The sequence below is a fragment of the Cryptomeria japonica genome, chromosome 4 (assembly GCF_030272615.1).
Source record: "Cryptomeria japonica chromosome 4, Sugi_1.0, whole genome shotgun sequence".
Classification (NCBI taxonomy): domain Eukaryota; kingdom Viridiplantae; phylum Streptophyta; class Pinopsida; order Cupressales; family Cupressaceae; genus Cryptomeria; species Cryptomeria japonica.
Genome location: NC_081408.1, coordinates 540,719,887 through 540,791,975, shown reverse-complemented (window position 1 = coordinate 540,791,975; position 72,089 = coordinate 540,719,887).

The window sequence follows — 72,089 nt, the reverse complement described above, 5'->3', positions numbered from 1 at the left end:
CATCTTCAGTTATGCCGGTTTTCTTTAATACATCTTCCTTAATGGCTTTTGCTTGTCTGGATCCTTTTCTCACAAATGCTTCTACCTTCTTCATTCTTTTCTTGGACTGAATTTGGCTTTCTATGGTTTCAACACTACCAAATATTTCTTCTTTAGGTTCATTGGGGGCTTCCAGAAGTGCTTTGGCATAAGTTTCAACTACGTGGTCATCTGTTTCATAGCCCATTTCTGTTACCCAGATTGTCCTGGGAATGACTGCTTCCATCCATATTTCATCCTTTTTGATAACAAAGCATATATCATCTTTGTATTTGTCTACAATCTTCTGTGATAACCTTGTCCTTTTCTTCATTTTTGTCTTTAGTGCTTGGAAAAAGTCATGAATGATGTTTTCCTTATTCTCGCCCATGGTATTGAACAGTTCTGTCAGTTGCTTTCCTACCGGTATGTCATATCCAAAATCTTTATATCCTATACCAGGAACTTGTTTTGTTATATGAAGCATTAGACACACTAACAGATTCCCAAATCTGAAGGTTCCTTTCTTATCCTTCTTTATCTTTCCAAGGTTGTCTATCAGTTCATCCTTTAGCCATTCATAGATGTCAATTTTTGCATTGTTGGTTATTATGTCATAAGCACTCTTGATGCATAAACTTGAAATTGAGTTGAGTCTATTGGCATGAGTGGCTTTGTAACCTAATATCATGCTTATGAATCTCACATTTGTGTCCTTTACATCATTAACCCTTAAAGATCTTTTATCAGATGTTGCACCTGTTAGGTCAATGACTAAATCATTTGAAACTTTCTTGTTTTTATTTGGTCTTTTATCGGTGACCGGTAACCCGGTGACAGCCTTTACCGCTTGCTTGGTGATCTTATGAATTGTATCTAACCAAAAAAATTCTCCATGAACTCTTATTAATACTATCCTAATCACATCCTTAGGAAATTCAGGAATACTAAGGATTTCTATGAATCCTAGGGTTTCAATGATTTTGTGTTCAACTTTGATATTGCCGGTATCATCACATATCTCGGTTTTGTACATGGTTTTGATTTCCTCGTCTCCTAGCTCTTCAATATTGCAGTGAATATACATTCTAGGGTCTTCAACATATACAACACCTTTAGGGATTTGAGAGAATGCACCTAAGGTATCATCTTTCTTTGCTATTTCGGGGACCAATTGAAATACAGGCCTAGGTCTTTTAATTACTTCCACAACAGTAGGGTTCGCTATGTATTCAATTGTAGAGGTGGATGCCATGATAAATACCTTTTTCTATCTTGGATGAATGATTGCTTGGAGTGTGCTTGCTTCTTGCTTGAAATGCCTTAGTTCAGAAATCTTCGCGCTCTCTGAAAGTTTGAAATCACGGTGAAATGAAATGGAGCCAAAACCTTATTTTATAAAGTCTTTTTTGCTACCTACCACATTAATTGCTTGCCAGTAATGTATTCACTTAACTTTATTTGTCGGTAATAAGTGATTTTCAACTTCTTTTCTCTAACTGAGGGAATAATAGCACATCTGTCATTAGATTGCCAAACCCTCAAAATAATTTTCTTCAATTAGATGAAGAACTGCCTGCCGGTGGAGCACTACTCTGTCCTATCGGTGGAGCATCACATTGTCCTGTCGGTAGAGCATTTGTTGGTTCTACCGGTGGAGGAGTATTCCCAATATTTAGATCAACTTTTCTAATCCATTGCTTTGAGAATTCTTGCTTAACCTCTTCAACCTTTTCTTTACCTTTCAAGCTAGTATTTTTGTTGTCTACCGGTGTGCCTTTACTTCTACAAAATTTAGCAATATGACCAATCTTGTTACATGCATAACAAGTTACATTATTTTTCTGAATAGCTTTCCCATAACCTATGCCGGTTTGTGTTCTCCATTGATTTGATAAATGTCCAAATCTTCCACAAACATAACATCTTACATTCATTCTGCAGTTTTCAGAGTTATGACCAACTTTGTTGCATTTGGAGCATTGACCGGTGGGAGGATTGATATTCTGATAATTCTTAGATCTACATTCGTTTGCCCTATGACCATATTTATTACAGTTAAAACATTTTCCATTGAATTTATAAGTATTAGGAGGTCTTACTGGTTTGCTGTGATCCTGAGTATTTGCAGTACCGAAACTTTCTCCAACTTCAAATCCAATTCCAGAAGTGTCACCTTTGGGTTTTTGATTCTTCAATAAGGTACCAAGTTCTTTTGAGCTTTTCTTGAATTTTTCTTTGTGTTGATTTGCAGTTTCCAATTCCCTTTCCAAGATTTCTTTTTGTCTCATTATTTCATTCAAGTCATTCTGAGTATGCATCAGATCTGTCTTCAACATGTCATTTTCATAGCTAAGTCTTGTGTTCTCATTTGCTGCATCACTTAGTCTTCTGGTCAATTCTTCTTCATTCTTCTTTCTGTCCTCAATCTCTTTGCAAAATCTCATAGTCATATCCTGCATTTCATTTTTTGTTGTCATGATCTCTTGTTTCAACTTTCTTATCATATCATTAAGTGATTCCGTTTCATCATTCTCATTTTGCAATTTTTCACAAAGTTTTCTTCTCTTATTTCTTTTAATAGTAAGATTTTCTTGAAGTGCTTGAATGATATTCTGAGCTACTTTTAAATCATCTTCTAAGTTGATATATTTCAACTTGTAAGAGCTCCTTCAAGTTGCTTCATCAGATTTTCCATTTTTACCGGTGTCAAGATCTTCCTCAAGCTGTTAGGCTATTGAAAATAGAGGACCGGGCTTTGATACCAATTGTTAGGGTTCCCATAGATACTGAGGGGGGGGGTGAATCAGTATCTGATCGGTAATAAGATTTTCTTAAAATAAAACATGCAAAACATAAAGTAACAGTGTACCGGTATGCAAGAATTAATGTAATAAATAGAATCAAAAACATCCACATGAAAAGAACACCATAACACAAGATGTTTAATGAGGAAACCTAGTATGGGAAAAACCTCGGTGGGATTTGTGACCCACAATATTCACTTACTGGCCAATAAGAGAATATTACTTACAATAGGGGCCTGCACATGCAGGAAGGCCAACTGCCTAGAGCACACTGCTCAGTGAGAAGTCACACTGACTTACAATGAGGATTATGCTAATCCAATATTCTGCACTGCTTTATAATAGCATCTTCAATGCCAGATTCAGTACCGGTTCTTGCTCTGTTCTTTACATATACCCTTGACCTATAATTCGCACATTAGGTCTCTCTCATAATTTTCTTTATGCTACCTTACCTCTCCTACAAATGTCTACAATGATCTCTTTTATATACAAGAGTCATTTTACAATTTGCCAAGTCGGCTTACAATAATAAACAAAATATTACATATCAAAAATCTTGTCGGCCTCTGTGCCGGTATACATCTTTTCTTCTGTGTCGGTGCCGGTGCCGGTGTAGAGTGGTCTTGTTGATGTCGATGCACTGTCTTGCTTGAATAATGCTTTGTCGGTAGAATGTCTTGCCGGTGCCATAGGATTGCAAGGTTGTCATCAATGACAAAACCTTCAATCACACACAATGTCTCATTGGAGTGTCCATATGCCAACACAATCCACACTTTTGTTGCAAGTAAAAAGAACAAACCACTTGTCAATTCTTACAAAGCGTTTTCCATTTTTGTTGACCAGGATTTTATTTTCCTAGTTTAGAAAATCATTGCTTTGTGGGTAAAAAGAACACCATGTTTTATTGGAGCAACATCTCCAATTAGGAATTAGAAAACAATTGCTATGGAGGTTTAAAATAAATCATTGTTTGCTTTGTTTTGAGTGAGAAGTATATGCTCTCCCCTTTATCAGGTGACCAAAAATCTAGACTCACTCCTTTATGCTTCATTTCATTTCAAGCAATTAAAACCTTTAGAGGGCCTACCTTCCCGAGTTGCCTTGAGGGGGTCGATGAGAAGGGAATGACCTAAGTGGGGAACAATTTTTAGCCAATTATTCCAACCCACTATAATCAAATGTGGAGGCTGATGAAAATCTCCTCTAATGGTTTTGCTTAGTGATTAGTCTTCCCCCAGTATCCTTGAGATACGTAAAGCCTTTGTTCTAAAGTTTGGGAAGCCTCCCAAGGGATTTTATCACTGAAGACCGAATGAAATATGGATTACAAACTTTAGAAATAAAATCCTTGCCGAGTTAGTATCCAGACATTAATAATATTATAGTGCAAGGGTGGGGAAGAATCCACCCCCAAGACACTCACCATATATATCCTAGGATAATGATTCAATTGAGGAGCAATCCTCTTTGAGTTAATTTCCGGGCAAAGACAAAATAATGAGCATCCTTTAGGGGGTGACACAACTATTTGAGCTAAAGGAGTATCCAGATGTGGTCTATGGTATTATTGATGACCTTTGATTAAAGAGTCTACTTGGTGTGTTTTTCTTGTGTCTAAACTAGTGAAAACATCGAGGATTTGAACGCATCCTCAAACAAACATACACTCAATGTTTAGAATTATAATGACCATTGTCTTCATGCTTGTTGTGTATTCTTGTCAGAATTCTTAAAACAGCTTGCAAAAATCAAACATCCCAAATCAGTTCAAAATTTGAGTCAAAATCAAGCAAAACACAGAATCATGCATTTGAGTAAATTTGTGGCACATATAAATCATCCTGTAGCGCATTCAACCAAAATAGTGGCATATAGGAAGCATCCTGTGGCGCATTTGAGTAAACCTATGGCACATAGGAAATATTTTGTAGTGCATTCAACCAAAACAGTGGCACATAGGAAACATCATGTGGCTCATTTAAGTAAATCAGTGGCGCTTTTAAACAATTATGTAGCACATTTGAAACAGAGGCTTATCTAGCAGAGATTCTCCGAAAACAAAAACAAATCCAAATACCTTTTTAAGAGGTCTTTTATTGTCAATTATCACAGACAGAATTTCGTCTTCCAAATCAGAGAAGTATCAATCTAGTGATCATAAGTTTTCATCCAACTCAATATCAACATCAAATACCTAGTTAGGTATTCAAGTTAGTCAAATCAAGTTTCCAAAATCGAGGGACTTATCCATATCATTTGACACACTTGGTCACAAAACTAGGGGGCATATCAAACCCTCTATTCAAACTAAGTAAGCTTGAGTATCCAAAACCAAGTCTTTGTTATCAACATCAACCTGACAACAATCATTAATTGTGATCACTTGTATGACCACTTCTCAATGGTTACAAATGAAGAATCTTCATCAAAAAATTGATTTAAAGAGAAAACAACTAAGCCAAAAGAAAATCTTAAAAAAAAGAAAATTTCTCTACATAAATTGTAAACTCTTCCTAAAACACCGCACTTTCTTACATCACTTTCATAACTATCTACGCGGTAAAGGAACAGAGTTCGACGAGGAAAATTTTAAAGAACATGCCTTTGAACAAAAATCAATATTCTCTCAACTTATCAAACAAGGAGGAAAGACCAATTTAGCTTATTTTCCTAAGGATCCAATCACATATTGAATCAACTTAAGTCATGCCAGTTTCTACATGATCCCATAAAAATGTTGAGTGGGACAAAGAGCCTGAATCAACCATGAGGCATCGAGAAGTCAATACTTGGAAAAACTACCTACATATGGATGAAGAAGAAATAACAAATGAAGTTATTGAAGAGGCACAACAAGACCTAGGCCTACACAAATTCTTAGAAAAGCTCATTGAAATTGACAAACATAAATCTTCTTCCTGCTATCTAGAAAAGGCATCAAAATCCCTGAGGATTTTGACACAGAACAACCAAAACAAAATGAGAGCATGAAAAAGACAAAATCAAGAACACACACCTCTAACACTGATCATGAAAATTCCCATCATCATAGTGATACCAATGATTAGGGCGACACTACTAATCAAGGTGATGTCAACAATCGAGATACTAATACTGTAAACAATCCTCTCACTACACTCATGCAACAACTGCAAGCACTTCAACAACAAATGGAAGACATGCAACAAGGAACTACCACGCGATATTCCTTAGAGGATATTTGTCCTTATCCATTTGATTGAAGTATGAACATGGTACCATTCCCACCAAATGCTGAAATACCAAAGTATGACAAATACAATGGTAAAAGTGATCCTCACAATCACATAAGGGAATTTTGCACGTGAGCTTGGAGTTTTCTCACAATGACACTTACATGATGAGATTATTTCCAAGGATCCTAGGGGGACAAACGATGGAATGGATTTCAAAAATCACACCTCCCATCAAATCATTTGAGGAGTTAGTGAACAAGTTTGCTTCCCAATATTCTTATAACATTCAACGCGAGGTTACCATGCTTGATCTTTGAAACACAAAACAAAAGAACAATGAATCATTCATGATGTTCTTGCAAAGATGGAGACAATTGATCTCTAGATATCCCCAAACCGTACCTAAAAAAGAGAAAATGGAAATCTTCATAGACAATCTTAATGACGAGATGAGCTATCAACTTAAACTACAATATCTACCTAGTTTTAAAAAGTTGATTGAAAATGGCATCCAGATAGAAGAAGCCTCCATCAAAAGAGGAACTTTGAAGTCCTCTAAGGAAGGTACTAGTTCATCAAACAACAACTATACCAACAACTACAACAACTGAGACAAGTCCAAATTTTGGACAAGAAACAAGAATGTTGTCAATGATGGTGTAGTAGACAATGTTAAAGCAAAACAACCGATGTTAAACTTATCTGGTGTTACTCCACCAATCAACACTCAAGGAAATATGAATCAAAGAACCAACAATCCAAGAATGAACAATCAAGGAAACATCAACCAAGGAAACAACAATCAGGGAAACAATGCTAACATGAAAATAGCACCATATCGACGGAAGTTCACACCTTTAGGACAAACCCTTGAATCAACATTTTGAGAACTGTTGGCAAATAAACTCATTACATTACCAAATACCAGGTATTTTGAACCTCAATTCAAACCATCATGGTGGAATGATGAACACTACTGCAAAAATCATAGAAACAAAGGGCATCACATAAATGATTGCCTAAGGTTGAAGAATTTGGTTCAAGATTTGCTAGATAACAGTGACATAACAGTAGACGATTATAAAACCAATGATGATCATGAGGCCTTCAAAAATCCACTTCCAAATTATGACAAAGGCACATCATCATCCTCAAATAACAAAGGGGCTCGTATCAATCATGTGTACAAAAATGTTATCAATCACATATCAGCATACAACCACCAGGTCGATATCATAAAGATCAAAGATAAACAAGAACATGTTCTGGTCAATGTAACTACACGAGCTCAATCTAGATATGTATTGAAAGGGAGTGCCTCCAAAACGACATCTCCAAACACTGAATACAACCTGGTAGATCAATTGAAGAAGACACCAATGCACATATCCATATTAGAGCTTCTCAAAATCTCACCCGCACACAAGGATATTCTGGAAAAGGCTCTTGTTGACACTACAGTTCCAAATAACCTGGATATTGATCGATTCCAAGCCATGGTGGGACATTTAACTGTGCCTCACAATCTATCATTTTCAGAGCATGATGATGTCTCTCTAAATCATCTGCGTAATACTCCACTCCATATCGAATTCCTAGTCTATAAACATCGAGTGAAATGAGTACTAATAGATGGAGGAGCTAGTCTAAATATTTGCACTCTAAAACTTATCCGTGCATTGGGTTTCTCAGAAACAACCTTTGATCCTAAGAAAAATATAATAATCAAAGAATATGATGATGAAGAAAGATCATCAAAAGGGCAAGTGGTATTACCTATTCAAGTGGGACCAGTTCAAAGAGATACTCTATGTCAAGTCTTGGACATAGACTTATCTTATAATATAATTTTGGGTCGTCCTAGCATCCATGAAATGCAAGCAGTGCCATCCACATATCATCAGTGCCTAAAATTCCCATATGATGGACAAAAAATTTCTATTACAATAGACACTAATCCTTTCCAGTATTGGAATAATCTCAAAGCAATTCAAAATGTTCTAGTACCACATAACAGGGAATCTCTCGCTTCCACATCATCAAATAGTAAGGATCAACTCCAATATCTACCCAAATTTTTTGAGAAAAATATGAAGTTAAAAGACAAAAGTGTGGTAGAATACTCTTTTGAACCATCCTTATGTCTATCAAAATTGCCTATTTCACCAAGATCTCATGGGCAACCATCAACTTCAAGACAACAATCTTCACAACCTATCAAAATGTTTGATGGTATGTTCATTCAAGTAGGAACACTAGCAGATGAAACAAAAGACAAAGATGTCTTAAACAAATATTACTTTAGTGGCAAATATTCACCAATGGCGAATTTTTCACATCGGCAACTTGGGAAATGGCGAATATTTTGTACCGACTGGGGGTGGCATGTCGTCGGAACATTATCAATTTCCGTCAAATTTACGGCCCGATCGCAATATGTTTTATGTAATTAAATATTTCTATGCGAGGATTCACCAATACAATACACGATGGACACATGGTAAATTTAATTTTTCTCCTACACTCTCTGAGGTTGCCTTAATAGACGACCATAATTCGCCTATAGGCATATGAAGATTTTCTAGCCAGGAGGACCCAATTCGCTCAACATTTTGTCGATGCATGTCTCCATTCACCACAATTTTCGCCAACTATATTGTATTTGCCAATTATTTGGATGACCCATAATCACCTCAAAAATTACATAAGTCATGTTATGGTTAAGCGGGATTCGCCAAATATTTGTATACCATATAAAATTCCCACAGAATTTGCCATATAAGGATTGATATAAATACATTCAAAGATTAGATCTATCTCTACACAATCTAGTGGGTTCTAGGCTCTGAATTTGGATCAATGGCAAAGTTTCAGACCAAGGAAAATCATTGTTGTTGACTACATTCGCGACTGCTAGTGACCTAAAGGTGAGCGATCATATTTTGAAGTGTTATAATATTATTCTGAATTTATCTATATATGTTTGCACTGTTGAGCTAATTCTTATTTAGTAGGGACTCGTCAGTGCCAAGTGGTCAGCTGGGAGATTCAGACCTCAGACATCTAGATTGTAGGTCGTAGGGCCAATGAAATATATATTATACTTTATAGTCTATTATTACTTCTTCAACAAATTGATATTTTTTTTGCAACCTTTATTTCATTGGAGATGTCGAATAGGAAGAAGGGTAGGAAACCTGAATGTGGGGAAGGTCATGAGAGGCCAAAAAAACACAGAACTTTGTCTCCGTACTTTGCCTTTGGAAAAGATTGTGGTGAAAATCATGAAGGTACATCATCACAAGTACAAGTACAAAATTCACAACCTACACCGCATGTTGAAGACGACGACAAACCTGATATCTCAGATTAGGATGATCTTGAAGAATATTATCTGGTAGATACCCAAGTTAGCCGGAATGATATAATTGACTTGGGTGATAATGTCATAGATGATAATGCATGAAAGGGGAAAAGAAAAGCCAGATAAAAAAAGGATCAACCAAAATCAAAAAAGGATCGGGAGTGGATATGTTAGTGAGGAATTTTCAAATTAATTGGGCATCAAAGTATCCATTAATTGAACCAGTAGAGAATTCAATTGAAAGCGATCCTCCAATAGAATGCAGGTGTAAGATTTGCACTTGGAAACATAACAAGGAAATTAGGTTGCAGCTAAAATTTGACACCATAGAAAAGCATATGAGTAAAGTTTATGAAAAATAAATGATAGACAGAGTTGAAAAATCAGTGATAAGATGGAAAACAACGGAGGAATATAAGCATGTGAGGAATGCCAAAGAGTATTATTTTCATGAGAAAATACAGACGAAGCCTACTGAAGTTAAAGGTTCTATTGAAGCTAGTTTTGGAAAAGCAATGCAAATAGAACAACTGGGAAAAGTTGTTCAGTTAAGTGTTGTTTTTTATATTTTGAGCAGAGGGTGTGCTATGATATATTTCCCATCAATTAGTGGTTTATTACACTTTTTGAAAGTTCCTAACTATCCTAATAGTCACTGGTCAGTAAACAGTGGATGGGAATGGGAAAGTTGTCTTGCTGAGGTTGAAAAAGAAGACGTAAAGGAAAAATAAGAGAGTCAAACTTTATTGCATTTTCTTTAGACAAAGTTACGACAGTAGACAATAATTTGTGGGTATGCATGCATGTTTATACTGTAGAGAATCATGCCCAACAACCTCATCTACTATTTGTTGCTGAAATGAAGGATAGTGCGACAGTAGAAAATTTATTTCAACTAGTAAAGAGATGTTTAATTGAATATGGAGGTATGGATGACATGACGGTTGCCAAAAAATTGGTGTGTGTTGGAGCAAATGGAGCTTCAGTAATGCAAGATCACAAGAATGGTCTTTGTACAAAGATTGAAACTTCTTTTGCACCGTACATTACTGCAATTCATTGCATGGCTCATAGAATGAATCTAGCTTTTGGAATTGTGAGCAAGTATGCTTCAGTAAAAAAAAATGAAATTTTAATCAGAGAGCTCTACTCACACTTCTGTCAAAGTCCCAAGTGATTTATGGAATTTCAACACTTTTCTGATGGAATAATTGATGGGAACAAGCTTCTCAAGGATAATGATACTAGATGGATCTCTTTGGATGGTCCAGCACATCGAGTTTTTTCATAATATCCATCCTTGATTGAACTAGTTCACATAACTCGCGACGAATCAGAGCAACCAAAATTTCCTGACCTCCTTCAGAGGTTAAGTAATCTAGAGACATGCTTAACTTTAGTAGCTCTTTTGCCCATGCTAGAGGAAATGAGGATTATTATGAAGGCTGCCCAAAAAAGAGCTTTATATATTGCAGAATATACTACGTTGCGTAAGTTGACATGCATGGCCTTCGACAATCTCTATCAAAATCAACCAACACTATCTGATGAACAGTTTGTTAAGTGGTGGACACTCACAAATTTGAACAATCTTGATAACATTTTACAAATTGGTGCAAATGGGGAGGTATGTGCCAATGTACAAGGAGTTGAGATATCAATGCACTTATATGCCACAGTCGATCCCGAGGAACCAGGAAAGCGCCCCAGGAAGCAACTAGCAAGAGTTACAAGGGAAGATTTCGACAAGATTGTTGAGTCTATAACTATTTCTGTTGAAGAAAATTGCCTATGATCTTTCCTCACATATTAAAAGAAGATTCCCTCCTGACAAACTACTTGAAGCCATGTCTATTGTGTTTCCTCAATATTGGAGCCTCAACAGTGCAGCTGATTTTCAAAGTAAGCTATTGACTTTGATAAAACAATTTTGCATATCCATATCAGAATTGAATGAAGTAACTATAAATGGAATATTAGACGAAACTCTTCTTAGACAGAAATCACCTCATTTTGCATACACTATGAGGGAACAATATGACAGAATGGAGAACCCCCACGAAGAGGGATCGGTAACAAGGCTTTGGAAAAATATAGGTGAGAACGTAGTGTTGCGTGATTCAATACCAAAATATTTGAAGCTTGCTAATGTAATAACCCACTTAACTTAATCCAAAAACTCAACTAATTTTTTTTTTTTGAATATATAAAAATATTAATTTCTTATTCTTACTTATTCTTCTTTATTTTTTTTATTCAATTACATACTCAGGTACATCTATCCAAACGAGATAGGCATCCATCCAATCGGGATGGGAATCTAACCATATGGGTTAGGCATCTATCCATACAGGACTAGGCATCTAACCATACGGGTTAGGCATCTAACCATACGGGATAAGAGGTTTCATCTATCCAATCCGGGATAGGCATCTATTCATAGGAATAGGATATGTTCTAGCCAGAGACTTTAGACTCATCGAGACCATCTGGGTCCTGAGCCACTCTCTAAAGACTACACTCCCCTACTAGGAGTGCACCGAGGTCGCCGTCCTTAGGAGTATAAAAGTAATTACATAAACAAGCTTGAGTTCCGCCTCAGAATTTGGCCTAAAGCCTCGGGAAGTCAAGCGAATCCATACGAGATTCCTTCTGAGTATGCATTGAATTAATTTTAACCTTTCAATTAATATTTTCACCATTTGATTAAAAGACCAAGGAGCTTCGAGAACCAACTACTCACCCATAACCAAATCCTAATCCCCATCCCCAAATGCCTGAGTACAAGGGACAACTTCATCCCTAGACTGCCTACATACCCGTTTCAACACGGGATCAAGGCGTATAGTATGTAGTTTTGGTTTCTAAACTATGGTTTAATGTAAACTGTATGGTGGGTACGCAACCCTTTCTAGGGTCAATGTCCCAGACAATTTCTCTACGGTTGCTACCCACGATGGTAGCTCTATAGCAAAAAGACTCAAGATGGTCTTTTTCTTGTGGCCTAAAACAACTAAGTCCTATTTCCTATAAAATACGTCACCCTTAGTCTGTTATCATCCATTGGAATCATCAAGATAAAATGAATTTTCAAGATCTTCACACACATCCAAACCCTAATGGGGTTATCTAAAGTTTAATTGATCGGATGTAAATTCATTTAAAAATTAATCTTTTTAGATAATCGATCCAAGGGGGATTACCCGCCCCTTGGATTTTAACTTCCATATGACCCTTATTACTCCCCGATGATTTATAGGGACGATGCCACAGATGTCGTTGTTGCAACTTTATTAAGTGTTAAGTGCAGTAGTTCAACACGATGGCATTACCCGTAAGTGTGACCCAGAGGCACCATATATACCGAACGCTGCTAGTTTTTTGTTTCAACTCCACTTATTTAGTTATCTAACTAGGAATGGACCATAAGTTCACGAAAGCTTGAATACACATTACACTTATCAATTACAAAACTATTACATGAAAAAAAAAATTATTGCTTGAAATTGAAACTAAGATATAATTAAAAGGAACATAAACAAATCAACTACTTTGGGGTAGCGTTCTCATGAAAAAATAAACTATGATAAAAGAAAAAGAAAAAAAAATTCTATTCTTGAACTAAATACACGAAAGTTCAAATTTCTTGAAAGCTAGGATTCTCGTAGGATATAACTTACAAAATGACTTGAATTACTAACTATTACACATTAAATAAGAACTCAATACATCAAAGATACTGAATTTCTTACAAGAAGGCTAACAACCAATTTAGTGCTTACTTACTCGAAGGGGGAATGATCTTGATAACCACATTACTCATATTTGAAAACAAAGGGTTAGGAGAGAGACAGATTTCATGCTAATTAACCAATATGAATATGTCTCTCAAGTAATCCCAATCAATCCACTTTTAATTAACCAATATGAATATGGTTCTTAAATAATTCCAACTAACCAATATACAAAAAGTTCCAAAATAACTCCAATTAACCAATATACCAAAAGTTCCCAGATAATTCCAATTAATCAATATACAAAAAAGTTCCTAAATAATCCCAATTAACCAATTAACAAAAAGTTCCTAAATAATTCTAATTAACCAACAAAAGTTCCTAAATAAATGTAATCTTTTTTTTATTTTATTTTTAGAGTTGTTCTTGAACCAATGTCAAATCTTTCGCAGATTATAAGGAGATAACTAACTAACTCTTCCACTTGAAGCAATTTAACCCTTGCAATTCTTTTACAAATAATAACTTTATCAATCTCAAATTATTAGATGGGGGCTAAGGTTTTCTCCTAGATCTTCCTCAATTAAAATTGTTGTTTAATCTTCTAAGTGATCATGGAATAGGTTTCTCAAAACCCACATTAAGGCAAGAATCCAACAATAACAATTTTTAACTCATTCAATCTTCGAAGCTAAGTTTCATTAGACATTTAGAACAAAAGACAAATACTTGATTTGAGGTTCACGAGCTAAGTCAAGTCTCATGGTAAAATGATTTCATATTTGATAACTCTCTTAGTTTTCTTATAAAGTTTATGCACTTCCCAATTAATTTCAATGTTCTAGATTATAACATGTAGATTATATGAAGCTTTACTATGAGATTCACCCTTACATTTAAATGTAACTTCTCCCTTTTGCTATTCTTATGCTTCCTCAAAGTTAGAAGATAAATTTGACTATTATTAGGTTTGGCTATACTAAATCCCTTGTTTATTCTGCATCTTGGAATCCAATAAAGAACAATCCAATATCCAACCTACTACTACTACTACTAAGAGATTTATATTCAAAATGAGAAGGACTATTATTTCTAGCTTCTTGCAACTTGCATGATAATGATAGATATGTACCTGGTATGATGACAATAATGTGTAACTTGCATGGAAGCAATAATTAACTTACATGATGTAACTCATAGGAAGATTAAAAATGTTCATTGTCTTAAATGAGGATTAGTTAAATTAAATTTGAATAATTTCCTTGAAATAAACAATTGACTAAGGTGGCTATGATTTCTTAGAGGAGGTCCCTTTATACAATCTTAATCAATATAATTTAATAATTTAAAATAGGATAAAAATGCCAACCAAATAACCCAATTAAATCTAGAACTATTTAGATGAGTCTAAACTCTACATATAGTTACAAGCCCATCTATGAATTTAATTCCCTTGATTTAGCAAGATTGAAGAGCCCCAATCCTTCGACAAAAATAACCCTCCAAATTTATCCCCTTTAATGGTAAAAAAAAAATTACATATTTTTATATTAATAAAATTATATTCATGAACTAGCCAACTCAATTTGCAATTAGATTTTATTTATAAATCACCCTATTTATAAATCACCCCATACAATTCAAGTTTTTGTATTACAAAACAAAATTTTATATTAATAATTCTTATTTTCACTAATAAATATGAAGTAGGATTAATGCATTTATTACTCTTTAAAACAATAGTAAATAAATAACTAAAATTAAATTTATATATATAATGTAGTCTTTAATTATTTCTGCTTTTGAATAAAGGAAAAGTGGGGGAGTGGGGGCCCACAGGCCCTGCCACCCCTGCAGCCTCTGAACACAATTAAAATGCTCTTATAAATTTATTATTATTGCATATATATTTTAAATATATGATTATTTGTATATTTTTATCTGAGTTTTATTAAATTTTACAGAGAGACTAAATAGACTTAGAATGAAAATAAATAAATAACACAGATAAACAAATATAATATTCATAGAGACATAAATTCGTAGAGACATAAAACTTGTTTGCTGGAAGATAAAATTATTGGCAGAGAGATTATTTGTTTTCTAGAAATGGTTTTCTTTTCTTTTTTTTTTCTTTTTTTTTTTCTCTTTTTTTTTTTCCACAGGGAATAAATTTACAATACATTCGAGGTAGATATGAATCTGTAGCAAGTTTTCTCAGAGATTATTAAAATTTCTCAATGCATTCTTTGATTAAGTTTCCAAAATAAATTGCTTCACAGAGAAGAATTCCAGAGAAAAATTAACCTATATTTTCATGCATGTTTTGGGGAGAGAATGGTCTCAAAGGAAATCAACCACAGAGAAAAGAAAGGGTTTGAGAGAGAGGTAATTTGGAATAAATAAATATTTTGTGGTAGTGTTTTGAATTAAGTAAGAAAAATACATAAACAATTTCCCAGAGGTAGATTTCAAGAGAGATGAACATTCACAGATTTCACAGAGAGATGAACTTGGATTTCCATAGATTTCAAGAGAGATGAATGGTTCTACATCATATTAAAAATAACAACAACAAGGTTTGAATTAACACAGAGAAGGGATTTCACAACACACACACACATAAAAAAAAGTTCAATTTTTTTTTTTGTTCTATGCACATTCTGAGGAAAAGGAGAAGAAAATTACTCACAGAGAAAATCAAATACAAAGATTTCTCATAGATCTTTTCCTAGATTTTTTTTAAAATTGAGAAAAACAAAAAGTAAAAAGAAATCTGATTTTCTTTCTTTTCTCTAAAACAAATTAAATAAATAAAAAGGAATCTTCATATGCATATTTGGAAAGAATTTTTATCAATGCAAAAAAAATAGATTTTTCCTTTTGATTAATCTTTCTAAATAATCAAGAGATGATTTTTTTTTTGAAGCAAAATTTTCATACAATAAAATAAAAATAAATTAAAAAAAATCTAAGAGAGGTAAAATATATTTCTTTTTGAAAATACAAATTTCACACATGCAAATAATAATGCAAAGAAGGGAACCTGGATTGATGAAGCTTTTTTCTATGTTGAATCCTCTCTAGCCTTCTTAGATCCTTCCTTGTAGCTTGGTGAGAATTCTTCAAGAGCAAACTCAATAATTCTACAATGAAATGTGACTACAAACAAAATCCTATTACTATTAACAAGAACTTCAGAAATTATTTCACACCAAAACCCATGAACTCCCCTATCAAAAGTTTGACATACAATATATAGAAAGAGTGCACCACATTCCACTTTCAAAAGAATTAATTGAAATGGAGATTCTTTTCTAAAATTGTTTTTCATGCAACATTGATTGTTGACATAGTGGGAGTTACATGCAAGAACATAAATTTGAAAAGACTCTTCTAGAAACTTCCCAAATTCTCCTACGACATGTGCTAGAATAAATAATTTATAAATAAATCTTATGACCTCATATGTGTCTTCACTTATTAATTCTTTTTTATTTAAAATTTCAATCATATTCAATTTATCTGGTCTATCTAACATTACTCATAGAATCAATTGTATCAAAAATAATAGTAGTTGTACTAATAATAATAATAATAATAATAATAATAATAATAATAATAATAACAACAACAACAGGTTAGGAAAAGAGGGTTATGACAGCTAATTTATGTCTTACCATGATATTGGGTTCGGTGGAAAATGAGAGAGTTTCCAGTGCTTTGGGGTTCCTAAAATCAAAGCTAAGAAACAAACTAGATAAAAATTTGGAAAATTGCTTGCGGCTCTATACATCTAGGTATGATGTTCACACTTTTCCTTACAATAGGGCACTGAAAATATGGAGGTCCAAATGTGAAAGAAGAGGTTTGGGCAACACTTCAAACCAAAGTGCCAATGAGACTATTAACTCATTAACTGGACCTACTGGTAGCATTGAGATGCAGTTCAACGAAGGTATGCAGACTCGGAGTGAAGAAAACACAAACAAGAATCAAGAAAGCTATGAATTTGATGAGGATGAATGGCAACTTTAAGAGATTGGTATTTATGAATCTTATTATTGTATCGCATCATTCATATTACAAAATTATATTAGTATGGTTTATAACTTGATGATATTTTATGAGTCTATCAACTTTTTGCAATTAGAATTTAATATTGATTTGTAATTGTATTTTTCAACTTTCTATTTTTAGATTTTAAATAGCATAATAAAATACCATAATGTGTTTATTGATACATAGATGCTTATTTAGACATGTTGAGAACTTTGATTTTCATTAATTCTTTCAAAATATAGCCATTAGATACAATTCATTCAATACACCACTATGTGTGATTCTCCATGAAAAAGTCAATACAAAGTTTCAGAATCCTTTGCAAATGACCCTGAATTCCCTTTTATAGAAACAAGGGAGAAACAACAACTTCAAGTCAATTTGCAACATGCAAAAACTCAACATCAAAATCAATTACTAAGGCACTGAACATTGAATATATTGTCCCGACTACCATCAATATCACAAACTCAGCACAAATTTTCATGGCCATCACAGGCCGGATTAACAATTTAGCAATTTAAAAACTGCTACATGTCTCCTGTTAAAAAAATAGAGTTCAAAATTAAATATTAATTCAAGTCATGATAAATTAAATATAGATAATACCAGTGCCCAAAACCTAGAAATCAAAACTAGAGAAATTCAGAAATATTAAAACTTGGGAGAATTTGAGAATACAAATTTACAGGCTGAAGGTTTGCACTGTGCATCATAGATTCATAGGTTGGATTAGCAATAGCGAGTGTTGGTTTTTTCCTGTTCATAAAACAAAGTTATTTCAAGCGATTCCAAATTCCAAACAGAAAAAACATAAAACCTTGAAATTAAGAATAAAAGAATAAAACTATGCAGTACATACTATGATTCTTGAGATTTTTGTGCTAGTTTTTGTAGGGTACTCCACTCTTTGTTTGATGGAAGGTCAATATTCTTTAAACTATGGAAAGTCAACTGCAACTTCGTCAACAATCCATATTTAGAAGAGTGACTTGGCATCACTATTTCACCCAATACCACATTCAGAGTTGTAAATGGTTTGATGAATTCTAGAAAGTTTTGGGAAGTTGTGTTCTTAGGAAGCAAGTCTAAATTAGACTTCATTTTTTTCTCCATGCTTTTTTTGTAAGCTTCTTTTCCAATGAATTTATTTCATGGGTCAACGGACTTAGGCAAACCAAGTTTAATCAAAGTAGTTGTCTTTTCTTACAACTTCAATATCTTTTTTCCACCTTTATCCATAACTTCTAATGTTTCCCCTAGTTTCTGGCATTTTTGAAGGATAGATTATGTCTTAACTGTGGCATCAATGCGGCTATTAATTCCCTTAGATGCCAAATAGTTTTCACTGGTACTATAGACTACTTGCAAAATCTATTTTGCCATATCCTCTTTTGAATAAACATGTATGCTCTTCTCAATGTGCCCTTTGATTTTCATATAAATTAATCTCACTTTCATTTAATTCAAACGATTCACACAACTTGTCACTCCTTTGCATTATTTGCCCCCAAATGTTTTCTTGTATATACTTCATTGTATTTTTCATATTATCTTTCAATCTATCCTCCGAAGTTTTAATTTTATCATTTGCATTGTGCAGGTCTTCTTTCATTTTTGCACATTTTTTTATTTCTTCTTCTACTTCCTCTTCCAAATGTTTTTCTTTTTCTTCTCATGATCCAATAGGTCCTGTATTTTTCTTATTTCGATAGCAACAGACTCATAACTTTTGTATAATTTTTGAAAACTAGCTCTTTCATCATCAATTTTTTTAATTCTTTTAGCTAGTTTTTCCCTCAGTTCCTTCAATTTTGCCTCCATCTTTTCCTTCTTTGCATTTTCTACTGCAAAGCCTGTATTTTTTATCTTTTTATGTAAATCATTGCACTTGTTATCTGTTGCTTTCCTCTTTGATTTTTTGTTTTCCAGGTCTGCCTGTAACTTTTCTATTTGTTTCTCTAGTTTATTTTTTCTCTCTCCACCTTTAGCAGTGAAGTGTAGACCAGTTCGTTAGTCCTTTTTGACACACTAATTTTGTCCACATTTTGTACTTTGGAAAAATCCATTTGGAGGGTGCTAACTTGAAATTCAGAGGGATCTATCTGACTGTGTGGTGGATTTTTATCTTTATTTGGGGGCATAACAACCATGAGCTCCATCATATCTTTGTGTGGGTCATATGTTGGAAATACCTTGTTCCTTGCAGGTTGTTCCTCTAAAACTTCAGTCAGGGCAACCCTTTGCAATGCTCTTTTTTTTTCTTTATTTGCATTTGTTGTGTGTTCAATGTTTTTTTAGTAATCACAAAATTAAAAATCTAGGCTTGTTGAAGCAATTGAATGTTTGAAAGGTGAAATAGTAGAGGCTCCAATTCCACCTATGCATGTGGTTTTAACTAATGCATTATGAGGAGTACCAACAACCATTCCTGATCCTTTCCCACTGTCACTTGCATGTGTAGTTTTTATAGTCTTTTGAGGGGTCTGTTCTGAAGCTATAAATGATAGATTTGTAGTGGCAGTGGCACTTGATATAGGATTCTGAATAGTATGAGTATCTACCACTAGTGGCCTCTTGCGAGAGATATTTTGTTGTTGCACTTGTACAACACCAAGACAACTAGTATCAGTAGTAGTACCCATGCCAACCCCACCAATCATAGTGGCACTTGACTAAACACTTATAGGAATACTATCCCCAGATTCCCCACCAGTAGCAGTGGCACTTGATTCACAGCCAATGGGAATACCATGATTTGGTGGTGGTTGCAGATTTGAACCTCTAACAAATGCAGGTGGACTTGGAGGGTAATGAGTAGTACCGTGTTGTGATTAATTCGATGAATAAAGTCCAATGACTGGTTTAACATGAGCTTTTGATTTTGAATATGATAGAAGTTGTACCTCAAGTGGAAACCAAATGCCTTCTCCTTTGGGACCTAGACCACCACCTTCAAAACCCATTTTTTCCACAATGTTTGCCCGTTTGCTATATTTTTCTTTCATGGACTCATTGACTCCACCTAATATTGCAGGGACTATAGTAGTTGTTTGAGTGGCCTCAACCTCATACTCATTTTCATCATCACTCTTGTCATATGTTGTTGTGGGATGCTCCATATTCCACAATTTTCTAAACTCTACATCCTCGTCGATGGTCTCAAAATCTGCACTGGTCTTTGGTTCACCGAGATTCTTCCTCATATTCAAAAATCATTTATTTTGGTTTGAGTCCAAAATACGTCTGCACATTCTTGCAGAATTGTTTCGGGAATAGATTTGTTAGATGGATTAGCATATTTTTGGTATAAATTGTAGGACCTCCTATTTTGGATGCCCTCCTCTGTTGTCCTCTGTGTCTGCAATGCCATAATTTGTGATGACAATTCTTCTATTGAAATGTTATTGTCAACAACAATTTTTTCCATCTCTTTTTTTACCTCATCCCAGGAGTCCATGTTTCTAATCTTTTCTAGCAATGGTTTACTTTCATGTTGACATAACCTTGAAGAGTTCCCATTTTTCTTAAGCCTTGCTTGAACTACACCGATTGGATCATACTGCCAGAGACCCTCATCACCAAAGCAAAAAACTGTCAAAAAATCATGTGCCACATTGAATGCTTTTCTCTCAAATGTGAACCCTCCACATGAGAAAGGAAAGGAAGGAAATATGGTCTTCTTTTTCTGACCATGAAAGTGCCTATCTGTGCTCTCCAACTGCCATACATATTCCAATGCAAATACCCTCTCTGTCACATGTATTGGAAGTTTTTAGGGTTTTACCGTTGATCCATAAAACCTTAACATGATGTATTCTTCTATGAAGAACCAATCAGCCAATTGTATTGGACTTCTGAGATGAATGCAATCTCTACAAGACACAGGAAATCTAGGCATTGGAGTGCTTGTAATTTTATTATACATTGGTGCCAAAAATAAGTCTACAAAATGGTTGTAGTTCTTTCTGCTATCATGCATCCTTATCTTAGGTGTCCATTCATATATTGGACACTCTGTTCTGTTCTGAGTCTTCTCATCAATCTTATAGTTCACAATGTGAAGATTGTTGGTCTCGAATATTGCATGATACTTGGATAGAAGAAGATAACACAAGTAGGATGAGAACCTAAATGTCTTACAAGAACCTTTTTTTATCATTAGTAATTATTTTTGCATGGATTGAAAAACGTGTTCAACAAAATTATATCTTACCTGGTTGAATTACACAATGGATATTAAAAATCATTTCAAGAAGGCTAGCACCCACTTCCCTATCATTTTCCAATCCCAGGCACAATGTCAGCAAGGAAATAGTATCCCGAACCCATGGAACAAAAATGTTACAATCATAAGGAGGCTTATGATTCCAATCCAATGGAGTGACACACATTATTATAGCTCTGATAAATGAATCTCTATGACTTGGATCGAGACTCTCATAATTCTCTGCCATCTTTCCTAGGTCAATGTGGACGTTTGAGTTTTGTGCTTCAAACCCTAGGTTCAACAAATGAGCAAATTCTCCCTCGTTTATGGATAGAATTTCCTCTTTTGTATTTTTATTGACAATTAATTTTTTTATCTTCATCATAATTTTTGGCACAGACCATGACAAATTCAGGGCAAGGGAATACTTTAGGTAACATCATGCTTCCCAATCCAGCATCCCACAATGTGATTTTATTTGTTCTTTGTTTAAGAATTGTGTTGAAAATAGTAAATTTTTCCATGCTTGGGTCTACTGCATTATTAGATAATGTATATCTAATTTCTATGATATGTTTTTTACTATGGATAGTAGGGTCCTAAATATCATGGTGTCCATCAGTGAAACCTGGTGTTTTAAACAGTTTGGTTAGGTATATATTTTTATTCACTTGGCTTCCTGTTGAACTATTGCTTCTCGATTTCCCCATTGTTGTTACTGTTAATAATTCAAAATAATGCTAGATACAAGCCTGAAAATGCTAACCCTCAAATTGAACCATGAGATTCAAAAAGATAAAAAATGCAGGATGTAGGTGTTCTAGATTTTACTCAAAATTTCTATTTCACTAGATTGGCATAGACAGACTATGTTGCATTCCTCAATCTAGTAGTCATTTCTGAATCAACCTGGATTTATTGGTTTGTCCATGAAATGAAATATGATTATGAGCCACTTATTTTGAAAACACTGAAAAGTTCAAAAGTAATACTTAAAGGGAAAAATTTCTAGAATCGTGTTGTAATTTTATAAATTATTATTAATATCTATTCGTCGTCGAAGGACAAAACATTCATTACTTCAGTCTAAATTCTGAGGATAGTTGACACGTCACTAGACTCGAGTGACGTCACTTTTCTAGATTGTTTTTGAAGTCTTTTTAATCCTTTTCAACTTCTGCCTGAAATAGAGCTTAATTATAGTTAATTAAATGTAAAACGTTCAATTCCAGGTCAAGTTCTCAAAAATGTGTTTACTTCCCAAATTCGAGCTGAAATCTACCCTAAGCCATTGATCTATGCTCATCCAACAGATGATGGTATCTGTTGTCAGTTGTTGTGGGTCCTAGGACTTTTGCCATTTTTCGGCCATGTCACCAGACTCGAGTCACTTTTCAGGAATGGTTTTGAAGACTTTTTAATCCTTTTCAACTTCTGCCTGAAATAGAGCTTATTACAGTTAATTATAAATTAAGTATACAATTACAAATTTAGAATTTAACTATACTTAATTAAATTTTTATCATTTATGGAAGTCTTCCATTAGAACTTTGCAAAAAAAAATTATCGTTCCCACATTCGGCTCGAAATACACCTCACGTTGTTGAATTGTGCTCATCCAACGGACGATAATATCCTTTGTCAGTTGTTGTGGGTCCCATTATACATAGGATTTATGCCACCCAAACGCCACGTCACCTGACACTTCATCATTCCATGGACCATAACCTTTCTTTCCTGTTGGTATTCAATGACACGCATTTTCGATGAAACTTTGCAAAAAAATTTAGAGATCCCATATTGGGCCCGAAATACAACTTAGGTTGTTGATCCGTGCTCATCCAACGGACGACAATATCTATTGTCAGTTGTCGTCTGTCCCATTATCAATAGGAATTGAATATGAATTAAATATATAAATTTATAATGAATTAAATATAATTTAAATATGTAATTTCAAAACTTGCATGATATTTTTTTTTTTATCGATAATTTTTGTATTGTATTGCTTGGAAATAAAATATTATAAATATACAAGTATAGGTGGTATAGTAAAATCACTAGAGTTTTGTCACCGCAAAAAATACCCCCAAGGGCCAAAACCACCATTCCCAACAAAAAATTAAACCCTACTACATGCAAAAAGCCCAGAATTCCAATTCGGCATACCAAAATTTGTAGAAGACATCCCCTCATACATACAAAGTCGGGGAGAAAATGGACATGGAACAAAAAGATACAAATAGACAATACCAAACACCACCAACTATAGCAGGATTAACCCAGAAACGGCTTGTACTCTGGGTCATCATAGAATTCTGAGAGTCGCTTCATTGCTTTGGTAGTCTTGGGTCTCGACTGCAACTCTTGACTCACCTCTATACGTGCCACTTCATGAAGGACCATTAAAACCTCATCACACTGCATCAACCTTGCAAACATTTTGAAGGCCTTCCACCCACGCTAAGCAAGAGCTCTGCATCTTGCCTTCAAATCATCATCAACCTATCGAATGAGTGGTAGCGGCGCCACTCGACCAGCCACCCCTATCTCATGAACAATGCCCACCTTAGAGACCACACGAGCACACACACTATTTAGATTTAACTGGTAGTGCCCATCAATTACAACTCTCAGCACATTTTTTACCTTGTCTACCTCATCCTCAAATTGGAAACCCCAAGCGGCAATCAATGAATATGCCTCCATGTTTATCCTGTAGTGATGACCTACATGGATAATTTCCTCTCCCAACAGTATTTTCACACTCTCGTACAACCGCTCATCCTTAAACAAGCACAAACCTTTCAGCCTCCTGTCTATAAATCGTCCGAGAAATGGGACTAATTTATTATCAGTATGGAAGTAGAAATTGGCTTCCATGATGCTTAAGAAACCCAAGACAATGTTGTATGTGCAGATAGTATGATACCAAGACTTCCAATCCACCCAATATTTAAACATCTCTCACTCAATTCTAATTTTAGACATCCAACGGTAGCGGTCGTCGGTATTAATCACAAACTCTATCATCCTTCCTCTGCATGTACTAGTTCAACCGCATAATTTGTCTGCACAAAATGACATTAAAGTGGTATAAAGGCTAAATGTTAACCATTCACTTTCAATGATGTGCCTACCATAGGTCCATAAGGCAATATCACTACATATCTGTTGTCAGTTCCTATGGGTCTCATTATACATAGGATTTATGCCACCCAAACACCACGTCACCTGACGCTTCATCATCCCATTGGGAATAGCCTTTATTTCGTGTTGGTGTTCAATGACACGTATTTTCGATGTTCAATGTACATATATCTAGTTAGTTAGATTTTTTTTATATTGAAATTATGTAGAAAAAATTACAAGTTGGACTTTTAATTCACTTGGTTTTCGCGAGATAAACATCTTTTTTATATATTTATAATCAATGATAATCAATGTATAAATAATTAATAGAACGAATTGGATTTTTTTAATATTTGAGGAAGATATGTCTGATTCTACTTTTTCGGAGGAGGAGGAATCCGACAATGATTCCTCGTCTGATACTGAGGATAGCTCTGATGATTCAGAGTATGAGAGTAGTAAGAAGAGGAAAACAAGACCCTCATCTTCCAAGGGCAAAAAACTTCAAATCAAACCCTTGATCAACATCTCTTCGGAAGAAGAGGATTCAGATTATTCTGAGGAGAAGAAGAACCCTAAAGGGTTGCTGAAGAAGAAAATTAAAAACCAAGCCCAGACCCGGAAAAAGCATAAGAAAAAAGAGGAGACTGGCAAGGAACCGGAAGCTAACAAGCAAGCTAGGACCCTGGAAGCCAAGCACAGCCTGGAAAAAAAGACAATGGAAGAGACTCTCAGGGCTATCGACACTATCTCCACCCTCCATATCCCTAAAGATGAACAGGTAACCCCTGGAAAAGTGACTCCCCCCTATGGCCCTCCTCCCAAGGGCTTGCATGGTTTTATGAAAACTATGGAATGGCTCATTGATGGTTACAAGAAAGTTGTGGATGAGTATAAAAAACTATGCAACAGAGTCCTGATTCTGGAGACCATTAATATAGGGGAGGGGAATACAATGGCTGACTATATTGAGGATCTGAAAAACACTATTGCTAAAGCGGAAGACATCAGAGATGCTTTCAACCCCAGGTTTGAGAAGATTGAAAAGGAGATGCTGGACAGAAAAAACCTTGTGGAAACTAGTGAAAAAACACTCTCGGATACTGTCACTAAAGTGGAAAAAATTAAGGAGTGCCTTAAGAATATCGCGGAGCAGAGGCTTAGTATTCTGAAAATCTCAGCCAATAATACTCATACCCTCATCAGTAAGCTTGATGATGACAAGGAAATCCAGGAAATTGACCTGGACGCTGAAGGTACAGGGGAAGCTCAAGGTCCCAGAACCCGCACCAGAGGCAAGAGGAAGGAAAAGAAAATGAACAAGGATCTGGAAGAGCTGAAAGCTATCGGGGCTACCTATGATGAGTTGGTGATAAAGGTAGAGGACCTACTAAAGAAAATTGCTGAGTAGCGTCTCCCCGGTTTCTTTGTTGTGTTTTGTTGTTTTGTTGCTTTGTTGTTCTTTCTATTCGCTGGTCTTCTGGCCAGTCGTTATGTATGCGGACTTTTAATCCTTTTGATGCTCTTTCTCTTTCTATGATGTAAAGGTTTCAGGTCCTTAAAACCTGTTTTTTAATCAATCAGAACATTACATAAAAAAGATCACAACATTAAATTTATTTTCATTGTTTAACAAAATATTGAAATAATGTAGCTCACAGACAAAGAAAAAAACATAGCTCATAGACATTGCGATCCCTATTGGATGCTCTCACTTGCAACCAATCCCTGACATTATGTTTTTTAAAATACTTATTTGTCAAGCACTTCAAATATCTTTTAGAAAAGGTCATCTCAGAAGTGACATTGAGTTTGTTCTTTAACTTTAGAGAAGAAATTAGAATAGACGTGCTATTTTTTATGATGAAAATTAAATCTTATATCCACCCAAACTAATAACTATTTAATCTATTTCAAAACATAATGATTATGCTAAGTATCCTGCCATGGCATGATGGCAGCAACAAATAATAAAATGAAATAGAAAGCATTTTTATATCCATAAGAGACAAACTGAAAGGAACTAAAATTTGCAAAATTACCATTAATATATATGTTTCGCAAATTTACAATTTTTACATGTCAGAGTCCCTCAAAAACTTTAAAACCAAAATGAGTGAGGTTATGAGGAAATACCCAAAAAAACAAAACTAATAGGGGGTCGGGGTTAGGGCACAAGCAGTGGACACATTCATGTTTTACCCTAAGAATCTTTCCCTCCCTCTATGTAAAATTCTTTAGATATTATAAGCTGTGAGAATTCTTCAAGTCAACTATAGTCTGGAAAGTCATCCAGGAGGAACCATTTTTGGAGAAATTCCTTACCAATCCGCACCCATTTCCTATGATGCGTCAACTACTCCGCATTCGGGTTTAAAAGAAATTATTTCCTGTCCACTGTTTGGTTAGGAAGGAGAAGCTTGGTTAATTCATTCGCCCAAGGGATCCCCACCCCTGCTTCTGCAAAGACGACAATAGTAACATCGTCTCCATGGAAGTATTCTTTAAACACCTTCCTTAACAACATCAACATATCCACCTTGTCTCCTCTGAGGTCCAGAAGAGACGCCAAGAACCGAGACGTAACATCTGTGTTAACACGGTATCTATTCTCATTACGCATAAACTCTCTGCCCAACACCATCCTCATAGCCTCATTAGTGAACATCCCAACCTCCTTACAGACTGATTGGAGGGTTGGGTCTCTAACGGAGCCCAAAAAGGCCCTCTGGTCCTCCGCAGAAATGCTTCTCAAGTGGATAGGCAGCCTGAGCCTATACACCTATTCAGGGGTAGAATTTAAATACCGTGAGATCTGACGATTTATCTACCAAAGGCTAATTGAAGATGAAAGAGGTGGAGATTGTCTATAAATAGCTGAAGCTCTTGATTGTAATAATTTCTTCTCTAACCATATTAATTCCTTTAAAAAAATTTAAATCTTTCGTATATCTCTGCAAATATTTCCCATAATTGCACTAGTGTGCGAAATTGGAAATAACTATAAACCAATACCAAATACCATATTGGAAGTCATGGGGATAGAGTGGATTGCATTTAGTGACTATACATATATTAAATGACCAACATTATCGACCGTGACATTTGATACGTGTCTATTGAATCCAATTCCATTCTGGGCACTTTCTGAAGAACTACGTTCTCTTCAGAAATTTGGGCCGAAATAAAACTTCAGCCATTGATCTACGGTCATTGAACAGTTTAAAATCATTGATGGATTTTAGGTACGTGTCACGTGTCAAAGAGATCACGCTTATTGATACATCATGCAGAGTTCGGACTCAATGTGATGTACTGATGTGATGTGATGTGCCTTGTCTATTAATGGCAATGAATTCATGAAATCACCAATAAAATATATATTTTCCCATAAATAACGAGATATTAACCAAACAAATTAAATAATTTTCAAGCAGTGGATAAAAATTGCCAATACACTTAAATAATTTTTCCTTCAGAGTACAAATTTTTGCCCATACACTTATATATGTGTTCCTTTAAACGAAAAATATTCGCCTCCTACAATATATATTTTCTCGACAGAACAAGGTATTATTCGCCAGAATTTTATGGAATTTTTCGTACCCTAGAAAAAAATCACCAATACAAATTAATTTTTTTTCCTACTTTGAAAATTTTTTTTGCCATCAATATGAAAATTTCCCCCCCAAAATAATGCCTGATTCACCAGGGTTTTACAGTTTTGCCTAGGGGGTGCTTTCTTAAAGTTATCCCTGGTCTTAAATTGGCTATACAAGGATAATGAGGACACCCAAGAAGTAATGTTAAGTGTCACTCTCCTAACAGAGTAATATGGCATTGAATTCAAAATCATGCAAAGGATGGTATACTCAGGAAATGGTCCTATTGGTAAATGGAAAGAAGGTATTGTAGAACCAATTCAACCACACTCACAACTTGCCAAGGACAAATCTGGACTAGGATATGGTCAGCACCAACATCAAACTGATCAACCAAACCAACAACAAGAGTCTACATGGCAACAAAATCAACAACAAGAATCTACGTGGCAACAAGATCGACAATAAGAAACCACACAATGACAACAAAAGAAATAGGAATTAACACAACAAAAAGAAGGTGATGAGGTAGTCCGCAAACAAAAGGAAAAGGAGTATGACAAACAACAAGAAGAGTTTTCCATACAAAGAGAGGAGGCTTCTCAAAAAAAGATTCATAGATTGCAACCTAGTATGGAGCCTGATTTAAACAACATGTCAGTCAGTTCAGAGATAGAAGCAAGGACTAAATTATTTTCACCAAATGGTATCCCCATTACCTACAGCTATAAAGTCCTAGAGAGTGATTCTGAAACAGAATCACATGAATATGAATGGGATATTTTCTCTGATGTAACTGAAGACATTGAGGTAGATATAATCCACACATATACACCCATGCCTGATGAAAGACAAGGATCAGGGTCTAGATCATTTGAATTTGGACCACAACATATCTACGAAGCCAATGAGAACAAGCAGTGTCACTACGAAATCGGAAACACCAAAGAGAGTACCATTATAGACCTTACTCATATTACTGACAACTTTGACAACGTTTCCATCATGACCCTCACTGCTATGGACCTTAACCCACTAGACGATCCCTTACCATTAATACATCCTAAACTCATAGACTGAGAAAAACATGAACAACTCAACATACCTATCTTCCCAAATGATGACACTATTGTCCAATACCTTTGTTCCGTGAACCCAGAAACATGTTTCACTAGTGAATCTCATAACAAAATTCTCAATCAGGAGAGTGCCAAGTCTCTTAGTCACAAAATGGATAAAATAAAAAATCGATCTAATGGTGAAAACCATTTAATGGTAGTATTAGATCATAAAAAAGGTAAAAATAAAGGACATATCCAACGGTGAAAACCTCGTTCAGGCACTAGAGGATGAGAGACTTGACACTCTTCTTGAACATTATCAGGACAGATCACCAATTTTGATTGAACCAAATCAATCAATCAACATCGGCACTAAGGCAACAACAAGAACCCTACATTTGGCAGAGTCGTTAACAGAACAAGAAAGGCCACATTTCACCAAATTCTTCAAAGAAAAGAAACTAAATTTTTCTTGGTCTAATGCAGATATGCTAGGGGTAGATCCAAATTTGATCATGCACCACTTATCTATAGCACCAAGAGCTAAGCCCATGAAGCAGAAACTGAGAAAAATGGATCGACATGTCACCATATTGGTTAAAGCGAAACTGAAGAAATTACTTGATGTAGGATTCATCTGACCTATAGATTATGCAGAATGGATCTCTAACATTGTACATGTATCCAAACTAGATAAAAGCATCAGGATTTGTACAGACTTCAGGGATCTCAACAAGGCTTGTCTGAAGGATGACTTTCCTCTACCTAGCATCGACACAATTGTAGATCAAACAACAGGACATGCTATGTCATCACTCATGGATGGTTTATCAGGCTATAATCAAATCAAGATAACACCAGAAGACCAAGATAAAACAATATTTACATGTCCATGGGGTACTTACTGTTGGAATGTCATTCCTTTTGGTTTGAAGAATGTAGGAGCAACCTATCAACAAGAAATGACCACCATATTTCATGACGTGATGCATGCACATTCATGGAGGATTACGTAGATGACCTATTGGCCAAATCATTCACAAGAGAGGGACATCTAGAGATTTTGGATAAAAAAATTAGAGGCTAGAGCAATTCAATGTATGACTAAATCCTATAAAGTGTCTTCGATGTAACATCCAACAAACTCTTGGGATACATAGTCTCAGAAAAAGGAATCGAGGTGGACCCTACAAAGGTACAAGCAATCATGGAGATGCCACCTCCTAGAAACATCAGTCAATTAAGATCTCTACAAGGATGGTTCCAATCCATAAGAAGATTCATTTCTCAACTAGTCGACAAGTGCCTTCCGTTCACTCATCTACTTCACAAGAATGTCCCTTTTAGATTGGAAGATCGATGTGCAAAATCATCCCATCAACTCAAGCAATATCTGATGAATCCACCTATCTTGGTACCACCAACAATAGGGAAACCTCTCATCTTTACATATCAGCTACAAAGGTATCACTAGGAGCATTGTTAGCACAAGAAGATTCAGTAGGCAAGGAAAGAGCATATACTACACCAGAAGGATATTGAATGATTACGAGCTCAACTACACATTCATTGAAAAAGCTTGTTTCATTGTGGTCTTTGTTTCTCAAAAGTTTCACCACTATATGCTAGCTCACATAATCAATTTGGTAGCAAAGATTGATCCATTAAAATATCTACTCAGCAAAGCCACTCTCACAAGGAGGTTAGCTAAATGGGTGATGATTCTAAGTGAGTTTGACATCTAGTACACAAATAAAAAGGCTATCAAAGGAAAAACTATCACAGATCAGCTAGCAGAAGCACCATTACAAGACACTCATCCAATCCAAGTTGAATTTCTAGATATGGATATTCTCACAGTATCGACAAAACCATGGGTCTTGTACTTTGATGGATCATACACACAACATGGATCAGGTGTCAGCATCTTACTTGTCACTCCAGAAGGACACACTATTCTTAAATCTTACAGATTAATGTTTCCTTGCACAGATAACATTGTTGAGGACGAAGCTCTGGTAACAAGCATCAAGATGGTCATAGAGTGGAAGATCGCGGAGTTGAAAGTCTTTGGAGACTCACAATTGGTCATTAATCAAGTTAATGATGATTATCAGATAAAGGATGAAAAGTTGCTGCCTTATAAGCGCATGGTGGATGATTTCAAGAACTGCTTTGTGGACATCAAATTTGAGTAGATTCCAAGATTGGACAACAGAGTTGTAGACGCCATAGCAACCATTGCCTCACTCCTGCAAATACTAGACAAACAAAATCATTATGAGTTCCTGGTGGAATGATTATTTTTCCCTGACTATGATAATTATGAATCTCGTCATATGCCACATAGTCGGTTTTGACTCACCCCTCTATGGAAAGATCTACGCATACCTAAAAGACAATATCTTTCCTCTAGATCTATCCCAAAACTAGAAACACAACTTTATTCATCAAGAAGCCCATTATACCCTAACCACTGACACACTTTACCGTTGGGGTCTTGATGGTACTCTTCTTTGGTGTCTTGATCGTAACGAATATGAAACCACTTTGCAATAGCTTCACGAAGGTATTTGTGGCACACATTCAAGTGGTCCTACTCTCGCCAAGAAACTTATAAGGATGGGCTATTATTGGTCGACCATGGAAAATGAATCATATCAGTTTGTCAAAAAATATCCAAAATGCCAAATTCATGGTAATCTAATACATGCACCAGCACAGGAGTTGCAACTGTTCACTACATCATGGTCATTTTGTCAATGGGGACTCGACCTAGTAGGCAAGATTCATCCTTCCTCATCAAATGGACATAAGTTCATCATCACGGCCATTGAATAGTTTACAAAGTGGATAGAGGTTGTCCCATTAACTACTGTTACCAGAAAAAAAATATCCTCTTTTATCTTGAATTATCTCATTTGTGGGTATGGCATTCATAGTTCCATTATCATAGATAATGGAAGACATTTCAAGATTCAAGATGTGAAAGAGTTGTGTGAACGATTCCATATCCAACATCATTTCTCCACACCATATTATCCACAAGGGAATGGCCAAGCAAGGGCCTCAAACAAAACCATCTTGAAAATCCTCAAAAGGATAGTAAACGAGGCTGGTTGTGATTGGCATGTTCAACTCAACCCAACACTATGGGCCTATAGAACTAGCATCTGTATACCTACAGGAGCTACACTACACTCACTTGTGTATGGATCATAGGCTATTCTACCTATTGAGGTTGATATTCTATCACTTAGAGTATCACTAAAGGGACATTCGAGATGAGGAATATTGGGTAAACAAATTGCAAGAGTTAGAGCTGCTAGATGAGCGTCGACAATGTGCTTTTGATCATCTCAAATCATATTAGAAACGCATGTGTCCGAGCTACAATCACAAGGTAAAACCAAGAGCATTTCAAATTGGTGATTTGGTACTAAAGGAGAATCCCCGCAATCAACAAGATCGGGAAAAGAAGGGAAAGTTTGAACCAAATTGGCTAGGTTCTTTTGTCATCATATCCGCTTATGGATCCTAGACATATCAGTTATCTACATCAAAAGGGGACCTATTAGATGAACCTATCAATAGTGTGCATCTCAAAAAGTTCTATACATGAGTTACCCAATGCATGGATAAAAAAATATATTAAAAAAAAAATCAAAAGATCAAAAGAAAAATACAAAAAATTAAAAAACAATCAAAAAGTGCAATAAAAGCAAGTAGTGAAAACCTGGCAACAGGCGCTATTTGTGATAGATTGTCTGTTTCATCTATATGTATCCATATCATATCTTTTTTTTTACATCCATATAAACTAAGCCTATGGCCATCGCAAAACTTTTTAATGCAGCACAATCTTGGACACACTTAGCATAGTCATTGTCCTTGATTATCTAAATAGTTATCCACATCATGTCTCATCATGGATTGGTGATCAATGTACATATCCATATAGAAAGAAGTGTCCATAGTTAGGGGCAAAATCCTGACTGTAACTGGGGGTATATTTCATTTTGAGAGGTTTGAACAATGCAAATAACCATCAAAACAAAGACATTTTGAACAAAAACAAGGATCATGACTATCAATGGTAGACCTCAAAACCAGGAACTAAACAAACTAAACAAATATCTTCTTGCAAGATGTTTTATTTGACAAAATGCATAAGGTAGCATGCATGTTTACCTATGGTTGTTTTTTTCTATTTTTGATATCATATCTCATGACCGACTCACAAATGTCTTGAAACTAGAGATGCAAGGAAGGAGTGTGTTATTTTCTTTATCTGTTGTTTGTGAGCAAAGCCTTTTTATTGTGCAAGTTTGTCTTACGATGTGATCAAGTAACATATCATTGAGGATATTTTGGATGTGTATAGGGCAAAGGTTAACTCGTGTCTATTTTAGACAAGCAACACTCAAGTCATCTTGGTTCAATTATACCTTGACACTTGTGTCATCTTGCAATATCAAACTCCATGTAAGTTATACTCAGGTCATTATGGTTCAATTATACCATGATTCTTGTATCAACTTTCAACATATCAAAGGCTCAATGATGACAAAAAGAAAGCACAATAGAATTTGATCAAAAGGATGACTCTATCAGTAATGAGGGATCATTTGGTTGCATTAATTAGTCATTACCACTTAGCTGCATATCATTGATCAATTCATCTCATTTAAATGTTGCACTAGTATCATTATGCATCTCATTTTCAAGATACATCTCGTTCACATTTGCATTTAGGAGCATTCTCATTTTCATATCATTTAAATATTTTCATTTAGGTGCATGGTTATAAAAGTTGCATTTAGTTGCATTATCATTGTCATTCTAATATCATTTAAAGAACATTTCATATCATTAAAACATTTAGTGACATTCCATATCATTTAGTTTCATATCATTACATTTAGTTGCATTTTATATCATTTTAGTTTCATATCAATACATTTAGTTGCATTATCATTGTCATTCTAATATCATTTAAAGAGCATTTCATATCATTAATCATTTTAGTGGCATTCCATATCATGTAGTTTAATTATCATCTCATATCGTTGCATTTAAGTTTCATTATCATATCATTTTAGCCTTTACATTAGTCTCATTTGCATATCATTAATCATTTAGCATCATTTCCATTGAAAACATTTCATTTAAAATCATTATCATTTAGTACCATATAAAAAGCATTTATCATATCATTTAAAACATTCACCATATCAACATCACATCTGCATTTCACAATAAGACATTAATTCATCACATGTACACATCTACATTATCATTTGCATATCATAAAAAACACATCATCACACACATCACATAAAAAGCAAACATCGCACCAAAATCATGTAGATTTGCATATCAAAGCATCTAGATCATCAAAGTAAAAATGTATCCATATCATATATAAGCATGTCAGTACCATATCATCATGGATGTGTGACCCATATCAATCAAAAGAAAAGCACTGATACATGTCAAGATAAATCAATGAAAATAATAATGTCCAAATGTCCCTGCATATCCTATCAAATAGTAAGTGCAAATCAACAAAAGCTTAGGATCATCACTATCCAAAAATCAATATACATCAATAGGTACAAAAGAATATCAAAATGTAGATTGTATCACCCACATGAGAAAAATACATCATCAGAGGATAGCCTAAGAGTGACTACCACCTACAGGACCTGCACCTGTACCATCACCTTCGGGATCTCTCCTAGGCCCCGTAACTCCTTGGGTGCCCTCCCGTCTCTGAGAACCCCCATGCTGCAAGCTAGGTACAAATGAGGGTGCTCGTTGCTCTGGTGACACGGCCTGATGATATAAACTCCTATAGTGCTTAGCTCTCTCTGACTACCACATAAGATCCCTGATAGTATCACTAATCAAACCTCATACAACGGTCTGTTGGATTGTCTGTACAAGTTGTTATGCATGACCCTATCACTCTATCTCTATATCACGCTCAGTGGTCAACTGAGTGACCTATCCCTATAGCTGGGCAACTTGCCCCTGCAGCTGAGCAACCTATGCATGTGCCTACACTAACTGAACCTGAACACCCTATATCTACGTTAGTCGTCCATGTGCCTTAAGCAACTTGTAGTGTTGTAAACTATACACCCTTGCTAGGGTGCCACAATTTCACACTTAGGTTAGCACTCGCCATAGTGTGTTTTGCATCTTGCATTTCTCATTCCCCTTTAAGCATTTAATTAATTAATTTAATTAAATCTAAGGTCATTTCTTAATACAAAGTTGGGCCCTTTACCCTAAGTGTGTCCCTTTTCATTTTATTCCTCCAATGAATCATTTAATCATAAACCCTAATTATGTCTTATTTTAACCATTTAGGCCCGATTTCGCATATCAAAACACCTCAAAATAGATTGTAACTTTGGGATGCACTCTAATATCATCATATCTAATGGCCCTGAAAATTCAGTGAAAAGTTGGTCAGACCGCGGCGGGAATGCACATGGTCCGCGAATTTTTTCCCAAAATTTCAGGAGCACAATCCTATGATATGATAATGCTTAACCCCAAAATATCAGCGGGAAATTCAAATCCTAGGTTGGCCTAAACATGAAATTAAGATCTAGGGTTTCATACTTAAGAGCTCTCTTTCTTCATTTGAAGGGGGGCCTTCTAAGAATCTAAGGGTAGGTTTTTGGAGTATTAGAGCCTTCTTTGCAGTGAAAGAGTATATCTTTGAAGTCTTTAACAAAATTCATCATTCATCCATTAAGAATTCATCAAGCATAATTTTATCAATTAGGGGCTTTTAAAGATGTAGAAGAACAATAGGATATCACCAACTGACGATTGGCTTGTACCTCTCCCTTGGGGTTGGGTATGGTTTCATGTTGTTTTTTAGATCTTTGTATAAGCTTCATTTTGATTCATATTAATGCTTTAGATCACTTTGCATTATGGATTTAGAGCATTTACTTTTTCAATTATAAGCAATTAGGGTTTACTCTTTAGGGTTTCTCTAGGTTGTTTACTTTCATTCTTAGGATCTTGCATATACACAAGGTTCTTGCACACATATTTTAAGTACATTATCAGCTATTTGTGGAGGTGGATATCACCAACATGGGGTTTTGACTAAGGCAAAACCTTATATAGCCACCCCAAACCTTCCCTTTTCAGTTGCAGGTGCAGAAACGAGAATCTGGAAGCAGTTACAGGTCTAGAACAGGCATCTACACCACCCATAAACCTCAGAAGTGCATAAATTTATCAAGGACATAGGTGTGGCACCTTGGTCCTACCTAGGACAGGGGCGTGGAGCCTAGGTCTTGTCGTTTGTCAGCAGGACTTGGCAGATCAGCAACTTACAGATCTCAAAATCCCTCCTGTCAGTTGTAGCTCCAGAATTGCAGAATCAGGACGGTGGCATGGCACCCTGGTCCTGGACATTTCTGCTCAGATTTTAGACACAGGTGTATCTCTAATTTTTCCTTCTACTCTATACTTTTCAGCAATGTATCAGTTGTTCTTTGATCTGCATTCTCATATTAGGATTTGCTTTCTTATTTGCTTTCTAGGTTAGATTGCATTTTGCATCATTCCTCTCTCTAATTTACAATAAAGGAATAGAAAACCTAAGAGTTAATCCATGACTCTCTCTTTCTCACAAGAAGTAGCTGATGTGCATTACCTCCCTAGGCTCTTTTGTATTCCATGAGTGTGTATGAGAGTGGGATTAAGGTTTCCATACTCAGTCTCACTTTTTCCCCTACACATCTTTGGTGAACCTGACGTGAACACAATTTCATTTTCATTGCATTGGATTGTTATATCTAGATCCAGTTTCTTTCATTTGCTTTCAAAACCAAAAAGAAAAAGAAAAAAAAAGAGAGATAGGTTTCTTTCATTTTCCTTGCATTGTGTGTTTAAGTTTCATGCAATTTTCATTTCAAAATGGCAAATTTCTATTTGCAAGAAGTTCATGCTTTTGATGATGTATGCAATTTTGTTGATTATGAGTTTAGTAAGGATGAATTAGATGAAGCTCTAGATGATTTTTTGAACCCTAAGCCTTCTAAACCCTCATTTTGTCAAAATTTAATCAACCTTGTTACTATGCCATTTCATGGTGATGAGAAAGATAAGTTGAATGATTCCTCTCATGGGTACATTCCTATCAACTCCTCCACTAGATCTAGAAACATAGTTGATTCCCATGATTCCCTCTATGATGTTATGTCTCCTTTTGAGTCCAAAGATAATCTTTTCAATCACTATGACCATGCTTTATTGGATGATGCCCTTGATGACTTTATGTCTTTGCCTAAACTTTCAAACAAGAATAATGCATCTAAAAAGTTAATCGGCATGTTCAATGTGAATGAACATTGAAAACCATTTTTTTTGTCCAAGGTGTTTGTCCTTCTCCAACTTCACCTCTTCCTAATCAACCTCTTTTCACAGTTCAAGGTGGATATGGTCATGATTCCTTTAGCACTCCAAACAAACCCATCATTATGATTCAAGGAAGGAATCCCACTAAGAGTCCTTATAGATATGTTAGACAACTTACTAAGGAGAGTTACAATGTAGTTGCCCATACCTATAACACAAGAAACAATAGGCAATCTAACCCTCATCTAGTTGTTCCGACTCCTCTACCTAATCCTCAACTCATTCTTCCTCAAGCACCTCGTATTTCACAAACTCTTGGTAAGGAATATGATCTTGTCGAACAACTTAAAGCTACTCCTGCCAAGATATCCCTTTGGGATTTGCTTCAAAATTCCTCGACTCATCATGGAATGCTACAAGATGCCTTGAAAACATTGAATGTCACACCTGCAATGACATCTAATAATATGGTTTCCTTGATTCACTCTATTACATCACCTAAGGCTCAGATTGTGTTTACACAAGGTGAGCTTCCTTCTAGTGAAATTCAACAACATTATGATCCCTTAATGATTGTGGTCATCATAAATGATAGCATGATAAGATGAACATTAGTGGACAATGGTTCTAGCCTTAATGTTTGTAGTGTTAACTTGTTGCATAAGATCAATGTTGATACATCTCTTATCAAGCCTGATTCTCTCACTATCTGTGGCTTTGATAATGTTGCTTAATCTTCACTAGGTATCATCACCTTTCCTATTAAGGTAGGTCCTGTTAATTTACCTACTCCTATCTATGTCATGTCTAGAGAGTTGGCATACAACTTGTTGCTAAAAAGACCTTGGATTCATAGCATGCAAGTTGTTCCCTCTACATTACATAGGCAAATCATATTCATTTACAACAATACAACATACACGTTGTTAGGAGACATGAGATTTCAGGCTTGTTTACAAACATCAAGCTCTAAATCCTCTTCAAGCAATTCTTCCCCAACTATCTTAGACAATAGCTCTAAAGCTTATTCTCTGATTAGTGTGACTAGTTCATCAAACCTGTCTCCTATATTTGGATCAATCCCCGATACTTCCTGAAGTCGACCTAATGTTCTTGATGAAGAATATTTTCAGCCTGACTCTATGATTGAGAATAATTTCTCTCCTAAACAGATTCTTGCAGAAGATGATTGGGGATCCCTTGATTTCAATCCTACTTTCATAGGGGAATACAGAATTCCCCCTAGAGAACCTAAGGTTGAAAAGAAGAAACAAGAAGAAGAACCTAAAAAGAAATCTACTTTGTCTAGGCCATTGAGTAATAACTTTGTGGCGGCTTCTCGGATTTCATCTTTCTTAGTTTCTAGTCTAGAGGATTTTGATCCTTCATTGTTTCAAAATCCTCCTTCTTCTTCAGAAATGACTAACCTTTATGGTCCTAGTTTTCATATCCTGGCTAGGTGTGGATATAATGGAAGTGGATGTGGTTCTCAAGAACAAGAGATTAAAGTTCCCTTGGAAAACAAATTTCGTGATATGACATTTGGGCTTGTTTATGATCCTTTCAAGCATACTAAAGCCTCTAAGAGACCATCTATTAGTGTTAATATCATTTCTACTTCTCTCGCGCTAAAATGTCCAAAATATATTAACTTTGACCCTTCTTGTGTCTTTTCTTTGGATATTTTTTCTACTGATGATTCCTTAGCTGAATTCTTGGGAACTTATGATGACCTTCCTTGTTATCACCATAATCATAGTTTTCCCTATTATTTAAATGTGGAAGCTTGCTTTGGGAAGGAAAGAAATAACGATGAGATAGTTAAATAATTTCCTCAATTAAAAGATCCTCCTCAACAAAGCAATCTCCTAATAAATTACACCATTGATATCAAGTTGGATCCTGGTGTTGAAGATAAGATCATCAAGATAGGGAAATGTCTTGATGAAGAAAAGGAAAAATAGTATCCTGAATTATTACATTAATTCCTTGATATCTTTGCTTGGATATATTCTGACATGCCTGGTGTAGATCCTAAGATTGGCACTCATAACATTGTCCTAGTTCCTGATGCTAAACATGTGAAGCAAAAGATTCGAAAGATTCACCCTAAAGTGGCATTACTTGTTAAAGCTGAGATTGAAAAATTGTTGGATGTTGGATTCATTTGTCCTATCGATTATTCCCCATGGATTTCAAATATTGTGGGGGTGGCTAAAGCTGAAAACAAGATTAGGATATGTACTGATTTTCATGATTTGAACAAGGCCTCTTTAAAAGATTATTTTCCCCTCCCGAATATTGACATGATAATGGATTCGGTAGCAAGGAATGCTTTACTATCCTTTATGGATGGTTTCTCATGATATAATCAAATCTTCATCAATCCCCAAGATCAATATAAAACCGCTTTCACAACTCCTTGGGGTACGTTTTGTTGGATTGTGATGCCTTTTGGATTAAAAAACGTAGGTACAACCTATCAGTGTGCTATGACTCTCATCTTCCATGATTATATGCATAAGACCTTAGAAGATTACGTTGATGACATCTTAGCCAAACCCATCCTTCGTACAGATCATGTTAAGATCCTTCATCAAATATTTGAGAGAATTCGAAAGTACAACATGCGTTTGAATCCTCAAAAATGTGTTTTTGGTGTGGATAGTGGAAAACTCTTAGGATTCATAGTTTCACATCATGGCGTTGAGGTGGACACAAAAAATATAGATGCTATTGTTAACATGCCACCTCCTAAGAACATTTCTCAACTAAAAAGTCTGGAAGGAAATATCCAAGCTATTCGTAGGTTCATCTCTCAACTTGCGGATCGTACCTTTACTTTCACACAATTGCTTAAAAAGAATATCACTTTCCAATGGAATGAGGATTGTCGTCAAGCATTCGAAAACTTGAAAACTTATTTGGCCAACCCTCCAATTCTTCAACCTGCTGATCCTACTAAGCCTTTTCTTTTATACACCATTGCTTCCCCTCAAACTCTTGTAGCCTTATTGGCACAATGTGATAAGGATGGTAGAGAATGTCTGGTTTATTACATAAGTTGCACTCTACTCGATTATAAAGTCCAATATTCTGCGATAGAGAGATAGTGCCTTGCTTTAGTCTTTGCAACCCAAAAGTTGAGGCATTATCTCTTGAATGCTAAGATTCATGTTATCATTAAATTTGATCCTCTTAAACATATTTTCTCCAAAATTAATCTTTCTAGACGCTTAGCTAAGTAGGTTATGATGTTGACCGATTTTGACCTTAAGTTTGTCTCACAAAAGGCAATAAAGGGTCAAGCGTTGACTGATCATTTAGTTGATGCTCCTTCACCCTTCTTCCTACCCAATCTAGAGTCTTTTCTCGATGAATACATTCTCTCTATTGAGGTTGATGAGACTTGAGAACTATACTTTGATGGCTCTAAGTGTCGTACAGGATCGGGGGCAGGGGTGGTCTTAATTTCTCCTAAAAAGAAGCCTATTCCTTTATCATGTCATCTCAATTTCTTATGTACCAACAACATTGTTGAATATGAAGCTCTTATAGCTAGAATTAAAGCAGCCTTGGTGTTGAGTGCGAAAAATCTACATATTTATGGAGACTCTCAGCAAATCATATGACAAGTGACAGGAGTTTATCAAGCTAAACAAGATAAACTATCACAATATAAAGATCTAGCTTTATCCTTGTTACAAAAATTTGATTCTTATACCATGGAGCCCGTTCCTCAGAAAGATAATCGACATGTTGATGCGATGGCATGTGTTGCCTCTCTTGTGTCTCTAGAGGACCCCTTAGTAGATCTTCAATTCACTTTTCACAACCTTACTTCCCTGACTATTTTTGATAACCCTAGTGATGTGGCATATTGTTGCATTATAGATTCGGACGAATCGTAATCACATGTTGTAAGATATTTGATTGATGGTACCTTTCCTGACTCTGCAAATAAGGATGCTAGGGCTACGGTTCGCAAATTGGCTGCTAGATACTTATCCTTTCTAATGTTCTCTATGGAGGGGTGATAATGGTCTACTTCTTTTATGCTTAAACAAGGCTGAGGTCCCCATCACTCTTGAGGAAGCACATTCAAGTGCTTATGGGGGGCTTTTTGGGGGTAGGTCTTTAGTTCAGAGATTGCTCTGAATGGGATATTATTAGCAAACCATGGAAAAAGACTCTTTTGCGTTTGTTAAACGATGTCATCAGTGTCAGCAACATAGCAATTTAATCCATGCCCCTGCCCAAGAACTTCGATCATAGGTAGCATCTTGGCCCTTTTCTACATGGGGTTTGGATCTTGTTGGTAAAATATCTCCTCCTTCATCTCAAGGACATACTTTCATCATAACTGCCACTGATTACTTTCCGAAGTTGGTGGAAGCTATTCCTCTTAGATCCACTACTGCTGAAGTAATTTGTCAATTCATTTTGGAAAACATCATTTCTCAATTTGGGATACCTTCTGCCTTAGTTTCAGATACTGGAACGTCATTCAAAAATAAGGATGTGAAGAATTTTCTTGAGAAATATCATATTCAACATAAATTTTCTACACCTTATTATCCTCAATCAAATGGTCAAGTTGAATCTTCTAATGGGATAATTGAACAAATTCTTTGAAAGACTGTAAACAAGCATGGTAAGGATTGGCATACTCAATTAACCTATTCTCTGTGGGCTTATTGCACGAGTGTATGTGTTCCTATGGGTTGTACCCCTTACAATCTTGTTTATGGTGTCGACGCCATTATGCCTTTGGAGTTAGAAATTCATTCTTTAAGAGTTTCTCTTAGGGGTATAGTGGATGATGATTCCTATAGAGAGAAAAGACTTCAACAACTTGAGATGCTCAATGAACGGTGGATAAATACCCTCGAACATATTCAAGCATATCATAAAACTTTGCAACGAAGCTACAATGATAAGGTTATTCAGCATTCCTTCTCGGTAGGGGATTTAGTCCTTTATGAGAATCAACGCAACGTGAATGCCTTACCTAAGGAGAAAGGAAAATTCAGTCCTAATTGGCTTGGACCATACATTGTTGTGGAGGTCTATGGATCAAGTGCTTACAGGATAGAAGATGTGGAAGGTACGCCTCTCAAGGAACCCATAAATGCTATGCACCTTCGTAGATACTATGCCTAGTTCTATTTTTCTCGCCCTTTCTTTTCTAGTCTTCATTATGTTCTCTCTCTGTATCTTTTTCTTCAAAATTGGGTAATATTTTAGCATATCTTCATTAAAGTATGTAAGATTAAATGATGTATATTATTTGGTCCACATTACTTCATTCTTGACAAGCATGTTTCATTACTGTATTGTTTGTCTTGGATTCTTTTTATGTAAATTATAATGGATTTACATTTCATATGTGCTAGCATGTTATACAATTTCTTATGTGTTAAGTATAATTATATCATGTTGTGTTTAATTAGAGCTAAATCACATTAGTCATATAGTTCTCATGCTTAATACATTCTTATTTTACATCATCAAAGTAGCATTTGATTAAATACTTAGTTATTTAATTAAATCACACATGTATCAATTTAATCATGAAGCATTGAGAAATCAATCACATGGAAATTAAATCAGATATACATGCTCATTACTCAATGTGTTACTTATAATCTAAGCAATGTGTACATTTTTTAAGAATTACAAATAACATAATCATGAGTGTCATCATATATACATCAATACATCAAAATCATCTCCTATCCCTAGGACTAGTAGCAGGAGGATGGTGGCTAGATGCCCCCTCCTGATCTGGTCGTGCGGGTGGCCCCATGGGGGTGTATCAAGATATGGACCATGAGTAAATCCACAAGGAGCTCCTGCGATCTCTCCATCATGATACCTCAGTATGTGGCTGCCTCTATTTGTGTCGCCACTAGGTCACGCTCTGTCTGTCATAATCTATCTCGTAGGACCTCCACTTCCATCCAAATAGGGGAGAAAAGGTCCTCATTTCATTCTACACTCCTTTGGGATTTGTGCGGTATATGTGTAGAACACTAAACGTGTACAATCACAATAAGGTCTATCACTGCATTTTGAATCAGAGAACGCCACTCCTAGACGGTAGCTGCAAGATAGAGAGAAATTTTTCATTAATAGCATTCTATATCATCAAATTTAAAGCAGGTAGGATGCATATGTTAATCGATAATAGGGCACATTACCTGGATCTCCCTCTCGCTAGTGAGGATCATGGATAGCGATTGCCTAAGACTCAAACCCACTAGGCTCTCCCCGCTCGTACTATCTTTGTATAGTTGGTGTGGGCTGATGGGGATCAAGATCAGGACCCCTTATGGGATTCCTCTATGCCCATCATGGGAGACTCGATGGGTCTAGGGCTCTAGTATCCTCTCTGGAGTGATGAACTATACCTTACTTGTCCTCCTCCTCCTCCTCCTCATCCTCCTCATCCTCATCATCGTTGTCATCGTCCTCCTCATCATCTCCATCTTGATCTCCCTCTGGTATTAGGATTGCCTTCATCTCTGCTTGCCTCCTTCTCCTCTGTGTCATCACCCTGATCATCTGAATCCTCCTCAGATGCATCGGATTCCTCTCCATCACCTGACTGTCTCCATGATCTGGGATTCCCTCCAAGGAAGCCTACTGGGAAAATAGCTCCAGGGTATGTTCTCCTCCACCATGTGATGTATCGTCGGTGTGCGCCTGAATCATCTCTATAATTTATCGCTATGTTCTGATCTGACCCATCTGAATCTATGATGTTGATCTCATCACTCGTAGGCCTAGGAATGGCTCCTATCCTCGGCATCACTTGTGAATTTTGGATGTATACGAGCACATCAGTAGGAACACACTGATCAAACCCAAATTGCCGCCGAACTTGGTCGAAGTAGAAGGGAATAACTATGTGGCTATATCGTCCCTCTAGTAGACGGTTCTTTTGCATGCTGAACATCTGTCTGCGTAGCCCTGCCCACATGGACATCCTAAGGTAGGGTCTCCATATGATCCAGCCCACTATCAATCTATCCATGCTCAACCTCCAATACAGGAGATCGCTGAATCGCCACTCACGGGTAAGAGGATAAGCATATACCCTAGGCTGCTCTAGGACTAGCTCTATAGGCACTCCACTAGATCTAGTGCATGTAATATGCTCAAACATCCACACCTGTAGTAGTGTGCATGTCATAAGGCTGCATCCCTATCCGAACACATACTCTCCAAGGTCATGATAGAGATGCACAAGCATACTCTGACCCCAAGAGTAGACTCTCCTGTGTCTCTCCATGGATCGTATGGCATAGATGAGTCCTTAGTGCATATGTGTGTCACGTCCATTGGGGCACACAACTAATGCAAGGGTCACAATCATGAGTCGTCTCACCAATGGAACCTCGCCTGTAGGGTGTAGGAGCCAGCTGACCATAATGTGAACCCTCGTCTCATTGTGTATCACTCTCCCCACAGCATATACATGCTCTCTTTTGTAATCCTCCTCTATCTGGTTGGATCGATATCTAACAATCTCTCCTTCAATGGGTAGGCATAGAATGTGGTATACATCCTCTAGGGTGACCATCATCTCCCCCACAGGTAGTGATAATTTTGAGGTATCTGCATCCCACCTCTCCATCAACGCCATCAACATAGAAGAATGGAATTGGATGGCCAGCATAGTCATCGCATCTCACAAACCCACTACATGTATCAAATCCCTCTCTCTTGTTGTCAGCCTTGGGGTCTACTCCTGAAGGCTCTGAAATGTGAGACTGGCGGTATGCTCGCGGATGTACGATAGTGTCTTCAAAAAACAAAGCAATCTCTCATTAGTAATTGATCAACCATCTATCATCATCTAATCAAAGCAATCATTCTATCATTTATAGCATTCATTGCCTAATCTTGTGTCACCGTTGGTCACCTCGAACAGGGACCAGGGCACCCTGTATGGACCAAGGCGCCCTACTGGGACCATGGTGCCCAACTGGGACCATGGCGCCCAGAGGGGACCATGGCACCCTAGGAGGACCAGGGTGCCCTAGGACCCCTAGGTGTCCAAAGGGGTGGGCCACGGCCTAGACTAGGTGATGACATCGTTACTTCTGAAAATTATGAAAACATGACAATGTCAAATGCAGTCAACAGAAAGTCAACTCACCTTGTCGAGTGGTCGGTCGACGAGTAGGGACTAGCGCAGGATCTCCATCTGCGTAGGTCGCTCAGGTCGGCATCGAGGCATGATGGCTTGTATGTGGGCTCCTCTACAGTGAATAGTGATAAAAAGTTAGAAAGTGACAAATGAAGGTGTCACTTTCATATTTATGTGTTATGCACTTTTTGACTTTATGTTTTGAAGTTAAAACCCTAATTTATGCACTTTTTCTTCAATCTATCATATCTTGAGCTAGGAAGCTCTGATTCTCACACCGTCAGTGGCATTGGAATCATGAGTTTTCCCTCTTGCTCCGCATTAGTTCCATAATGTGCTTGGATGGGTAATCAAGCCTTGTTGTGAACTTTCTTTATCACTATATTTATCAGAATTCATTGTGGAAAACATGATACCCTATTTCACCTCACAAATAAGCAAGTCGAAACAGGGGGGCATATAGCTACCCACGAATTTCATCACCTTCCTTAGTAAGTATTAGGTGATTTTGTGATCTAACATGTGGTTTTGTAGGGTGTGGTTCCTAACTGTGTACTACAGATACTGTTGGGGCTTCGTTCGACAACTTATGGATATATCCTTTTTCAAATGATGTTTACTTTTCTGTACTTTAGCTTGCATATGCGCATAGTGTCATATGACCGCTAAAGTGGGGGCTAAATATAGTGTCGTAAATTGTACACCTTTTCTAGGGTGGTACAATTTCACACTTACGTTAGCACCCGCCTTAGTGTGTTTTGCATCTTGCATTTCTCATTCCTCTTTAAGAATTTAATTAATTAATTTAATTAAATCTAAGGTCATTTTTTATTACAAAGTTGGGCCCTTTACCCTAAGTGTGCCCCTTTTCATTTTATTCCTCTAATGAATCATTTAATCATAAACCCTAATTATGTCTTATTTCAACCGTATAGGCCCGATTTCCCATATCAAAACACCTCAAAATCGGTTGTAACTTTGGGATGTGCTCTAATATCATCATATCTAACAGCCCTGAAAAATTCGATGAAAATTTGGTCAGACCGTGGTGGGAATGCACATGGTCCGCGACTTTTTTCCTGAAATTTTGAGAGCGCAATCCTATGATATGATAATGCTTAAACCCAAAATATCAGTGGGAAATTCAAATCCTAGGTCGGCCTAAACGTGAAATTAAGATCTAGGGTTTCATACTTAAGAGCTCTCTTTCTTCATTTGAAGGGGGATCTTCTAAGAATCTAAGGGTAGGTTTTTGGAGTATTAGATCCTTCTTTGCAACAAAAGAGTAGATCTTTGAAGTCTTTAAAAATATTCATCATCCAACCATCAAGCATTAATCAAGCATCATTTTATCAATTGGGGGCTTTTGAAGATGTAGAAGAACAATAGGAGATCATTGACTGACGATTGGCTTGTACATCTCCCTTGGGGCTGGGTATGGTTTCATGTTGTTTTTCAGATCTTTGCATAAGCTTCATTTTGATTCATATTCATGCTTTAGATCACTTTGCATTATGGATTTAGAGCATTTACTTTGTCAATTATAAGCAATTAGGGTTTACTCTTTAGGGTTGCTCTAGGTTGTTTACTTTCATTCTTAGGATCTTGCATATACACAAGGTTCTTACACACACATTTTTAGTACATTATCAGCTATTCGTGGAGGTGGAAATCACCAACATGGGGGTTTGACTAAGGCAAAACCTTATATAGCCACCCCAAACCTTCCCTTCAATTGCAGGTGCAGAAACAGGAATCTGGAAGCAGTTACAAGTCTGGAACAAGCATCTACACCACCCAGAAACCTCAGAAGTGCAGAAATTTGTCAAGGAGAGGGGCGTGGCACCCTGGTCCTGCCCTTTGTCAGCAAGACTTGGTAGATCAAAAACTTACAGATCTCAGAATCTCTCATGTCAGTTGCAGCTCCAGAATTATAGAATTAGGACAGTGGCGTGGCACCCTGGTCACAGAAATTTCTTCTCAGATTTTAGACATAGGTGCACCTCTGATTTTTCCTTTTAATTTGTACTTTTCAGTAGTGTATCAGTTGTTCTTTGATTTGTATTCACGGATTAGGATTTGCTTGCTTATTCACTTTCTAGGTTAGATTGCATTTTGCACCATTCCTCTCTCTCATTTACAACAAAGGAATAGAAAACCTAAGAGGTTATTCATGGCTCTCTCTTACTTGAAGAAGTAGTCGACATGCGTTACCTCCCTAGGCTCTTTGGTATTCCATGTGTGTATGAGAGTGGGATTAGGGTTTCCATACTTAGTCTCACTTTTTCCCCTACACAATACTATGTATGTAAGATCTGCACCATGGATTGAAGAGCAACTATCTCTGCCTACTATTGGTGAGGGGGCACAACAATCTGAACTGTGGGAAGCTATGAAGGCTATGGATCCTGACTAGCCTGTGCTACCATAACCTGTGTTGGGGCAGTAGGTGGAGGCATATCCATCCTCCTCCACCTGATCAAGGGTTGCACATCCTCCTCCTCCTTCTCCTCCTCCTCCTCCTCATCCATGCCACTCATCCCACCCATCACCTCCTCCCCTGACTCCTCCAAATCAGTCTCCTCGGATGACCCATCCTCCTCCCGCGACTCCCCCTTACCACATCCTCTAACTGCAAAGGCCCTCCACGATGAATGTCATGTCGCCATCCTCCTCCTCTGTCAATAACCCTGTGGTCTCGCCCTGTATCACCTCCCTCTCCTACCCCATCATCACCTCCTCCACCCTTTCTTCCTCAACCAATTTGGCCTCGAGCTCTACCCACACCACCACCTCTCCTACCTCTCCCTCTCCCCCACCCTCACCTATCATCTCTCCTCCTCCAGGCCCTCCCTCATCATCATCATCATCATCTACCTTTTCCAAGGGTGGTATCAACTCCCAAGGTCCTGTTAGTCGTGGAAAGGGATGCTCCGCAAAATATTGTTCATATTGCTCAGTCATACCTGCATCTACCAGTCCTATCCACGTATCCCACAATACTCATGAAAATTCCTCAAACTCTATTCATGATATATCAAAATCCATTGTAGGGCTCCATTCTACTCTCTCCTTGAGCACTCAGGCATATATGGACACACCCTAAGGAATCCCTTGGGTACAACCAAACTGTCGGTACACACGTGTCAAAAAGAATCTCTCAATAACATAGGGAGTCCTCCCTATCAAGTACCTTCTTTGACATAGCATTGGGATCTCGATAGGATCCTTGGCCCAACCCTCACAATCCATGTATGGTCTCCAAATCACCGAATCCATGTCATCTATGATCCGTCTCCAGTAATCCAACTTTCCAAACATGGGTTGGGAAGTTGCCTGTCGGTACATAAATAAATAAGGTAACCTTGTCGGTCATGATCTCTCCACCACTGGATGGGTCATTGATATGTGCTCCCATGCCCAAAGCTGTAAAAGTGTAACCCCTTCTACTAAGCTTGCACCCCTATCATATACCACCTGGTGCAACTCATGATACAAGTGGGCCAAAACACAGATATCCCATGCATATTGTGTTCTTTGTCGAATCATCTGTCATAATATCTAGCCCCATCCAACTGAAAATCCATGAGACCTCCTATCTGGACAAAGGAAGCCACTGATCAAACCTGCTAATATAAATGGCAATGAGGCATACTGATCTAACATATACCGCCATGCCACTAAATAACCACTGAGTTGTGGATCAACAAACACCTCCCACAATGCAACAATCCCGCCCTGCTCCTCCACATCATACTGAACTATCTCACCAGTGATTGGAATCCACAAGATCTTGTAGACGTCCTTTGGTGTCACAGTGATCTCTCCAGTCGGAAAATGGAAGGTGTTATGATCACTATGCCACCTCTCTGCCAATGTAGTCAATAGAGCCATGTTCTTCTGATAGGAAGGCACATGCAAGATATGTGACAAGCCACACACAACAATAACAACTTTGTCATCATCAATCAAAGCTCCCCGCATGACCAATATCTTTGGGTATCGCTCCCGAAGCATCAATACACCACGCCAAGCCTACATCACAATATCAAACATCATATCAGTTCTATCTATCAAATCGATCAATCAACATGTGTTCATCAAACAATATTCTCTCTACTCAATATGAGATCTTAAACAATCTCATTAAGCCCCTATCAGTAACATGAGTTAGGCTATCATTCAGGAGTTTAAATCAAAAACTCTTCATCAGTCAAGTGGGTTCATCTCAGCCTATCCTATCAGTGACCTAGTCATTGAACCTATCAACTATCAAACCTACCTCTCCTATCAGTGACACCAGTCATGCTAACTAATATCTGTCAGTTTATCTTATCCTATCACATCAATTGACCCATATCAGTGACTCAATGACTCATATCAACATACATGTATCAAATCATAGTTATCCCATATCAAACACAAAAGTTATCTCCTATTGACACAAGCTACCCATATCGACATCAATGACTCATATCAAAATAAAATGACCCCATGTCGAATCAAAAAGACCCATAATGACTCCATATCGAAATCAAGTTATCCCATATCGATTCAGTGACCCATATTTGTGATGCTATCATTTTAAGAATTTTTTCTCTTAAACTCTTAGCAACATGGGAAGGTTCATCTCAGCCTATCCTATTAGTGACCTAGTCATTTAACCTATACAACAATTGGAGTGTCGATCATACACTGTCAAGTGATCCTCTCCTATCAGTGACACAAGTCACGCTATCAATCTAGAGTTTCGATCATAAACTCTATATTTCTAGACACAACACCGCATCCTATCAAAATCAAATTCAACATTCTCGACAAAAACAAACAACAAAAAAACCTTTTGACCATTAAACCAAGTATCCGACATCATCTACATCCCAAAAATCAAAATTGCCAACTTCAAAATTTTCAAAACATATCAAAATCTGCTCACTGTTTTAGATGCGCTAAAACAATCATCATATGCGCTAATTCAAATGTGCCATAATAGATAACACGTGCCATAAAATTTATCAAATGTGCCACATAAATTATCATATGTTCAGTAACAGTTGATCAATGCGCTAAAATATGGAATAAATGCGCTAATTTAACAATCATATGCGTTATACTAACTATCATATGCGCTATGATAAAATCATACGTGCTTCGCAATTTTTCAAATGCGCTAAAATAAAAACTAAAAACTAGGGCATAAAAACATGCCAAAAACGACCAAAAATCTTGAAAAATCTATCTAAAATGCTAAAAAATCAGTCAAAAGATGTTATAAATTCCACTTACCGAAGGTCCATACGTTGTTGGCCTCTCATAACGTCGAACTCGCTTGAATCTATGACTCTGATAAGGGGGTGCCATCTTTCTCTCTCTTCTCTTCTCCTCTCCAAAGCTCCAATCTCCAAATGCCAAGAGCACAAATCAGTTGGAATGGAACCCTTGGAGGCTTATATAGCCCATGGTGACGTAGGCAAGGTGTGCTACCTAGATGGATGTGTGGGGCATGTTTGCGCTATGCTCACACCGTATTTTCACCTTTTTCAAATACCTTTTATCGGCAAATAAATATCAAAAAATTTAAATAAAAAAAATAAACGTCAAAAATTAACTAAATTGCCCTAAGCGGCAAATTTTCTCCATTCATCTCCCGATGGGGCATCATTATCATATCAGTGTCATATCAATATCAATATTCATATCCAGGGCATCATATCAAAAATTTTGGCAACGAGAACAAAATCAAAAATTTTGACGACATATAGAGTGATTTTTCTTTGAATCAACATGTGGTCACACGTCACTTCAAAGGGGGGGAAAATGTAGACGCCTAAAACTGGTGCATCTAATTAAATGAATTGTATTTGTTTAATTATCATTTATCCACCTATTAATTAAACTAAAGTTTATTTAATATATCCCTTTTCTTATAGACCAACCATTTATAAAATTCAAATATTTGATTAATTCCCCTTTCTATTCATTAATTAAATAAATTCTATTTATTTAATTGAATCCCCTTTTCACCATTTTAATTAAATTTGCATTTAATTAAAATCATCCTTATATATAAATAAATCAAATTTATTTATAAACCCCCCCTCCCCCCACTTGCACTTTCATACAAATGCAAGTTGCATTCATTTTTGGTTGAAATAAATCTTTTTATTTTAATTAAGATCCTAATATCTCCCACTTGCATCCTAAGCATCCTTCTATAATCCCTCTAATCCTACTTAACTAGTCTCAAGTCTTCTAAATCATGTCACATTCCTAGATTTGGGGAAGTCACTTCTCCAAATTTGGAAGAAAGTCTTCTAAATGAATTAAAGATTGTATCTCTTCAACAAGTTAACTTATTGAGTTCCCCAAATTTGTAAGGCTCTTACAAATTTGTCTCCAAAGTCTTTCAAACCATTAATGGTTAACTCAACCTTACTACATGATTAGAAACTTTCTCTCTAACTCAACCCCAATCTAACCCAAGGGTCTCATCAAGCACTCATTGCTTTGACCCTAGTTATCCTATTAATCCTTGCACAAGAGTTTACCCTTTGGGTAAAAGATTTACCAACTAGTTAATCCTAATTAACCCTAACCACACTCTCCCCAGGTGACCCTCATGTCTTCTTAGGAATTTAATGCCTCTTACATCTCCTCTCAAGCCACCTCTTGTTGACAATTGTCACCATTTCATTGGTGAAAATTGTAAACATGGATTGAGTAACTTTCAATCCTAGCCTTTGTTAAATTTATTGAATCTTTACCATCCATTTCCCTATTTTTCCTATAAATAAGACTCACTTTCTTCATAAACCATATCCAATTTTTCATGCATCTACACTATAGTCACATAACACTAAGCATTTTGCCTCTCTTTGTTAGAATAAGCATTTTAGATCATTTGAATACCATCATAGCATAGATTTTTATCATGTTAGTTTCATTTCCATTCTAGATCAATATCATCTTCATATCATACTCGTGCTATCTTAATATCGTACTAATGTTTTTATCTTGTACCATATCATAGTTCTGTATCAATAGCACATGCTAAGATCTTAGTTGCACTTACATTTAGATCTGTTATCACATTATCCCTCATTCTTTAGGTAGTCATCCTAGAGATCAAGTGCTCTTCCAAGTTGAGAGCCAACTTGATTTGAAGGATCCTTGGAGATAGAGAACAATGAGATGGCTTTAGAGATCTTGTTTCACTAACTTGTTTATGATTTCTAATTTCTAATATAATGTTTCACTGGTGTGCTTGATTTGTTTCTCATTCGCAAGATCTCACACTTCTAAGTATACAATAATAAATCTCCCAAATTTGATCATAAGGGGAGGGAGGTTGAGCTTGTAAAGGAAATACTATTAAAGCAATATTGTGTGACTCAATTGTAACAAGAGCTAAAGAAATAACTCGAAACATAGCATCATCCTAAACATCTTGTGAGGAGAGTTTCAACGATCTTGTAAAGATTATAGGCAACATTTGAATATCATCAAGAGATTAAAACAAACCCTCCTAAGGAGTGTCTAGTGAGTTATGTTAGAGTATGAAACAAGAGGAGTGTCACTACTAATATCTTAAACAAGACCAGTGGCAATCGTAAAAGAAGTTGGGTCTTCTTATGTCAAAAGGATTGATGCAAAATGGTCTAGAAGAACCAAAGAGGGTGAATTTAGTGTTTACTTTCAAAACTATGGAATAGGATTGTTGATATTTTATGTCCCATTTATTGCTCATCAATTATAATAGATCCAAGAAATCATAATGGGTCTATCCTTCTTAAATGCACCCCTGGTGGTTGTATTTCCCCTACCTTAGGCTTTAGTCAAAACTCATTTGAAAAAATCCCAGAAATGCTTAAGTGTAGGGCTACTTCCATTTTTTGATCCTTGGGGGATTTTGCGTTCCCCAAGGATGTTTAGAACAAGTCCAAATGTCTCTAGTCATTCCTAGTTCCATGTTCCCCTTCTTCCTTTTTTGGTCCCTAGGGGGTTTTGGGTTCCTTGGGGATGTTTAGACCAAGCCCAAATGTCCCCAGTTCTTCCTGGTTCCCTTTCCCCTTCTTCCATTTATTAGTCCTTAGAGGATTTTGGGTTCCCTAGGGATGTTTGGACCAAGTCCAAATGTCCTTGGTCATTCCTAATTCTCTATTCCCCTTCTTCCTTTTTTTGACCCCTAGGGCATTTTGGATTTCCCAGGGATATTTGGACCAAGTCCAAATGTCTCTAATTTTTCCTAGTTTCCCATTCCCCTTTTTCCTTTTTTCGATCCCAAGGGGGTTTCAAGTTCTCTAGGGATGTTTGGACCAATTTTGTATGTCTTTCGTTCTTCTCAGTTTCCCATTCCCATTCTTCTTCTTTTTTTATCCCTGGGAAATTTTGATTTCCCCAAGGATGTTTGGACCAAGTCCAAATGTCCTTGGTCCTTCTCAGTTCGTCATTCCTCTTCTTCCTTTTTTTTCTTGGGAGATTTTGACTTCCCCAAGGATATTTGGACTAATTCCAAAGGTCTTTGATCCTTCTCAATTCCTTGTTCCCCCTCTTCCTTCTTTTGGTCCCTATGGGATTTCAGGTTCGCTAGGGATGTTTGGACCAAGTCCAAATGTCCTTGGTCCTTTTGAGTTCTTCATTCCCCTTCTTTTTTAGTCCCTAGGGGATTTTGGGTTCACCGGGGACGTTAGGTCCAAGTCCAAATGCCCCTAATCCTTACTGGTTCCCAGTTCCCCTTCTTCCTTTTTTAGTCCTTGAGGGATTTTGGTTTCCCTATGGATGTTTGGACATAGTCCAAATGTCCTTGGTCCTTCCCAATTTCCTATTCCCCTACTTACTTTTTTTTTATCCCTAGGGGTTTTCGGGTTCCACTAGGATGTTTGGACCAAATCTCAAAAATGATCAATTCTAGGGATTCTTCCATTTGTTTCTCCTTGGGGGACTTTGGGTCCCTTAGGGATGCTAGGACATTTTCACCAAACTTTCACGTTTTGACTTAGAAATAACCATTAACGTGGTAGCAACTTCTCCAAATACCAAATCTTGATTTGTGAAACTACAAGAGGGATTTTAAATGATTTTTGCATGGATTCAATGGAAGAGATGATGTCCATGCTCATTTATTGTATTGCAAACTTCTTTTTGTCAAAGAGTCATCTTTGTTATGATTTTTTGCATTTGTTTTCATGGGGGTTCCTACACTTCTTCCACTTGTTCATCAAAGTTGGGTATGACTATGGTGTCGGCAATGTTTTCCTCTTCCCTTCAACTCAATATTTAGGGGACATGCATCTGCATATGATTGGTTTCATGAGAAACTAGGTTTTCTTGCCCATTCTCGTGCCCTACCTTTTTTTGTCACCTATTTGATGAATAAAAGGCACTTTTGTGCTTATTATAAAGGCTCTCTCAAGTTCCTCCTGCACATAAACGTATTGTAGTTTACATTTTTGCAATTGTAAACAAGCTATAAGCCTTTGAATGAATAGAAACTACCATTCTTACCTCTTCTCTCTTTTGATATGTTGTGTAAAGCTCATTACCTTCATGTTGAATTATTGTTTTATTACTTCCCATGTATGTATGTTGTGTTATTATTGTTTATATTTTTCAAAGATAACTGTGGAACCTCTCTGCCTTCTTAGCATATATAAAACCCTAAATTTTATACATACTCCTATGAACTAGTATAACAGAGAATTGTGTAAGCTTCTTCTGGTAGTTTGATTGATTTTATGAGTTATAATGAGCAAGAAAAAACAAGTCTAGTGTAGGTTCATCACCACCATTTTCTTTTTGTGCGTTTCTTCTTCCCCTTTCCTTTTGCAATCTAATAGAATAGATTTAGCTAAAGGGTTATTTAGTGTTAGGTTGGATCAACACTTTGAATTTAAATTTGAGAGGAGGTCGGCCTTCTACAGAGATCTAACCTCATTTGGAAGGTCCCACACCTTGAGGTCAATTTTATTATGTCATTGGAATGATGGACCTAGTATCCAGTAGGGTGTATTTTCATCTGACAACAAGGACCTTGTTCAAATTTTATTTCAAATGGTTGCTAAGGGATATTGATGCTAATGGTAGTAGGGTAGAGTACATCAAGAAAGACCTAATGGTGGGTATCAAATAAGGATGGTGACAACAAGAGAGACACTAGATACAACCTTTGTATCTAGCATGTCCAATGGCTCAAGAAAAGGTTAAATGTTAGAAAGTTTTGGGATTAGAGCAGCTTCCATCAAAGGATCCAAAAACACTTACACTCTTTTTGAGAAAGAACCATTAAGATGCTAAGGTGGAATCAAGGATGGTGCAAAATAAATAATAATTGGAGGCAGAAGAGGAGAAAGAGGCATTACCAAATCAAGAGGTGGTCACATCAAAGGATGGTTTTCATTATCAAGTTGGATTTGATGGTTATAAGGACCAAACATAACTATATGATGGAGAACATGAACACTCTACTCTACCTCTGATTCTATTTTTACTTTTGAACTAGGAGGAAGAATGAGATTTATAGGGGGGTCAAGAGATTCGAGGTCCATGTGATTTAGCCTGCATTATGGGTTCCTTTCCTCTTTCTTCCTTAGAGGTAGTTGGAGGAACTAAAGGTATCATTGAAGAGTGAGGCATAACCAATGCATGAAAGAATTCATTCCCAATGAGTTGCTTCCCATTTCCTGCTAATGAAGTAGGTTTAAGAATAGTAGTTGTTGGGGGATGGAAAACTTAAGGATAATATCTAAAAAATAAATATTTATTTACTCTTTCCACTATAGATATAGTAAGAGGAACAAAAGGTATCGCCTAAATTTATGAAACCTTTGAGGGAATGGGAGGCCTAACCAATGCATTTTTGTCCTTAGCTCTTGAAGAGAAAGGAATGGGGATAAGAACATGCTATTGTGATTAACTACAAGGAAAATAACCACCGAGGAGGAATCAAATGGGAATAAAGAGAATGTTGAACAACCCACTTTGAATTTAGAATATACATGGAATAATAAACTACCATGAGGTTGAAGAGGTCCTAAAGAAGTAGGCCAAAAACTATCAAGAGAAAATCCCCCATGAGACACAAGTGGTTTATATCCAAATTGTTGGGTAGTATGCATTAGACCCTCGTGAGGAAAATTTAAGCATTTATGAGCCATAAAAGTGACTATGCTCACAGAATTTATCCATGGAATGCTAACTTCATTTTAAATAGGTCCAATTGATGGATTCCAAAAAATATGGTTTCTATTGACTTGGATCCAAACTACATCATCAAAGTAATGAAACTTATAGTAGGCAAAGAAAGATCATCATGTGTACAAATGGTTACCAAAATGTTATCATATTTATCTTTAAGAAACCCATTGATAAAGAGTATTTCTTCTATCAAAATATTGACACTTCCAGAAGGATCAACAAGAGCACCATTAATGGTCTTCTCATTGAAATGAGAAGGTATGTAAAGAGGTCCATATTCTATGTCATACTGATATATCATTAGAGGAGAAAGATATTACAAGTGTGGTGATTCCATACACCTAAATTGGTTAGGTGTAAACATCAACCATGTTTATCATCATATTTAAATAATCTATAGGAGAAGTAGAGATTGAATTATCAATTGTAATGATGATAGTAGAATGTGATGGAAATGTATTTGTAGTTGTGATATGGTGTCGAGAACAGCTTGTTAGCAGTCTATTTTGAATCATGAATTTAGATAGTCCTTGAATTGATGTGTCCATGCACAAAATAGTGAAGATATATACATTATTCAAAGTCATGTTGAATAACATAATGAAATCGACAAAAGGATTTTAAGTCGTACCAAGCCAAAGAAGGTTGATAAGTTGGAAGTGGTTTAATTTTATGAAGTATATAGTTAAATTATATTTTAAAATATTGTACATAATATTGTATAAAGAAAAGCAATTTTGTGAATTATTTGCGCTTCTAAATTTTTTGTATTGAGACCTCAAAATCTTCTGATGTAGTAATTACACTTGTTTGCTAGTTGAAGGTTTATTTATTTTATAATTTTTAGAAGAAGTGCCACATTGGTTATCAAAGTGATTCAAAGAGGATTAGCACCCATAATTACAATCTATTGATAATATTGCAAAGCGATGCAGAGATGAGGAAAAGAATTAGATTTCAATAATAGGATTATATCCCAAAGTGCTAGTTGTAGGTTTCCAATGAATACATATTATACATCAAAATCCAAGAGTGCATTATGAATTTATGAAAAAAATGATTGATATCTATAAAAAAATTATCTACTCTCTCAACATGTACTTGCTTACAATGGACAAGACTAATAAACACGACTTGCAATCCAATGTTCACCTATAAATGCTAGAGAAATTGATTGATTAACTATTAAAATGTATAAATTGGATTATCAACGTGACTTCTTTCAAAGACAATGAGAAATTTTTTTCTAACAATGCATCTTGAAACAAAAAATCATAACATAATATAGTGAATGTTGAAACATGACTTTGTGGGTCTCGTTTTCTAAAATACTTTTCAAATGAAGGTGCTTAAAATCCCTGTGGGAGATGTGCGGCAAGAATATATAATGCTTATGAATTTCATCTATATTATGATGCAATTAATGGTTATGAAGAACTATTGGATTAATCTACAAGTTGGGTTTGTAACTAAACTAATATTTTGCATAAATTGGCTTAGCATGGAATCTACAATGTGGGTATGAATAGTGGAAGTTTGCAAAGCGGAAGATGTGGATGTAAAATAACATGCTAGGAAGTACCAAAACTTGTTCCTATGAAACCAAAAGAAAAATAAGAGGAACAACCAAAGTAAAGACCTTCAAAAGGCACATCTATTTTATTCATAGGTCTTGTTGCCACCATATGGACAATAGGCATTGGCATAGATATCTTTGTGTCAATAATGTTAGATTATGCATCTTGTGGGTGTTTTCATAATTGAATTATAGAAAGGGGCATTGCTATACACAAGGTGCACCGGGATCCAGATAAGCTCAACTATTTTATTATCAATGATTAGAATGTTATGAATGGTATATGTAATGTTGTAAATTGTATACCCTTTACAGTTTCATGCTATGTTTTGCACCAATTTTGGTGGTTATGCTTGATCTTGTGCAAAGGGGCTTATCGCAAGTTTTGACAATATGGATCACACCTACTAGTGCCTAGCCCTTTGACGTGGGAAGGAATAGTTGTTGTGGGGGGTTATATTCCCAGCTAATGCATTCTTCTCCCACCCCAGTCAAGGTTGTGTAGCCAAAAAGGGCTAGACACTAGCGGTCAAGGCTATTGTCCTCCAAAATTTAAATATTTTATTGTCAACTTCAAGCCCTTAACTATTGTAATCTTGTTATAGAACTCTCCTAGATAATTGTATATAAAAAGGGTGTAAGTCACATGTAAAAATATGAGATTGGTTGTCCACAAAACATACCAAAATATGCCTTTGCAATGCAAAATGCAAGATTGGTCATCCACAAAATTGACCAAAATACACCTCTGCAAAAAAACATAAACAATTAATCAAGATTGAAAAGAAGGGCTTTTGGAAGCTCAATCATTCACACTCTGCAACATAACACAACCCCAAATGAGCAATTTTAGTGTTTTTTTCTCAATTTATCCCAAACTATGAATAGCAAGAGCATTAGTTTCTTGTTTCTCCATCACCATAAATACAGAAGTCCCTATTCCTCCACAAAAAAAAGGAAATATTGTCGTTTCCTTCAATTTTTTCGTCTTTTCAATATCTCCTCCATAAAATAGGACACATAAAGTAAAACAGCATGGAGGGAGCATTTCAGAGCATAATTGGTTTCATTGTCTTTCAAATGTATACACCATAGTATGTGAGGGTATGTGAGTTACCTTGTCTCTTCCCAAATGGAGTTATTTTCGCATGCCAAACATTAAAAATGTAAATAATAACATTCTAATATTGGTCCACATGTTATTGAACTTTTTTTAAAGTAATCGATGTACATGCCCACACATTGTGACATTTACATAGATAGAAATGAGAGATGTTCATCCATCTAGTTATTCATCCAATCTATTGTCATCATGCTATCATATGAGGGAGAGGGCATGATGTCTTATGATGGCTTATAATGACTTAGCATGTTGTTTTGTAGGGAGAATAGATTGTGGTCATTTTCAACACTATGCCTTGGACTCAGTCTTCCCATTTGACATCATCCATGCTAGCAAGCACTAAAACATTTTGAACCAGGGGAAAACTATCATGAAGATATAAAATTAGTTTGAATACAAGTATGCATAAAACATTCAAATAAACACCATTATACCTTCATAAGTTTTCTCTTTCTCCTCGGATTGGACCTTTGATGAAGTCAAGGATGTGCCCCTCCTTTGCTTGATTGGATTGATCCTTGATGGGGATGTGGAATGATCTCCACTACACAACAACGAGATTGGATGATGCCCTTTCGATGGATTGATGGATAAAAGGTGACTAAGTGTGGATAAAATTGGTTATAATATGGATGCTAGGGATAATTTCTAAGCAACATAAAGTCATTTCTTATCTCCACACTCATCTAGGTGCATGGGGAAGAGATCCTTAGGCACATTGGAGGAATAAAAGGAATTAAAAATTCCTTGGGAAGGGACAAGGGAACTAAAAATTCTAAAATAGAAGATTGCATGGGGAAAAGAAAAGAGAAAAGGAATTAAAAATTCCTTGGGAATAGAGGGCATGGGAATGTGCAAAGGATTTGAAATCCTTTGACATGACCAAAGTAGGTGCATTTAAGGTTTGGAAGGTGGAGGGGACAAACCATTTATGGCAAATGGTTGACTTGCTCCTAATCTTGAGGATTAGGATTGTGAAAATGATTAAGAAAGGAGATTAGGTGATTTAATTAGAGATTAGAGGGAAAGTGGATAAGTTAGAAGGATTTGACAAGAGGAGAGAGAATGAGTGAAAAAATATAAAATTAAGGGATAATGATAATCATGCTTCTAGAAGAATTAATTAGGCTAAGTGAGGATTAGAAGAAGTGATTTGTAGGAATCACATGATTGAGATAATTAATTAAGATTAATTAACTAAGAGGGATTTAGAAGAATCAATGACTTAAGGGACTTTAGAAGAAAAATAATTAATTTATTGACAAGGAAATTATTGGATTATAGTGGTAAAATTAATTAAAATTGATTAAATTATTTTTAAGAGGAATAAGGATAGCATAATTAAATTGAATTAATTATGTAGAAAGGCTAAATTAATTAAATATTTAATTTAATTAATTTTAGACGTCTACACATTTATTGTTCATTGGTACTAATTTATCGTAACATTTTAGTGTTACCACTTTATGTCACAGTTAATTATTAGTGGTTAACTAATTATTTAATTAAACATTTTCTAAAACCATTAGTGATTTTTTATACCATTCTAGGTTTTTTTCAAGTGTCTGTAAGGGGGGAGTGTTTTCTTTTTTGCATATCTTGCAAACAAGGAGTCAATTTAATGTGGATAGTCAATAGAAAGGTCTTTCATGTCAATTCCAACCAATGATTGGAAAGCTAGGTTTGATCTCACCTTAGTGCATTTTTTAACTTTTTAGTGCCAGTGTATTAAAGTAGGATAATTTTACAAGCTATTGATTGTGTAATAACTTTTGATTGGTATTTTGAAATTGAGTTTTTTTTTTTTTAAAGTTAATGTTTTCGTATTTCCTACTACTTTTTTTTGCTAAGTGAGTAGTGTAGTTAGTCAACAAGTTAAACAAATATGAGAAATACACATGTATATACCCATCCACAATTCACAGACAATAGTGGTGAATCATAGTTGGAGTTTACAATTACTTGGGCCTATTTTTGGAAGAGACTTGGCTCTTAGGTTTGTAGTCACATGTCGAGTTCAAGAAAGATACAGTGGTGTTTTTGTGTAATAGTTAGTGATGCGGGTCAAAAGGGGCACAAGGCACAAAAGACAACTTCAAATGTTAGTAGATTAGTCACAACCAAAACGAAACACAAATGAACCTAAAAATCTTAACATGCATATCAAGAGAGATATAAAGCATACAATAAGAAGCATACATAAACAAAAAAGGGAAAGAAAACCCCCCAAGATGCTCCCCAAAATGCTCATAGATATTCCTCCCTTGTTCCTTTCCTCTCCAAGTCCCACATGAGTGCAACTCTCAGATTTTTGCACTATCCATGGATGTCATATGAAGATTCAAGATGGTTATGAAAACGAAAACAAATGCTTATGCAAGTGTAAATTATTTACTATGAGAAAGCACCTAATTAGTCTATGTAAATCTTAGAATAATAACTATGCAAATGCTTCTTAATGCTCTCTAAAATGACTATAAGTTTGATGCACAAATGACTTTTGATCCTAAAAATGAAGAATAAGAGCACTATTTATAGGGGAAATAGGGCAATGGATGGTCAAGATTGAATAATCTTAGCAAGGGCCAGGATTGATGGGTTTATGATCCATGTGATGGCTTTCAACCCAATCCCATGATGACAAATGTCAACATGAGATGGCTTGAGAGGAGAGGGAAGAAGCATTAAATGCTTGAGATGACATGAAGGTTACCCTGGGAGGGTTTGGTTAGGCTTGAGTTAATGAATAAAGCTTTTATCCAATAAATAATGCATTTATTCAATGGATAAACTCTTGTGCAAGAGTTAATGTGGATAACCATGGTCAAAACAATGAATGCTTGAAGAGACCCATGAGTTAAATGAGGGTTGAGTTAGAGGAAAAGACTCTAACCATGTGGGTGAGTTGAGTTTAACCATTAATGGTTATGTAGGTTTAGAAGACTTTGGGGGTTAACTTGTTGAAGGATAATTAAAAAGCCTTTAATGCATTTCAAAGACTTTACAGGCTTTGAGAAATGACTTCTCTTTGCTTAGGAATGTGACAATAGTTAGGGAGGGGGATTAGGATAATTTGGAATGGATTAGAAGAATCTAGAAGGGGTTTAGGAGGCAAGTGGGTTTGGTGGGTGAGAGAAAATAGGATTTTAATTAAAATAAAATTCATTTATTTCAACTAAAATTGTGCAACTTGCTTTTGTAGGAGAATGCAAGTGGGGGGGGAGTTTAGAGATTTAAATAAATATATTTATTTATTTATTTATTTAAATGAGGAAAGGGGTTAAATTAAACAAATATGATTTATTCATTTAATTAATTGTTAGAGTATGGTTTAATGAATTAATTTAAATAAATTGAATAATTTATTTAAGTAATAGCAAAACAGGTTTAAGATGAATTAATTAAATAGCAATTTAATTAACTGTTGATTGATGGTTAAATAATCAAATAAATACTTAAATATTCATTTAATTAAGTGGACAGATTTATGTGTCTATAGTTAGGTCTTCCATGTGTCAACATGATGGAAGATGGTATGATTTTGATCAAATTAGTGGTCACATTGGTAGTTGTTGCAAATGCTTTGATGAAGCCCAAGAGCATTGTGAAGTTGCAACATGGTTGTACCCCTTGGCAATCACTTCATCTTTGTTGTTTTCCCTTTTTCTCTTGCAAGGTATACAAGTAGAAGAATGTAAGTATTAGGTGTCATCCACATAGCATTCATAATACTCATATTTATAACATATTAATTACTTGCTCATATGGAAATGGACATCACACTTTGTAATTTGTATTTGGAAAATTGTAAGTAGAACTCGGTGTTGTGTAAGTTATAAATGTGTCTTTGACACTTATAAGATGTGAAAAGGTTACTTTGAGAAAAAAAGTGTGACAAGACAGAATTAATTCTAGACTAGAAAATCAAGCTTCTTGACTAATTTTCATGAGATTCTCTTACTAAAAAGGTGGATACATCCAAGATTTTATGTTGTATTTTGATGGCAAATTTGTCCATGGTTTTAGCACATGGTATTGGAAACTATCCTTGGTCTCCAATTTTGGACTTGCCTATATGTTAGATGCATGTGTTGGTAGTAAGAATGAGGAAGGCGCATTTTTAGGGTTATGTTGCCAAATTTTTGCCACAAATGACCTTGTGTTGCTCATGGTTGTGACATTACAATATGACCATTGATAATATTGTTGAGATATTGGTTTGTTCACACAATGCAAAGCATGAATTAGAAATTGACTCCATAATGCCCATGCTTTAAGATCTCTTCCTTGTACCTTTGATAGAGCACTAATTCTTTGTGAATGTATTGTGACTATTTATCTTTAGATCCATAACTTATTGCATCATTTCACTCATGTAATTAATGTAGAAACATGGTCTTTGCAAGTTTAGTTCTCTTTCAATTGGTTTGATACCAGTGATGTTATAATAATAGTTCCTTTCAAAACTAGGAGCCACTAAAATATGAAATACAAAAATTGTATAATTGAAAATATAAGGCAGCTATAACTATATAAAGAAATAAGATGAGATTGAATAATTGAAAATATTAAATAGCACTAATTTTATGAAGGAAGATAGTGAGGGTGCCCAAATTGTGCATGTTATGACACCTAAAAATTACAAATCAAGTTAGCATTTAGTCAACATCAAGTTCCTAAAATCAAGAATACATAGCTCAATTAAGCTATAGTCTCATGGATGAAGGTCACCTAAAATTTCTCAATGAATGCTACTAAAAAAATTGCAAGTTTTAAAAGAGAAGTTGATGCCAAAAACTTAACTTAGACTATTTAGGAAGCGGAAACCTACTATAAAATTTGCAAGTTTTATAAGAGAAGCAAATGCCAAAAACTTAACTTAGAATATTTAGGAAGCTAGTAGTCCTCCATGATTTGTTTAAAATTTGCAAAAATGCATCCTAATATTATAAAGTAAAAGAAAAAGAAAAAAAGTTTGAGAAAACCTACCCAATATCATTAAACACCTTCTAATGATTCCATGTGGATAAAATCTTCTAAACTTGTAGGCATGGATGAACTTTTAGCTCATCCAATAGAGAGTGGCTGAAAATTGACTCCTACAAAGTAGAAGCTCCTATTTTCAAAGAAAATATATTAATTATTTTGTAATAATTTTTCCCTCATCTCATAAGACATGTCACTCCATAATTATAGATCTTTTAAGGCCTTGCCTTTGAAATTTACTTAAAATTCATGTAGTTAAATCTGCAAATTGAGAGAGACTACTTAGTTGAGGAAGATAAATGCAAGCAAATTTCCTCCTCTCACATATTCTTATGCCCTATGAAAAAGTTGATTGTAATAAACTCTTGAAAGGAAAATTTTGGATGAATAAAGATTGTGTGTGCGTGGATTTATTTTGGGGCAATTGTTGGTTTCTTTGTGTGAGATTGGCTTGGCAAAGAGCTTGGTCAATCTATACAAATTTTTTTGTAGTTCCACAACTACTTTTTTTTTTTTTTCCTCTCTTTTATTTTTTGGATTGACAAACAGAACTAGCAAGTAGCTAAGAAGAGGACCCTTTAAGGCACATAACACTATAGATAGACAATAACAACTATGTAAGATAATGAATTGTTAAGAAATAAATTTGATGAATTAGCAAAACCATCGCCCATTCCAATTTCCAAGAGAATGTCATAAGAGCATGTCAGTTTCTATCAGTGTGGTCCTTTTAGTAATTATTGAATAATGCGAGTTTCCAAATCCAAATAGAGGTATGACATATTTTTTCTTTTTGGTTTGGTTTAAACTTTTAGCTAACCGAAGTGCTAGATGAAAAGGAAACAAAACACAAGCACAAATATTGCAACTTTGTTTGCTAATCACTGGCAATGCACAATGGCAATGCACAACGAAAATATAAGACTCAAGAGACAAACAACAGACTAAAGGCATGCAACTTTGTTGCTTTCTATTAAAGAAAAAAAATAAAAAACTATTACAAAATGATTACAAAACAAATAAACTACTAATTTACAAATATTTGTGATCTAGACCTACACCCAAACATTAAACAGATTTCCTAGAGCTGCTCAGAAATCCTCTAACTTCTATTCTTGTTGAATACAAAGTTAACGTATTATTTTTTTTTTGCAACATTTCCCTATTTATTTAGGACTGCACAAAATACCCTCTCACAATTCTAATACAAAATCACCTACCAATATTAAATCTACTAGCAAACTATAGCTGCATGTCAGGGGCAACTTGGGGGATGCAATCCCAATGAAATCTTCCAATTGCTACAACTCTGATGGTTGCAATTACTCCTAATAGGTAGGTGAACAGCAAGGTGGAAGGCTCAGGACAATTTGAATTTCCAACACTCCCCCTTTATCCTAAGTCATCAAACAAAACTCATTCTCCATTCAAATCGACAATGCCCACATTTCTTCTTAGGTGTTTGAAGTTGTCCCTGCTCAATGGCTTGGTGAAAATGTCTAATAGTTGTTGCTTAGACCTACAAAACTTCATCTAATTTCACCATTAGCTACCTTGATGTAAAGAGTGGGCTCACTATTGTTTTTTCTAAAGCCATTTCTCAACAAATATGAGTCAATCTTGTTATACCATGCTCGTGGTGCTTTCTTTAGCTCATAAAGAGTCTTCCTCATCCTATACACCTTGCTTTCTTTACCCAAATTTTCATAATCAAGTGGCTACTCATACACTCCCTCTTTTAATACTCCATTCAAGAAGGAAAACTTTGCATCCAATTGAAATACCTTCCATTTGTGCTAAGCTATAACTATTATGACTTCTCGCACGGTTTCCATCCTTACAACTGGAGCATATGTCTCATCATTATCTCTCCCAAATTGTTGTGTGTATCCCTTGACAACCAATCGTGTCTTATGCCTCTATCTTCCTTGAACATTGCACTTGATCTTATAGACCCATTTCACCCCAATAACTTGCTTACTGAGGTAAATCAATTTGCTCCAATATTCTATTCCTCTCTATTGCTTATATCTCCTTATCCATGGCCTCACACTATTTCTTTGGTTTCACGACATCCTCAAAATAAATCAAATCACTATGAGACAATAATGCAAAACTTACATTTTGGTAGATCTCTTTTAGACTCTTGGTCTTTCTTGGCATTAGGGAGGTGAGAGTGGGGTCTAAACTCTTAACTATTATTGTTGATTTGTTGTGCATATTGTGTTTAAATCTATATAAATCCTTTTGAAACTCTGTGTATCGATTCGGATATGTTTAGGGCTCTTAGGATCCCATTTCCTAGTTGTCTGTGGCTACTTGCATTTCTGCCTGTTTTCGTTAGGAGTTGTCTAAATTCGATTGTCTGGCAGTTTGTGCTCATCCAAAGTTGTTTGGAGCCGTTTGGATCTTTCTCCAACCGAATTTTAAAAAAAATTTAGTTGTCTGTCTATGTCAAGAGCTCTTTGGAGTTGACTATTGCACTCCATATTTGCAACCTCTTGATGCTCTTCATACTCATCTTCTTCATCATTAATAGGAACTCTATTTGAGATGCTCGAAGAGGTGTGCATCAAGTCATCCCATGACTCATTCTCAATGAACTCAATGTCTTTGTTGATCACTATTTTCTTAGTGATGAGGTTACATAGCCTATATGCTTTGGACTCAATACTATGGCCCATGAAGATGCATGTATCACCCGTGTCATCCAACTTTTGCTTCTTTTCCTTTGGCACAAGTGCATATACCACACACTTGAACACTCTCAAATTCTCAACTACCCACTTGCATTTTTTCTGTCTCTTGTGGAATCTTGTCACATACCACCTTTATGGGACTTCTATTTATCAAGTAAACTGTTGTTGCAATCTCGCCCCAATATTCATTTGGGAGTCATTTTTTTCAACATACTCCTTAACATCTCCACGATGGTCCTATTCTTCCTCTCAGCCACTCCATTTTGTTTTGGACTATAGCTTTATTGTTATCTCCTTGATGTCATTTTGCTTGCAAAAAATCGCAAATAGATTGGAGGTATACTCTCCCCCTCTATTTGACCTTAGCACCTTAATAAATGTCCATGTTGGAATCAATGAAGATTGAGAGGGGGGTGAATCAGCATTTTACAAATTTCAAACTTGTTGATCTGATTCTTAAACCATCAAATGCGTAAGAAAGAAAGTAAAGTGCAGAAACATAAAGCAAACAGTCACACAACCATAAAACCAAGATTTTTACGTGGAAACCCGGAAAGGGAAAAATCATGGTGAGATTTGAACCCACAATATTATTATACTATGGCCAGAAGTATGATAATATTACATAAGAGGAATGCACTTGCATTTAGGCACACTCCCTAGAGCTCACTGCTCAATTACATAAGAGGAAACAACCCCGGAGGACTCACTATCCTACAAATGAGATACAGGAGTAATCACAATGTCTGGACTAGAATATAGCATCTAGAAATGCCAAAGATCAGTTTCGGTTAAGCACAATCTGACTGTTAAATGATACTCTGCATTTCTGCCCTATTATGTTGTACAGTCATCTACCAGAGCACCAAATTCGCATTCTGATGCTCTTCGCACTTCACACATCAATATTAGCACATTACACATACATGTATATATTGAAAATGATCATTTGGATCGGAATTATATATCCACGTCAACAAAATAGATCTCAACCAAGTCGGCTTCACAAAAATACAAAATATGAAACGTGTGCAGTGACTTGTTGGCTCAATCTGTCCACAAATGCATATGCGGACCTAAACATTGTGATAACAAGCTTCATACACGTCATTAAAAAAACCTTGAACTCATCAACAATCACTGTAATCATCCCAACAATTCCACAACACACATTACATCACCAATCAACACACTAGCTCTATTCTCCAGAATCACCAAATACTTGACCTTAAATATTTCACCAGAAACTATACCGGAGGCCAAAAATGTGAAGTAAGCTGCGTCGAATCATGAATCAACTGCCTCTAACACCGCGACCAAAATTACATCACCAATATCAAGATATGCACAATGATCTCATATTCCACCGGTTACTATGTTCCACCTTCTAGACTTATGCCTTATGAACAATATGACTTCCTATAAATCAAATCTGCATACACCAGATAGGATTTCTAGACTGAGTTGCCATCAATGACAACCCATAAGCAATCTCCATGTATCAATCTTCACCAGTACAGTGTCTCTTGCCAACAATCTCCCCCTTTGGCATTGATGGCAACACTGTGAAAAATGAACTCAAGAACTCAAAACTGCAAAACTCCAAAAATACTCCAAAAATAATTGCGCAGTCTATACAACTAGCTCCCCCTAAAAATATGCATCATTTTTCATCGCACTCTCCCCCCCTTTGACATCAATGGAAAAGGTAGGAATCCGCCAAAACTTATGAAGGATATGTACAATGATTTACAGAAATTTAAAAGTGTCCACATAAGTTGTCTTCGGGGAGTTCATATACTCATTCCATCCTCTTAGAAAACAATCCAAAACATTTATCGAAGCACTGAACATGTAGGCATGTATTTCTACACTTTTAATATTTGAGGGTACAACCTTACCCAGAGCACTCACTACATCATGTTGGCTGTTGAGTAAAGTGTCAAACCGAAGAGTGATAAGACTCCTCAATTCACCTACTATGCTTATAATTCGATCCCTTTCCTGATGCAAGCTCTTGATTTTGTCAATTAAGTCCATAACCTGAGCTTCAAGACTACTGGCAAAAACGAAATGAGGTGCAAAAGATTGTGAAATTGCAGCTAACTGCCCTTCATATTCCTTAATCTTTTTGTCAATGTCTAAAATAAATTTTGGCAAAATAAGACATGACTTATATATCTTACCACCTTCCTCTAAAGCATCCTCAATATTCTTCACCGTAGTTTGAAAAACATCCCTATCATCCTTAACCGCTTTCAAAAAGGATTGCAAACTCATTACATTAAATCTATTCAAAAATGTTATATCTACCACTTTCTCCAAGGACACAAAATGAGAATCAATTGCATGTAGCATACTCCTAACCTTATCGGAGGATGTATCAGTTGTATCCCGCTTGAATGTAGATAAAATCTTCTCTAAGACATTAGTAGTGTAGTGTCCCTCCTTGAACTGACTTGATTTGACTTGACTTTTATTTCTTTCGTAATAGACTTATCTAGACTCTTTATAATGTTTTGGATTAGGATTATACATGTGTTTCAGTTACTTATTATGATGCTAGACATTAGTTGGACATGCTATTTTGATGATTTATATGGATGATGACGCTATCATTATTGATCATGCGATTTGATGGGTATATGTGTTTGATGGGTCATATAGGCTGGATGGATTGTATATGCATTACTATGTTGATGAATTATTGATAGTTTATATTGATCATGGATTTGATGCTACTATGATTACACTAACCCTATTTCATGACTACACATGACGAGTTGATTATGCGATGTGTTTGATTATTGTATGACTTTCTTTGTGAGAGGGATGATGTCATATCACTCATTGTGAGTGAGATGTGTCGTTGTGATTCCCTATCACTTGCTTGTTATGATATATATGCATATGTTGTATCATCTTTGTGGTTACAGGATTTGCAGGTACCAGACACCGACTCCACCTGGCTTCACAGGTCTGAACGTGTCTTTAAATCCCAATGGTATGTAGTCTAGAGATGGCATGAGTTTCCTTCACATACTCTAGGTCTAAGTTGTTCACTTTGAGTCGTCAGCATCTTGACCCAATTCTCCATGTCAGTTAATGAGATGTGGTCTTCATGGTGATTGTGAGTATGCTAGTTATTGTGGATTTATTTGATGTAATTATGTGTGATTTTATAGTTAATAATGTTAAATTTAATTTAATGTATTATTGGCCTTTTGAGTATTTAATTATTTGATATTTAATGTTTATTTATTTAATGTTGATTTATGATTTATTAAATATGTATTATTTAATTTATATTGTGGTTTATTTATTTATTGTTTATGGTTTATTTATTTATTTAATGTTTAATATTTATTGTGGTTATTTATTTTATGAGCCCTTGGCTTATTTTCTATTTGGGTTATTTAAATAGTCTATGACTATTTATATAGTTGACTATTAATTATATTTGGGGGAGTAAAATACTTTGTGTTATAATCCTTTCATATTCTATTTGTAATTCTATATATGTTTTTAATATTATTCCTCACCCACCGTTTATTCCCATTGGATAGATTTGAAATGGGAAATAAAAATATAACGTAAGTGGGTAGGTAAAATATATTCCCAAAAGGAATATTTTGATTGGCTGACTTTGAGGTTAGGGTTTTGGCTTGGAAGGTAGGGTTTAGGCTTGGTTTTCCTTTTTTATTCGACAACCTGAGCTTGTTGTCGAGTTACCGTTCTTGAAACTTTTCTGCAAATTTTGATTTTAGGAGCTTGGATTTTGGCTTTGGAGTTTGCTGTATTTTGTGGGCATTTCTTCAACCTTCTTCCATCACTTCTAATCCAGGTTGGAGGTCTTTCCTTTGAGGTTTTATTTTTTCATTTTTTTGTGTTTTCGTCGTGTCTACAAAATGTCTATATGCGGGTATATTTTGGGGAAAATAATATTTTGTATAGTTGGACTATAGTCTAGAAGAAATATTTCCCTTGCATAGATTTTATTATATAGTTTAACTTTAGGTAGGAGAAAAATATTAAATCATTCTTATTGGCTGGAAGTGTTGCCATGAATGCACGGCTCTATGGAAAGTATTGTTTATGGGTTTTTATTTTTGGCTCCTTGTTGGTTGTTGGATTTGTAGTTTCTTCAGAGTCTTATTGTTGTTGGCCATTTGGTGGAATTGATTATGTGGTGCATTGATGCCAACACTAGTTGTTTGGGTGCTTTACTGGCACCCTTCTGGTCCCGGTAGGTTGAGTGCTTTCTGGTTGATTTGGATCCGGCATGATCCGGTATGCTCCGATATAGTTTGGTTATGGAATTGGCTTAACCATGATACTCATGTTCATATTCAATAAATTGGTTTTGGTCTGGTGATTGAATGCTATCTTGTTTGCTTAGAAGCTTGGTTTCTGGCTCTGGCAAGGGTTTCATCAGCAGAGCTTTTGATGAAGATATTTGATGAATTGCATAGTGGTGTTGGTGCAGCTTCTGGTGTATTTTCAGGATGCTGATGGTGATCATGTTCGAGACTTCGTGGATGGAGATCATTTTTGTAGTGTGTGGACCTATACTGGGTCCTAATTGGTCTAGGTTATGGACCGGCTTTAATGTAACGTGTGGATTGGACCTCTTGATGTGTTTCCAGGATGTCTTATGTGTTGGATATTATTTGTTTAGTCTAAGGTCAACATGGTTTGTAATTATGTAATTGGTTTACTATTCGATGGTCGACCTAAGTGTTTATGGTC